Genomic DNA, 72089 nt, shown 5'->3' on the forward strand with positions numbered 1-72089 from the left:
AAATTAAATTTTTGTTTAATCTTGTGCTCCGAGCATTTTCCTATTTACGCTATTTTCAGGTATTTTTCGTACGATTTTTTATTTGCCAGTTTTACTCGATTTTCCGCAAACTTTTTTGTTGGATCTGGTAATCCTTGAGTTGGGGACCTATGTCTCGAGTTTGTTTTGAATCCTTTGAGGGAAAAATTTTGATTTACAGTTTGAAATCTCTCTCTTGTTCTTTTGATTTTCATTTTGTGCTTTATCTTGTCCTCGGCTCAAGGATTTTGGGGTCCCAGCGGGAGCGCGCGCTTATGCGGAGAAGCGCGGCGCCTCGAGTAGCCGGCGGACGGCAGCGACGCTGCTGCAGCGGCGGCGGCGCTCGCACTGTCGCACAACTGCGGACGTGGCGGGGGGTCTCTATCTATCTTCCGCTAGATAGTTAGTTATACATCTTTGATCCATCAGTGGCCCAAGTGTGCATCTAGAACAGCCCATTAAGCACAAATGCATCAGAGTTTTTTTTTGAAACTTCAAATGCATCAGAGTTGCTACGCCTTTTCTATGTGCGCAATAAAAAAATAATATGGTTTGCTACTACGATGACACTGCAAAGTTTGCATGAACTTCTGCGGCTAATAAATATACTATAAGCCCATCGTCACACGAACAGGTACTTTTTTTTATTGCTCGTTTTCTTAATCCTCTTTGTCGCTCTTGTCATATCCTTAAAACTAAACTAGTGATGGACTGATGGGTGGTATTTAATCTTATTTTTGCAAATGAAAACATGTATAAATGTTGAGATATCATATTCAACATTTCAAACACTGGGTTCAACATTTCATTAAATCTTGTTCAACATTTTGGCAAATATAGTCCAACATTTTACATGATAGTGTTGAAATGGTATATTTAAAATGTTGAAATGGATTATATAAAATGTTTCACTAGCAAATAAAAAATAAAGTTGTCATATTGGGTCTCATTTTGTTAGTAAAGTTCTAAATAACACCGTAGTTCAAATGGAATTAAATTTGGATGAATCACTAGAGAGAAAATCAATTTTGGAATTTGAGAAGCAAAAGTACAAATCGTCCAGCAATACACCTCGGCATAGGTACTGGCGTGTATGGACAGCGTACGAACGTCCTATCTCCGTCCATGTGCCAATGCATTCCGTCTCGTCCCATCCAAATAATATTACACGTGAATCTTAAAGCGAAAGATATGTAAATAAATATCTTCCAAAAAATATATAGGAATCCTGCACCCAGACACCATTGGCTAACTGGTGGCTAGGAGAGCTCCTATATATCTTCTGGTAGATAGATAGGCTATCCATCTTAAATCCAGCAGCAGCCCAACTAATATATCTGATAGGCCCATAGCAGTCCACGAACCTCCACGGAACAAAAACAAAGGCGTGCCTGATTTGTTATTTGTTGCTGCTTACTAGCGGAGTGCTAAGGCCCTAATGGCCAATGGAGAACCACACACTAGCATAGACAACAGATGGTCCTACAAAAGTATGTGAAACTACTGGAGCTAATAAATTTGTACAATGCGACCATGAGCCCATCAACACATTCATGAACTTATGGTAATTTTTCCCTCTCATTATATATCCTTATAATTTACTTAACATGAGTTATGTTGGACTACCGGCAAAAAAAATGAGTTATGTTGATCTATTATGTTCAACATTTTGAAACACTATATTCAACATTTCTTCAAATCTGATTCAACGTTTTGAATCAACTAGTTCAACATTTATATGGCAATGTTGCAATAGTATATCTAAAATATTGAAGTAGAATCACTAAAATGTTGAACCAATATATAAAAATAGAAAAACAAAATATGACCATATTGGACCTCATTTTATTAGAATATTTCTGAAGAATGCAATGGTTCAAATAAAATTAAAATTGGATGCACATTTTGAGAGGAAATCACGTTTGAATTTTAGAAATCAAACTATCCATCCACTAGCAATAGCCTGCCACCCTGTCCAGACTAGCCTCCAGCGTGCTCCCACGTGCTCCTATTGATGGGCCAGCCGCTCAGGCTCAGCCCGTCTCGTTCGTCCAACTGATTGCATGCGAATTATAAAGTGGAAGATGGATAAGTAAATTTCTTCCGGAAGATGGACAGGAATCTCCGACGTGGCGTGCCCAGGCAAACGGGCCAGCGTTGCGCTCCCTCGGCCCACAGCCCAACGCGCGGCCCAGGCCAGGGTTAGCGCTGCTCAGGCAAAGGCGGCTCAGGTGAGCAGGCCGGCCTAGCTCGCCCAAGCGCAGCAGTAGTCCAAGGAGCTAGTGGCCGAGGCAGGCTCACGTGAGGACAGTGCACCTGGCCCAGCCTCGGGGCAACCAACCCAGGGCGTGAGAAGTCAGCAAGCAGGTACGTGGCCCTTGTTTTTGTTTTCCTTTGTTTATTCCTCTTTCAAAAATTGCATGCTTATTCGTTAATCTAAATGCTAATCTGGCTTAGATTTTATTCATTTAATTAATCCTTTCATTCTAGTTCTGCTTAGCTTTAGTTGCTCCTTGTTGCTAATCACTACTTTGCCTTAATTAATACATGCATGCTTAGTTAGGGTGGCTTTGATGATTTTTGGCATTTCTTCCGGTGCAAGCTTTTCTTTGCCGTGCTTTTCGCGTTACTTCTGCTATGTGCCAAGAATTATTAATCGTTCCTACAATAAGCTTGTCACCAGTTGACTCATGTCATCTTGGCGATTAGAAGAGAGATGTTTCGAGTAGTGAATTGGAGCCATCTTTTCGGAGAGATTTTTTGTAGACTCCCATTCACCTCCTCTTTAGGCTCAGTTCTGGTCCCACAGCAAGGAGGCATGAAATGCGTGTATAGCAGATCGTGGCTTGGCCGCCGTACGGTCGCGTTGTTTTAGGTTTGCGTGACCCATCGCCAAATAAACTTCGCCAAGTACTGACATATGCAACCGAACACAGGGGTACTTCTATATCTAGAATCATTATTCCATCCATAAATGGATTATGAATTAACACACCTAACCAATTACTAAATGTACGAAATACTCGTTCGCAAAAAGAAGCAAAGAATACATCCTGTTGTCACAAGCGTCTGATACAAGGTGCTCCCACTCCTTTCTCTTTCCTATTCAGTCCAACATAAAAGAGTAGTAATATAAAGTGCGGTAAAATTATAGTATCCAATTCGGGTTACTAACGCCATCTTACAGAAAACAAAGAAAATGCAGCGAAGAAGTACAAACAAACCAGGCAGAATTCTTCAAACGGGTCACGGTGAGAGGCAGTGATATTCACCATAAGGATAACACCAATAAGCAGCTGCCCCGCCAAGGCACTTGGCCTGTAAGTCTGATGTGATCGAGCATGCCGCGGTGGTGCATTGTTGTTTCGTCTGGAGGATGCGGGGCCGGATGTTACACCACCAGCATCAGCTCTTTTGTCTACGCCAGCTGGTGGCGCGGAAGGACGGCCATCATGCTCGTGTGCTCTCTGTCTCCGGTGTTTGCAGAAGAAGTCGTTACTCCGGGTATACCGGAAGACTGACCATCTTCCAGGCAAGTATCCGTAGACATGAGCGATCTCACGAACGATGTACCAGTCATGCATGTTGCGCTCGCACCTGCTCAGGAGATCCGCCGTGCCCACTACATCCAGTGTCTCTATTCTTGCGGCAAGATGCTCCAGCCATTTCGGAAGCTGAACAAGCCGTTCATCTTCTATGTGGACGTGCCGTAGCGAGCTCACTCCGGTGACTTGCCCCAAGTTTGGGCACCCGATGACTGTGAGCACTTTGAGCAGCGGAAGATTTGACAGCCTGGTTAGATGTGGCATCAGCTCTACGACCAGCTCTTTAAGTGAGAGGATGTTCTCAACTACTTTCAGAAGCTCCGCGCTCCGTAACTCCATCATTGTTAGCGTTTTGCAGTGTTGTAATCCACCCGGAAGGAGCTTCAGCTTCGGGCAATTTATGATTGCAAGCTTTTGAAGGAGTGGCAGGCCACCGGCTTCAATTGCTGACAAGGATTCCAGCTCTTGCATGTCCTCAATGCGTAACTCCTCTAGTTTAAGAAGTGAAGGTGCTGCATCACTTCCTTGCATGTCAATGGTTTGCAGCTTGGAGATGCCCGTCAAACTGAGGAACTTCAAGTTCTTAAATTGGCAAAGGGGTGGAAGGCTTCCAAGGAGCTTGCAGTGTAGCAGGTTAAGTCACTGTAAATTTGGAAGTGCTGTGGCAGATAACCATTCTGGATAGGCACTTCCGCAGTCTCCATGGATCTTCAGTGACTGTAAACATAGCTGGGGATGAAGGTTTCTGAATATTTTCTCTGCACTTTGCTGAACCAAACCTTCAATAGCGAAATAAAGCTCAAGGCTCTTGAGATTAGGCATGTTCTTCAGCACTTCACAATCTTTGTCGACACCTTTCTCTATCTTCAGATGGAGACTTCTTAAGTTCCTCATATTATCCAGCTCGTCCAATGGCCAACCATATGAAGAGTTATCGACCACGATGAAACCATGAAGAAAGGTGATATGCTTCAAACCCCGTAATCTAGGAGGGATGTTAGGTATTTTAGTGTCTCGAAGGTTGAGATATTCAAGCTTTGATAGCTTTTGCATATTTATTGGAAGTGAAGCAAGATTTTCGCAACTCCGCATACCCAAGAAACGCAGCCTCCGGAGGCGACTGATGGATTCAGGAAGTCCTTCAATTCTTGTTTGAGAGAGATCTAGGTGTCTAAGGTGCACCAGATTTCCTAAAGTTATTGGAATGCACTTGATTTCTGTATTTGTAAGGTCAAGAACTTGCAGAAATTTCAGGTTCATGAATATTGTATCCAGACCATCGTCATTGAGCGGATTTCCACATAGGATTAGTGTCCTCAAGCTCCTAAGCTCTCCAATTTCTCCAGGTACAGATGTCAGGCCCATATTTATGAAAGAAATACGGCGAAGACTAGCCGGTAGTTCATCCATATGCTTGAGATTGCCAACACGAACCTCATCCTTAGTTAAGTATTGTGCAAACGACCAAACTCGTTCATGCATCATATATCCTTTCCTATCCTGCCTTTGTTGGAGAAGCTTCCTCTCCAGCAATTCCTTGAAATAATTGTCCACTTTCTCCTCCAATGAACAACTGTCGGTCCTTTCCACCAAAGAATGACTGTTTTCAACACCAGTGGCCCTGGTATGAAGGAGACCCTCAGAAATCAGCAATTGCGTAATGAAGTGATGATCGATAGAGAAGTCCATAGGGAACAGCGATAAATAGAGAAGACATTGCTTTACTTGAGGCAGTGCATCTTGGTAGCTCAAACAAATGCTGCCCATCAGCCCTTCAGTTCCCTCTGGGAGATCCTTGAAAGAGAAAGCCTCACTTTCGCACACTGACTTCCATACTTCAAATGTGTAGTTCTTTCGCCGAAGAACACCTCCCACAATCTTGACAGCAAGAGGAAGCCCGTTGCACTTCTTAACAGTTGTGATCTCGACTTCCGATGCATCTTCAATACTCTTTAGTGGCTTCAGACAAGCTGCCTTCTGCAGCAACATCCAGCCATGGTCAACTGTCAACCTTGGTATCCGGTGGATTAAGACAACAAGCCTTTCGCCCAATGAATTCTCTTTCTGAACTAACTTAACAGCCCCATCTTCATCTCTAGTAGTCATCAGAACACGGCTGCCTTCAGCACTAGCACACAAGATATGAAGGGTTTCCATCAGGCTTAGATGCATTTTGGCATACTCTGTGTCCAGGTGAGCTTTCCTCGGGGAGGTACTGCCATTCAGAACTAAGAAGATTCTCTTTCCTCTGACAAACTCGGCTAAAAGCTTCATGCGTTCGTTTACTGTTTCTGATCCTTTGAGATCCCCTCCTGCAGCACGTATTGTTGCCGACAGTACATCAGTATGAGCAAAGCCTTTGGGAACCGGCACCCACAAACAGGTGCTGAAAGCACTTTTAATCCTCTGGTCATGAAATATTTTTCGTGCAATTTCTGTCTTTCCAATCCCACCCATCCCACAAACTGCAAGTAGAAGAACAGGGTGTCGTCCGTCCACTTCTTTATTCCTTTGGACAAGAAGTCTGTCCTCTTCTACCAACTTCTCCACCAATGATGAAATCTCAATACTAACATCAGGTCCATGGAGCTTCTCAACCAATGAGTTACGGGGCTGCTCTGCCTTCTTGTCTATTGCAGTTAGCTTTGTAGGGATGCTTTTGTTTATGTCACTCATGATCTGATTTAATCTTGCTATATTTCTCTTCACGGTCTTCAGAGTACCAATTGGCCCAAAATATTGTGCAATCTGTGTGACAGAACAATGTGTTGATAAGAGAACTGAGAGGCTGAAATTATTGGAAAAATTAAGTGCGCATGTTAAGGAAAAATTATTGGATAAATCAGTGGTTCAACAACCGAGTTTGTGAGGAGTATAATAAACATATCTATAAAATCCTAGGCGTCATGTTATCAGCAATACAAACTGAATTAAGGACTCTCCAAGAGAGAAACACGCAACTACAGTAGCAGCATGCAGCAAGAAAAGAAAATACAGCATTACACGGTTTTATACAAATTTTGTAGAAAGGGTACTGCAGAACTAGCAATAACCCACACCTGCATATTCTACTGTGTCCCAGCTTCACAAGCGTCGCAAAAACCACCAGATTTCACTTCGAAAATTTCTCAAAGCTATACTACTTCTGAGAAGAAAGAAGCTCATTGACACCAAAATTTTGCAATTATAATTTTGGTAAGAAAATTGGAGCCGATGAAAAATCTTAGGGAAGGCCGTTGGCCTATTCGGCCCATGTTGTTAGAAGACCTTGTCGGTGCTGGCGCAAGCACGGTCAAAAGTGCGGTCAAGGTCCACTTAAAGGTGGCTCGGCAGCAACCCACAATTCGGACGAGAGGATGACATCATCAGAAGATTCAGGAGTTCGATTATTTTGGAAACTATCTTGTAAATATAGTAGATTTAGCTATTTCTTTTCGGTCAAATTTGTTGAAGCCGTGTTAAGTTAGGAGTCCTGACTTCGGGCTATAAATAGTATACCTAAGGATTTTGAAAAAGGATAATTGATCAATCAATACATCTCTTTTCGACGTCATGCCAAAATCATAGGAGTAGGAATAGAGTAGAACTCGGCGACTTCTTCGGTAAATAGTGCTGCATCGGTTAGGTCTGACATTCGGTTTGCTCGCAATTATCATCCCTATCAGATTTGCTAAGCTTTAATTATGGACACATCATTATGATTTCATTAGTTTATCTACCCGTTATCAATTTTTGCTCATAATAAACTGTTTTGGTTAGATCCAATCTGTTATGGATTTTATTAGATTTTACAATTTATCCATGATGGTTACGGATCTATCAGATGCTTTCTTACCCTTTTATCTGCAGGATCTTGATAGCCGACAGATTTAGCAGTCCTTGTTTGCAACTACATTGATGAAATCTTGTACCTTATCGTAATCAATTTTATTGGCTGATCCGTTTAATTTGGTCTTACCACCTTGGTTAGGTCAAATCTTTGAATGGTATGATCGAGTTTCATCAGTCTGATTCGATCCATGATGACTTGAGTTATCAATAGGCTATTCCAGCCGATCGCAATTATGAGTTAGGAATAAATTCTTTTATAATCAGATTGATCGGTAAATTTTATTTAATTTATCATCCTGACTATTAGTGCTGTCTCGATTAGGTCCTATCCAACTAATGGTGACAGTAAATTAAATTTAATAAGCTAGATGCATTTCTTTCTAATCGAGTTTGTTTTAAGCCACAGTTGTCATATGAGAATTGGCTCTATAGCCAACGATCGTGTGGATATCACTCTTTATAGAACTATTTGGAACACTAGCCAATAAATTTTTTGTTAATTACTAATTAAACTTCTTGAATATAAATTGGAGATTAAATTGACTGACATGCCGCGAACCTCTAAGAGCAGTACTGGAGATAATTCTTTTATTTTAGATAGAAGAAAGAGCTCCCATGCCATAGCGTGTCGTGCTTCGTAAGATTCATTGCGCCGAATTTTGCAGCAACAAAGCTATATTGAAAAAGATTCCCCTCAGCAATAGGCCTATACATAGAACCACTATAAATGGAAAGAAGTTCAACAGTGAAACATTAAAGGAAAGAAGTTTAAGACTTGTGCACTAAATAAAATCAACATATACAACTCAAAAACCATATATGCTAATTGGTCTGTCACCGGGTTGGTCAGCAAAGATCTCAGTAGCACCTCGGCCCAAGAGGTTGCAGGTTCGTCGATCCCCGATGGGGAAGAATTCTGGAGGATTTATCCCTCTTACATAGATGAGGGAGGGGAGCATGCATATATAACACGCTTCACCGGTGCAGCCATCGTAGGCTGCTGCCAGTCCAGAGGATAAGGAGATAGAGAGGATGAGGAAGGAGGAAGAGAAGAAGTCTCTCCCAAGTTTGAAAAAAAAACATATGGCTAAGTGGGAGCACCTGATGGTCCAGAAATTGGCTGGCAGGTTAGGCTTCACAAACACAAGAGTGATGAATAAATGCTTGTTAGCTAAATGGATTTTTAAAATAGAGAGAGGTGATTCCAACAGCTTAATATAGAGAATTGTTCTTCCATGGTCACACTAACAAACACATGGTGATTTTATGGGAAGCTGATCTACCGTTGAAGATCACGATTTTTCTTTGGCAAGTTTACAATAACAAGATAAAATCTGTGGAACAATTAAAGAAACGTAACTGGCAGGAGTTCTATAGAGTGCAAAATGTGTGGCCAACTAGAATCTACTTATCACATTATTTATGGGTGTGTTCTGGCTCATTTTTTCTGGTGCTTTGGTCGAGAAGTTTTTGGTTGGGCGATTGTCCCCGATAGTGTGCCAGCTTTTCAGGCTGAAATCATAGAGGTGAAAAGTTTGTCATGTTTATATTTTCTTTCTTGGCTGCGCAGCTTGGTGCCTTTGGCTGATCAGGAATGACATGGTCTTTAATGATGTAGTGGTTTCCTCACCTGAGGTTTGTCTGTACCGTGTTATTTCCTATATGCAGCGATAGTCGTGATCGAATGTCATTGAATGAAGCAACGCCTATCATCCTTTTTTTTATTAAACAGGAGGGGGTTATCCCCTACTGATTAAATAAATATTAGAGACACTGGTTTTACAGTTATGGTTCAAGAAACGAAAAAAGAAACAAAAAGATAAAAAAGATTACAACAGAGCTTCTAGCCATGATGACATTGCTTCTTTGTGATGTGCCTTTGCTCTATGGACAACCAGAGCAAATGCTCTCTTAAAATGGAGCTTACAGTTCGATGGATGATTATGAAGACCCCTAAAAATAAGATCATTTTGCTGCATCCAGATGCACCAGCTCATCAAGATGATGGTCTCCATGAAAAATGTCACATTGAATTGACCCTTTAATGAGTTAAAGACAGTACAGGGGTTATAGTGATAAACCATTAGACCAATAGATGCCCAGCACTCTTTGGCAAAGGTGCAAGTGATGAAGAGGTGTGCTAGATCTTCCTCCACATTTGAAAGACAACAAACACAGTCATAAGAGGGGAGTATCATATTACGACGCTTGAATAGACCTCTTGTGCTTAGTCTGTCTTTGAGAAGCAGACAAAAGAAAACCTTATGTTTGTTTTGGCAACATGATTTCCAAAGCCATGAGAAAATCGGAGGTGTCACCATATGTCCAATTAAGTGTTTATAGTCCTTTGACGAGGAGGAGAAGGGAGACCCCCCAGATATAAGTCCATATGTCTGAATCCTGAGAGATATGCAAATTATTCAAACTACGGGCAAGTGTTTCGAGTTGCTGAAAGGCAATTTGGGAAAAAGGTAGATGGAAAAGTATATGAGGCCCACTAGCCTCAATTGCAACTCTGACATATATGAAGGTGGATTTAGCAAAGGAGTAGAGCTCTAGATACATGTGCAATGGAACCCTATTGTCCCAGAGGTCATCCCAAAGGAGGCAACTGTGGCCATCTTGAATACTTACATGTGCCATTCCTTTAAAGGAGACCAAGAGCTTAAGATTATCACGCCACAAGAATGAGCCTTTTTCCTAGAAGATGGTGGAGAACCATCATTATAGTATTTCTCCCAGATAAGGTGGATCTAAGGTATATCCAGTCTGTTGAAAAACTAGTGCAGGTTTTTGAGTAGAAGAGCCTCATTCTGGGTTTGGAGCTTGAGCACACCTAGTCCACCTTCAGATTTAGGCAAACATACCATTTCCCATGCTGCTTTTTGGGGAGATTTAGCATTGATGTCAGCACCCTGCCAAAGACAGTGCTTTCTGAAATTATCCACCTACTTGATGGCACTTTTGTGCAGCTGAAAAGTGCTCATGAAAAACATGGGAAAAGAGGTGAAAATTGAGTTTGTCACCTCCAGGCGTCCAGCTTGGGAAAGGAGGGAGGATGTGCAGGTAAACCGACGCTCACATCTTGTGACTAGGGGTAGAAAATCCACCACTTTTAGTTTTGTAAGGCCCAATGGTAAACCTAAGTAGGTGAAAGGAAGGGAACCAATACTGCAACCAAGAGATTCTGCTAGTGAGCTCATTTTGGAGTCCTCAACATTTATTGGCACCATCATAGATTTAGCATAGTTAACACACAAGCCAGTAGAATCAGCAAAGGATTGAAGGATGGTTTTCAACAACTAAACTTGCCTAATGTATCCCTCCATAATGATCAGGGTGTCATGAGCATATTGCAGAATTGAGAAGTCCAAACCGTGGCTGAGGGGAATAGGTAGATTAAAATTGTCCAATGATCTTTCATGATTAAGCACTAACTGGAGAATATCAGCAGTGAGGACAAAAAGAAGGGGAGACAGGGGATCTCCTTGCCTGAGACCTCGCCTGCAATGAAGTGTTTTACCAGGAACACCATTGAGAAGGACATCAGATGTGCCCGAGTTGAAAATAAGCTTCATCCAGGTGAGCCACTTATCTCCAAAACCTTTGGCTTTCATGACCTCTAGTATGGCTTGATGTTCTATCATGTCAAAGGCTTTTGTGAAATCCAGCTTCAAGATAATAAGTTCTTTTTTGGATTGGTGGCACATGTGTAGGTATTCAATGGCCCAAGCTAAACAATCTTGAATTGTCCTTAATTGGATGAAACCATATTGCTTTTTGTGGATTAATGACTGAATAACCTACTGTAACCTGTTGGCCAGGAGTTTGGTGATGATTTTCATAGATGTATTCAAGAGAAATATGGGTCTAAAATCAAATGCTTTTGTTGGATTATCCACTTTTGGTATCAATGTGATAAAGGAGCCATTGATGCTTTGGACTTGATGAAGTCAGTGTTTTTACCAGATGGCATGTTAGAAACCACTAGATCAATTTCCTCATTACTGAAAGGGTCTTCTAAAAAGTTCAGATCTGCATTGAATTGGAGTAGAGAATCCAGATTTAGTGACATCGACTCATAGGCAGTTAGGCTCAGCCTTTCTTTGTAAGATTCCCAGAGTAAATCTGCTTTTGCATTATGATCATAGATCAGGTCACCAGCAGGGTTTTCTAGAGAAGTGATAAGCTTCCTGCTGTGTCTGATTGTTGCTTTGACATGAAATTTTTTTGTTCTAGCATCTCCATAGGTGACCCACTTAATTGTACCTCTTTGCTTCCAATAAATTTTTTGCTGCCTAAGAAGTGAGATGAGTTTCTGTGTTAGTAGTTCTCTGAAATTCCACTCCTGCGGTGACAGGTCTCTGAACTCCTCGACAAAACCAATAAAAGATAGAACCAGTTTCACACCGGCAATGTTAGCCTTAAGGCTAGAGAGATGTTTCTGCCATTGCTTGATGACTCTTCTTGGATTCTTAAACTTTCCAGAGATGATCTTTGCTGGATCAGACTGTTGATGAGGAAGAGACCAGCCATGTTGCACTACTTGTAGAAAATGTTCATGCTCCATTAGGTAGTTTTCAAATCTGAAAATTCTGCTCGCAGGAATGTCAGTCTTGACTGAAATGAAACAGGGAACATGATCAGAGGTTTCCATTACTAGAGGGGTCACTAGAGTTCCAGGAATGTTTGCTGCCCAAGAGACTGATGTAAAAAACCAGTCTAGATGCTCAATAAGAGGTTCAAACTATTTAATTGTCCAAGTTTATTTCCTTCCCAAGAGAGGTAATTCCATTACTCCCAAAGCACCGATTGCATCATTAAAGAGAAACATTTCAGAAATGTCACCACCTAGCTTATTTCTTTCTTCAGGGATCCGGAGGAGGTTTGAAATCACCAAGGAGAAGCCAATCCACTTCACTGGGCATCTGTATGAGTTTGAGCCAGTGGGTGAATTGTTGTTTGCCAGAAGAAGTACAAGGGCCATAAACATTTGTAAGCACCCAGTCCACTGCATTGTGATTTGAACTAAATTCCACAGTAATCCCAAACTCATTACTGAACACCAAATTACCCTAGAAAAGATGTGATTTCCAAATGGTGATGACACCTCCTGAGGCACCTACTGAAGGTAGGAAGGCAAAGGCATCAAAGCTAGGTGGGCAGGACTTTCTGATTAACTGGAGATCAAAAGATTCTTTTTTAGTTTCTTGGAGACAGATGACATCACATCTACATTCAGTGATTTTAGCTTTAATAGAGTTCCATTCCTTGTCAGAATTAAGACCTCTGATATTCCAGCACAAGATATTCTAATTTTTGAATGAGGAGAAACTAGCCATATGAACCAATAGAAGCAGGAATAACATAAACCAGCTCCACCATTACATGACGCCAGTTGTTAAGAAACAAGAGTTCCAGAGTGAAAAGGGACATGGTTTCTAGGAAAAGATGAAAGTACTGAAAAGGAGACTGATAAATGTTGTTACAATCCAAAATGAACAAGCCAACAGGAAACAAAAGTGGCTTGACAGACCCATGTTGAGACCACGCATTACTTCTTGGGTTTCTTGTTGTGTTTCTTGTTGGCCTCGACATCATTTTCCTTTGTTGCTTTCTTTTTGACAAGTTTCTTGGCACCAGGTGCAGAAACCTTTTTCTTATTGTTCAGTGACTTCTCTGTTAGATCTGGCTCATCTAGTTTGCAAAAGGTGGCACCCAGATTGCGGATTACTGAAGGAGAGAGTTATGGGGCTGTAACATTGCAACCTAAACAGCTCCTAGAGGAACAAGGAGCATCTTTGAAACCTTTCTTGAGATTCTACATCCTTAGACTGCGTCTGGCTTTGGGATTTTCCAGAACAGAAGAGTGTTTATCCTGGTCAGCCGTGGCAAGGAAGGATTTGGACCAAGGGCCAGGTGAAGAGGAGATTCTTTGCTTCAAGTCTTCAAAGGGAGTGACAGGGGAGGTGTCTTCTGCAATCCCTTTGCCTTTTCCATCAGTCGAAGATGCATCAATTTCCAAGCTTTCATACAAATTGCAGAGATCATCTGCATTGGGTAATCCAGATAAACATGATGGCAGCTGCACAGGTGGGCATTTCTCAGGAAGAGAGAAAGCAATTCTTGGAGCCATATGATCAGCAAAATTGGACCAGGTAGGTGATGAGAGAAATTGCTTGGCCCTTGTGAAGCTGGAGGGATTCACTAACATGGTAGTGAAAATGTTGGCCCAATTCTCTGGAATCACCACAGAGGACTTGGAGAGACCTGGTGCCAAATGTTTTGCCCAAATTCTAATAAATTCAACATTTTTTTTGACAGGGAGGATGGTGGATTAGCAAACAATCCAGAAAACACATTCTCCATGTTAGGTTCCATAAGCTGGACAAAGCCAAGCTGAATCTCATCATTCTGACCCACCTCATTCTGATCCAACTGCATCTCATCCTCATTCATCAGATCATTTTCATTTATTTCGTCAGCCATATTTGGTCTTCAGGGATAAAGACCTCAACATTGATATCAATATTCTGAGCAATGGGAGGGATAATGTCAGGGTCATCAGAATCTGAGTCAGCCACAATCACATTGTCTGCAACATGAAGATCATCATTATCATGTTATGCCAAATTCTCGGCAATTTGGACAAGATCCTCAATACCTCCCAGATCTTCTGCAAGTGCTTCATTCAGATCCAAGTTTAGCGCAGGTTGGAGATCATTTAATTCTAGAAAGGGTTCACCTGGTTGAGAGGCCTCAAGAGCTTGAACAACTGGAATGTTAATTATGTCCATCTCCTGTTGTGGTGGCCACAGACCCCACCCTTCAGCATTGGGTGCCTGCTGGTTATCTTGTATCTGAATGCCACCATTTGGGCCATCATTTGGCCCAAGACCATCACCATCATTGGGATCATTAGGCCATCACCACCCATAACACCACCATTTGGCCCAGCACCTGGCTAACCAAAGCCAAAAAATTCAAAGAGATTTGGCTGGATGTCATCAGGTCCATTTGGGGGCTCATCCTCATCGGGGGGACCACCACTAAGGAGAGTTGCTTGCAGAATCTCACATTGACATGTCCATGACTCTCCCTCAAAGCTTTCCCCCTTTGAGCAAACTATAAACAAGGGGATTTCAGAAAAGTCTACTACTCTAGCCTTTACTCTAGCCTTTACAGTAATCCTGGCTAAGTGGGTGGGATCTTCTTCCCAGGAGCACTTTTCCAAACTCACCAATAGTTTTTTTTTCTATATCATGAGTCTCCCAAAAATCAATATTGTAGCCCAGAAGCATCAGCCAAACCTCATAGTTCATGGTTGTTGAGCGGTTGTTCCATCCTTTGTTGTGGGGCTTGAAAGTGATATGGTAATTGCCATAATTATGTGGCTATTTGCAACCAAGAAATGATGATCATGGAAGTGACTCAGTCTAACATATGCCTGACCATATGGTTAAGGTTGAATGGAATGATAACCCACACGTTGATGATTACTCAGAAAATCATTAAGCAAATCTCTGATTGAAGTAAAGGAGACATGTTCTTTAGGCAGAGGGTCGACTGTAACAATGGCCACATCACTGTTCCTGCCCCTCAAGCCTCCTAGGACAGCTCTGCTCATCAGTTTTCTACCATTGACTGCGACACGAGTACAACCCCGTGGCATAAACGACGCCGGATCAACAAAGCGGAAGGCCATGATCTCACCAGGTGACGGCGATTGATGGCGAGAGGGAGGATGTAGTGTAGCTTCGACTGGGGTTTTCTTGCTTTCATTCCGAGGAGCCGGGGTGGCCTTAGTTATTTGGTCTGTCGGCGATGGAGGAACCACAACAGAAGCTGCGTGGACCAGTGATTGAGGTGGTGCGATTGAGGAGTGGAGCCGGAGGTCGGAGTTCTCTAGGCAATGAAAGATGGAGGGGCGGCAGCAGTCAGGCTAAAGAGAGCGTAGCTGAGATGACCAAAGGAGGTGAATCAGGGTGGACAAGAGGAGGCAGCCCCCGAAGTCAGCGGGCTTGGGGATCGGAACCAGGTGGCAAAGGATGTATTCACAGGGTACTTTGCACACGCAAAGGAAGGTAAAGATCCTGTCAGCGGCAAGTCTGGGAAACGAGGCAAGAACCGGCAATGCACCACGATGTGATCAAGTTTGAAGCAAGAGGCGCAGCGAACTCTATTTCTGCAAATGGGCCTTTGATGGAAGTTGTAAAGGCAACGTGAACAACCCCTTGATTTTGGCTAGAGGCCCAGGACTTTGGCGTTTTATCAGGAAGGCCAAACTTGCCATTCAAGGACAGGTTTAAGTCCAAATTTGAATGGGGCGCTTTTTGCGTCTGGCCCAAGCAGGAGACATCTCCGTGTTCTTCGCGGGCAAGCGAGAAGGGATTTTTGCATAACGGGAGAGGAGCCAGAACGATTACGAGCAGCATTCCGAAGAAGATAAAAAAGAATTGAGACGACCAAAAACCGAAGGCTTGGATCGAGAAGAATGCAAATTCCGAGATCCTAGAGGGACAACGTTACCTCCCGTGAAAAGACCAGAACGAGCAAAAGAGGAGAGGGATTTTTTTGTGCTTTCTGTTTGAACTTCAACCCACTGAAAATCACGGGTGTGATCAACCTTAACAGTAGCTTTGGCTAGGAAGAGACCAGATTCATTCCAGAGAAAGAAATGGAGCTTGAAATCCAGGCAGGCGAAAGATTTAAGAGCATATATCATAAAGCCCACTTTGGAAGAAGCCACACAGAATTTGAAAACCCATTGATCGATCTCAACCACTAACAGGAGAGAGGATTCTCCTCCTAGAACGGAAGCGAGGATCAGACTGACATATTCACTGTTCAGTCAAAATTTCGACCGACTGAAAGAAGCGGAGCCAAAAGCTGGACGCTTCATCCGGGGATGATGAAGCGACTGGCGAGAAGAACAATTGCCGTACCATTGCTGCAAAGCGCACTCCATGATTGAAATCAAGTTGCGAGGGATCCATGACGAAGAGCTCTTTGCCTGCCTGTGAGAACTCGATGCCTGCTAGTACGCCTATCATCCTTGCAGACGGCAGCTAGCCTTCGTTTGGAGATGCTTGGCGTGGCGAGAGGTCTCAAAAAATTTGCTTTTCCTGCTGCTTTTCTGGGCGCGTTTATTTCCCAAAAATTTTCACCTCGAAATTTGTGCCTCTATCTTTGGACATGTGTATGGAGTATTAAATGTAGTTAAACAACAAAACTAATTTCACAGTTTGGATGTACACGGCGAGATGAATCTTTTGAGCCTAATTAGTGCATGATTAGCCATAAGTGCTACAGTAACTCACTTGTGCTAATGATGCGGTCAAAGGCCTCAAAAGATTCGTCTCGCGATTTTCAGGTGAGTTCTGAAATTAGTTTTTTAAATAGTGTCCGAAAAATCCTCCCGACATCTGGTCAAACTGTTGATTTGACAACAAAAAATTTTTAGTTTGGGAACTAAACGCGCCCTGTTGTTAGTTTACTTCTGTTAGAGGGAGTTTAGAGGGGCTGGTGTGTTTCTTTCCAAGCCTATGCGCTATGGATACTGTCTTACCTATGCGACCCAGTATATTTTTATGCTTTCGAGTAAAGCTGGGCCAGATGGTCTCTGGTCTAAAAGGAGAAAAGGTCCCTGATCTGCATAGGGTCGAGAAGAGCCTAGCTAGCCGCGAGTATAATAACTCCAGCCGCACCGGCTCCAGCTAGGCAGCGCCAGAGAGCTGAGGCCCTGTTTGCTTGGTAGTACAAGCAGCACAAAAATTTTGATCAATAATTAGGGGTACTAAACAAAGATAATTTGTAAAATTAACTCCACAATCCTGCACTACTTCGCGAGACGAATCTAATGAGGCCTTTGACCACACGATTAGAGGATGGTACTGTAACATCACTGTAGCCAATCATTGATTAGTTACTGTCATTAGATTCGTCGTGAAAAGGTTTTGCAAATAAACTTCGTTTAGTACTCCATGCATGTAAGATTTTTTTTCGGAAAATGTGCGTGCTACTCGTGCTAGCTATCCAAACAGGGCCTGAGGTGGCGTTGCTCGCGAGATGGTTCAGCTTGTGGGTACCTAGGACCTCCGTAATTGTTAGCTATTTACATAGCTAGATCTGATGTGACAATAAAAAAATAGAAGAGAGAGTAGTCACTAGCGACGAGTAAATAGTTGAGCAATTTCATAGGGCTCCAATAGTATAAATAGTTTTTTTTCTCTCCAACTTCCACATCAACAGACTAGATAGCTAGCACTAGCTATTGCCAAGAAATTTAATTCACTACTTGTGAAACGTTTAATTATTCGAATGTATTGCGGAGAGATTTGTACTCCTACGTAGGCATAATAATGCACCTATTCTCTGTTATTATAAAGTTTTAGCCATAGGTTTCAAATGAAATTAAATTGAAAGGTCAACAAATAACAACATTGAAGCGCAAACATATGTATATGAAGAATCTCAAGCATAAAAATCCACCCACTGATTCCAAATTATGAGTCATTTTAGTTTTTCTAAATACATAAATTTTACTATACACTTAGACATAACATTTACATCTATCTAGGTACATAACAAAAACTATGCAGCTAGAAAAACAAAATAACTAATAATTTGAAACGGATGGAATATTAAATTTTAGGGACTTGTCTTTGATCTCTGGTAGTAGTTTCTAGGCCATGACTATGAGTTGGATGTGCTAGGAGAAATGAACAAAGTAGAATTTCTGATCACCTGTATCTTCCACGGCGGTGCTGCTTCTGCCTCGATCTTGAAAGATTCCAGCAGATGGTCGGCTTCGTACGCCGCCTCCCGCAGCCTCGCCAGCCACCGGTCCACGGACCTGTCCTGGATCCGTTTGTTCTCGGCGTCCTCCAGGAACTTCTCCACCGCCTCCATCAGCCTCTTGAGCTCCTGGGCCTCGTTGCGGGCAGCCGCCGACCAGCCGTGGAGCCGCCAGTCCTTGAGCGTTGCCTCCAGCGATCCGATCAGCACCGGAACGAAGGCGCTCATCACCATCGCCATGGTCTTCGGCGAGGTTGCCTTGGTGGTTGTGGTTATTAGGTGGTTGACTTATTACATGCACTAGTTGTCACGCAGCTAGAGCTCACATGTATAGGTCTGGTTTGGCATTCTACAAAAATAACGCGCACATTTCCCGAAAAGAGAATCTCGCATGCATGAAGTACTAAATGAAGTCTATTTGAAAAAAAATTTTTAGGGATAGGTGTAACTTTTTGCGATGAATCTTATGACGGTAATTAATCGATGATTGATTACAGTGATGCTACAGTACCATCTTCTAATCGCGCGGTTAAAGGCCTCATTAGATTCTTCAAAGTCACTAGCGCGGGGGTTCTGGAGTTGGTTTTGTAAACTGCCTTTGTTTGACACCGTAATTAGCGGTCAAAATGTCACTATTCATAGCACGCTAAAATCCTAACGCGAACCAAACGAGGCCATATAACTGGCCGATCGAGGTAGCCAGGTGGCATTCTCAATGCAACCATGCCCTCAGCATACTGCGCCAAGTTATATTAAAAAAAAGAAATGCCTGCTACATTCCATTGTTGATTTTGCAAGGATAATTTATTGGTTTTGCTATATAATAACCAATTACAGCGACGAGTTTGTGACGTGCCGAATAAATTATTGTGAGTTTGTGACGTGCAAGAATATCCATATACATCATCAACATACAACATCCTGCATTCCTGCTTGCGACATAAGGGACGTTATTATTATATTTTTAGAGGCGATTATGCTGAGAGCCCCTCTGTATTGCGCTAGCACAAGATTCCCCACAACATTAAATGAGACCCCACCACATTAAATCCTATGTGGGCCCCATACTTTATCATCTTCTTCCTCCGCAGCTTCCTCCTCGCCACGCATGATTTTCTCCCGCATCGGCCATGCTGCTAGCTAGAGCCACCGTCTCCAACTCTAACCACTCCCGCCGCTACCTCGCGTCGTCCGTGGTGCATGCCCACCCTGTCACCTGAACCTGCTTTGCCCCTACCCCACCGCTTGCGCCGCCCTGCTCCAACCCTAGCCCTCCCCCATCCTCTAAGCTATTCGATCTCGCCAGCACCGCCACCTACCTCCGCCTTCGCTTCCGCCGTCGGGACCGCCCAACTGCCATCCTCCACACCGCCAGCCTCACCACCCACAACCCGTGACCACGACTGGTCCGGCGGCCTCCCCGAGCATTCATTTAGATCCGGCAGACACCATTCCTTTCCCCAACCCAAAACCCTAACCCTAACCCTAAACTCTAACCTGAATGGAGCTCACCTGAGAAGATGAGCTACCCGCGGGAAGAGGAGAGGGTCGCCGGAGAAGAAGGTGCTCGCCGGAGAGAAGAAATGTAGCAGAGTTACTTTCTTCTCCCCTTTTAATTTGTTACTTCCTTGTGTATATTCATAAAGGTAAGAAGATGGCTCTCCAGATAGTCCTAAATGGAGAGAGCTCTCTGTGTAGCATTTAGCTTTTTATTATATGTCTTTTGAATTAGAAGAAAAATGTCCACGGCCCTCCATTCCACCTGTAACGAACATGGTCCCTCTTAGGCCATTTCGAGTGATTTTGGTGATCGAGTGACAATACAATTAATGGGACTAAAACATTTGCAAGACCATATTTGTAGGAATTTTTAGGTCCCATTATTGATGTCCAAACCATATCTGAGACGTCTAATTCATCGTCGAGGCGTCCAATCCACCGTCGAGACACTTCAGTCGCAGTGCAAAAGCAGAGAGAATATATTTGGAGTGTCCAAATGACCCCTGCGACGAGTTGGACAAGTGCAAGGAAATTCTGATGGGCCATTGAATCATTTGATGACCCCTTGACCGGAAGGTCCGACGCCTTACTATGGCGCCAATTGTTAGTGGTTTTGAAACAGTTGAAAATCCTCTATAGTACTAGAAGATAGGATGGCCCCCAATACTAGGCATCGGACTAAGCACATGACTTTCACACAGAGAGCATGTCAAGGACGCAGCAGTAGATCCTTCATCACTAGAAAGTCTGATGCCCATCGGAGCAAGGCGTTGGAGCAATGACGTCAGCACCTCAGGGAAGCTGATCAGGAATCTCTTCAGCACCGGAAACTCCAATGCCCATCGGAGCAATGGATCGGAGCAAACACGTTAGCTATCAGAAGGCTCAACGGCTACATCAGGACAGTCTGACCAGAAGATCTGACGCCCTACCATCGGAAGTTCCAATGCCCCATCGGAAGTTCTGATGGCCTACATAGAAAAAGGGACAACGGCTACAAAACAGCTAGTTCGAGTTGGTGGCCTATATAAACGCCTCACCCCGGCCATTTTCATCTTGCTGGAGATCAGAGATGCTCCAAACACATTGAAGAACATCTCCAAACCATCCAAAGAGCAAATTGATCACATCCTTAGGTTTAGCACATGCTTTGTGAGTGTTAGTGCTAGATTAGCTCTTGAGTGAGTGAGTGAGCAAGGTTGCGTGCCTTGTGTCTTGGTTGTAGGAGAGAGCCACCACATGTACTTGGTGTGCATGCCCCTTGGCGTCTTGGTGGCTCGCCGACAATGTTTTCGACCCTCCATCTTAGTGTGGAGCGGCGTCGACAACTTTATGCAGAGGACATAGAGACCCCCATCTTTCGTGGAGAAGTTCCTTAGTGGAACCCAGGGCCAAGATGACCGTTGTGACTTGAAGTCTTGGTGGCGAGGCAAGAAGAGTCTCGGAAAAGACTTGGTGGCCGAGAAGAGATACTCTCGATAGAGTGCTTCAACAACATGGAGTAGGAGTGGTTTTGTGCGTAACCGAACCACGGGATGAATCTTCGTGTCAAGAGTTTGCTTCCTTTCATCCCCTTTACGTTTCCGCATTTCATATTTGCAACTAGTGTGCCTTTACTTTCTTAGAGTACCATCAAGTTAGGATTGGCTATAGGTTGCAAAACTTGTTTTGGGACGAGGGTTTCATACTAGTTGAACTATAGTTGCACATCTAGATAGCACGATCTACTTTATGTTTTGTGCAAACTAGATGGAGCCATAAGTTAAGGTTTTAGATTGCCTAATTCACCCCCTCCTTTTAGGCTACGAGCACCCGATTCTTTTCACCACCCCGCTAAGTCATGAACTCATTATACGATATGATGAGAGAGAAAATACCAAAACGCGCACTTGCACGTCGGCGAAAACACCGTAAGTGCACTCGCTGATCTCGCAGGCCAACTTTGGGCCTAAGGTATATTTTGCACCAGGTAAGTGCACTCGCTCGTCTCACAGTTTTCTAGTCTGCATACTCTGAGTGTTGCGCTCTTCAATTGTGCTTTTTTCCCCTTTTCCCCTTTATCATGGCAAGTCCTAGGAAATAACTCCGATTGACAGAAAAAGGAAGGGATTAAGAGACCATCCTTACCCAACCCTAGACAGTCTAAGTTCTTTTTGCAAACCCGGTAATTTCTACGTACTAGGCTAGTTGTACCCGCCTTTGATATTTGTCCCGATGGCTGTTGTCCCGGTGGTTGTTGGCCCCGGGACTAATGTAAGTATCAATCCCGGGTCCAACGGCTAGGGTCCCAACTGGAACTAAGGAGGGACTCTTTAGTCCCGATATGTGCTATCAATTGGAACTAAAGGACTCTCTAGGCACGGTTGGTGCTGTTACTCGGGACAAAAGGACCCTCCACGACTAGTTTAAAAGAAAAGTATCCTATCTAAACATGTACTATATAGTTGGGGTAGTTAGGAAGCTATGCGCACGACTAGAGGTCTTGTGTTCAATTCTTGTGGACTGTAGAGTTTGGGTTGGCCCGATCCGTACTTATGTGCTTCTTATGTTTTATTATACTCGGAATTTTAATATTCAGCAATACTACTTGAAAATGTAATTGCTTAATAAACTTAATAGCCATCTAATTACGCAACTATGAAGGCTGGGACCAATACTACTTGCAAATGTAATTGCTTAATAAACTTAATAGACATCTAATTACGCAACTATGAAGGCTGTGACCAAGCTTGCTTACAGCTTGTACGACCCAGGCAGGAACATATGGCAAGTTATCGACGCTCATTGAATAAAAGCAAAACATTGACCTAATACAAATATGAATAAAAGACCTTGTAAAAGCTTGATTACTTGGTTCTAGTTTTACTGGCTCACATGCTTTGACTTTGTTTATAGAATGGTCCATGTGGGTTATTGATTGGATGACCGATCGAGATCTGACCAACGATTGAAATATTTTCTACGGATTGTTTTTTGGCGCAAGAAGGTTCACCTCACGTTGATTGCTCAGAGATCTGAAATTTAAAAGGGTAATACATGTCTCTTCTCGCTGAAATTCTTCTATTAAGAAGACCAAATTAAATAGGGATATAATAGCAGCAAAAATAGTAATTTTATTAGGTAAAGTACATTGCTCCACATCAGCGACCTAATATTGGTGGTTGTCGCATGTAGTTCCACATAAGTTTTTTGATGATGTGGAAGAGAGATGAAGAGAAGAGAGAATGAGGTGGTTACTTTGCGAAACAAACACCTTAAAAGCTACTATTAAGGACTATAAGACTGCTTTCTACCTATTGTACGAGTTGTTGTTGTCATACTACTCATAGTTAAGGGATATGATATACAAAGAAAAAGAACAATCTATTTTGTAGTTGTCTGTTAAGCCATCTTAAAATGACGTGTCATTGCATTATATTAGATTGCCTATTAGAAGATACTAATGTACTTGCCCTTAAGTACTTATGAAGTAGTACTATATTTTTTTTTGGAAATGGGAAGCTTTATTAATTTTAGACAATTACATCAAAGTGATACAATCATACTAAGATCCAACCCGACCTCTGCATAGCTAGGATGCACATAGCCTTTGAAAATTAAAGCAAACAAAGAAAGCCATGACCAAAAAAATTATGATGCAGAAAACTACAACATGTGACTTCATTTTCAATGTCTTCACAACCATAGCAACACCTGGACTGCGAATAAGGCTCCTAGAGACAATGCCTCCAACGAGGAAATGACACGCACACGCACCTTCATTGCAGTGATCTAACCAATTAAGGCCAGATCATAGGTTTTCACCCTCTAGAGAGCAATTCTTCGGAATCCAAACAATGTCTTCAGCAAAGCCATTGCCAAGTACAACCAGTTAAGGTCAGATCTGAGAATTTCTTCCCAGAGTCAAGGAATCAGTACCGAACCTGGTACCATAAAGACAAAGTCACTCAGTGTTGCTTCCCCCTTCTTACCAGTCCAATGCTACCATATAGGCCAAACTTGGCCAACTTCGATCGGTCACGAACTTCATGCCTTGCAAACCATCTGTAGCCTTGACTCCCGCAATGACCATGCTGCAAAGTAGCCAATTGGTACACCTACGTGGTCCAGCGGATCCATGTATAGCTTGCTAAACTAAAGAGGTTACAAGTCAACCTTTTTGTCCAAACAATCAAGTTCCAAATGTGATTCAACGCCTCAAAGCAAACAGCCAAGATGAGGTTCATTAATTGGCTTTAGTGCCTCCCACTAGCTAGTAGAGTTTTAGAACTTTGGTTCATTAATTGCGTCAAAGCAATCAGATGAGGTTAGATTCTTCTGATGGCATCTTGAACCCATATATAAATTGCAGCGCATGCCACAGCCAACTGGCCGGCAACAGCCTATTCCGCGTCATTATTTTCAAAGGCGGCAGCTGGCTAATCTGCTACATCAATTAATTTTTCTCTTTCTTGAGTAGAATAGGGAGATACCGAGAACAGTTGGTTGATTTTTCATGATAGAAAGAAGGGTCCAAACACCAACAAATTCCTTTCCTTGTTTGACCCAAGGAACAAATGAGTTTTCTCACGGCACAAAATGGACATTGTCCAAATTATTTGACCATATGTAACACATTGTTAATGTCAATTTTACATTATCTTAATGGTAAAAAATATAATAAACCTTCATACGATTGTAGAGGATTTGGATATCTTTCCAGACATAAAAAAAGTATCCCCTATTAGAAGAAAAATAGATTAGTTAGTGATCAATATGTAATTATTTATCTAATTCTGTAATTAGTGGATAAATCCCACTTGGGGAACTACCACCCCAAACGGTGCCCCGAAGGGGTCATCCCAAAGGGACATGTCCTTTGGGATAATGTCTCTTGATCTTGTATATAAGCACAATCAATCAATAGAAACAGTACAACCATTCACATTCATTCCCTCAATCCTTTCCTCTCTAAACTTTCCACTCTCAACACGTTATCACGCACGCCTCTGCACTGAGCGCTAGAGAAGGCCACTCCAGGCAACTTATCGATTTCCCTGGGCAATAGAAGAGGGCAACAACAAGAGAGACACTCACCGACTTCCTGCAACAAGGAGACTTCACGTTCCCTGGGCATGGACTCCACTGACCTTCGATTCCTTGCACTTGGGGACGGATTTGTCATCTTCCCAATCGTTGACTGCACTGGTCGTCGCCGTCGAGGCCGCCGTGGTCGCCACTTCCGTGGTGGTCACGGCCGCCGTTCCTCCACTGGACACCCTCGCCACCAGAGACCAGGCCACATCAACTTGGCCCCTCAACGCCTGCATCACGCTAAGTAATGGCCGCCAGTGCCGGAAGTTCCTCCTCTGAGCGAACTAGAACGGCGACGCCGCATACACACATAGCCTTGTACTCACCTCGACAGCGAAAATGGACAGCAACACTGATTCCGGCCCTTAGGTCGGCCTGAAAGCATCTTGGCCCCTAGTGGGTTCTGGAGTATTGATTGACAACACGATTAAAGGACTAACTTGTTTGCATGAGATTATGAGCAGAAATTTAATTGTAAAATTGGTATTAAATGAGATGGCTTATATATTGCAAGCAAGTGTGTTTATCCCATTGGTATTATATATATATATAGGTGACAAGCCAAATCAGAAAGGAAAAATAGAGCAAGGTATTCATGGTCAATACAAAGGCTCTAACATTTGCAAAAGCTTGTTCGATTTATAATGGGATTCAAAGTGACAAGTAAAGGTTTTGTGAATGAGACATGCTTGTGCATAGTCTCAAGTTTGGAAAGAACTTGTCATAAATGGTGATTAACAAAAGAAGCAAGCAAGGCAAAAGTAAATGAGACATGAGTCTATACATATATGATGTCTCAAATTGGAAAGCTTGCATATGAGATTGAATTGAGAATTCAAATTGATAAAGAAGATTTCATGCATGACATAAATCAACATGTGATCAAGATGGGCGGCTAGGATAAAGATAGAGGACCGAGAGGCGTGTTTCAAGAGACTAAGAAAGCGACGGCTTGGGGGGAGGCAAAGAAACCAATATGGGTCAAAGGCCAGAGATCCTAGAGTCATGGAGAGCTCTATGTTGAAGAGTGTCATTATTCAAGTGAAGAAGGTGACTTGTGAATCAATGTTGGAATTCATTCCTATGCAAATTGAAGATTCAAAGTCACTAGCTCAAAGCGGGTATGCTCAAAGAATGAAAATATTGATACCCTCACGGTATTGATTGAACGAAGGTCGGCATGATCATAATGCGAAGCTCAAGTGGTGATTGTGATTGTTGTATATTTCATTTATGCACTTGAGTATAGGTATGCCGTACTATCAAGAGGGATGCAACATCAGTGGGTTTTGACAACACCAAAAGTGCTCATAGCAACTCCCTAGAGAGATTAGCCTAAGAGAGAGAGAGAGTTAACTGCAAAACTCAGAGAGGGACCGGTCTGACCGGTCTGGGTAGGCAGAGCCTGCAACGGCTAGTTTTCAAAAGTGACCGGTCTGACCGGTCTAACACTGACAGGGGCAACGGCTAGTTTTTGAGAGAGGGGTATTTATACCATTTGACTTTACCCATTCGTGGGGGTTGATGCCATTCCATTCAGAACACATTTGAGAGCCTTGTGAGCACTTGGAGAGTCCTCCCCAACATCTCTTTGTGAGAGTTGCTTGATTCAAGTTGAATCCTTGAGTTGGGTTGAGTGACTCCATTCCTAGAGAGTCAATTGATTAAGAGAGTTTGATCCCTAGCTTTTGAGCACTTGCGGTTGCGTCGGCCTACTCGATTGAAGCATTTGTTACTCTTGGAGCCTTGGCTCCTAGACGGCTAGGCGTCACCGGCTAGCTCCCAAGGTTGTGGTGAGCAGCGGAAAGTTTGTTGCAGCAGTGATTGTGTGCCACGAGGGTGCATGGTTATATAGTGAAGAGAGGAGATAGCTTGACCTTGCGATCGCCATAAGCTTTCTCAACGGAGAGTAGGATTCACACATGGGTACATGGGGTGAATCTGAACTTCGGTGTGCAGGGAGCTATTTATATTGATAGAAATATTTTGCAAAATATACACTCCATGTTTCATATAGGTTCAAGCTCGAGAAAGGGAACAACTCCTTGCTGTGGTCTATCTGCCAGCTCAGACCGGTCTGACCGGTCCAGGTAGTCCCAGCAGGGTTAAGTGCTGAAATTTGAAGAAAAGCCTATTCACACCCCCTCTAGGCTACGACATCGTGTGATCAAGATCCTTTCAATTGATATCAAAGTTTTGGTCTCCGGATTGAAGCCTAACCGCTTGGAAAATCACAATGTCGACATTTTGCGAGGTACCGTTTGAGCCCCTTGGTATGAATGGCTCAAACTACATTTCTTGGTCCGCTCATATTCGTAATGTCTTAAGGACCATAAGTCCTTCCTTTGAGCAAGCTATTAAAACTAGCATTCTACCTAGAGATCTCAACAATTTGTCAAATAAAGAAAAACAATGCTTGTTGTGTAATCATCATGTTATTGACCTCTTGTTTGAAAGCATAGACAAAGATTTTGTAGATTCTATACAAGAGGAGAATAAATTTTCAAAGATACGTCTTGATGCATATCGCCTTTGGCAACTCCTCGAGGTAATATGCAAAGAAGATAGTGACGACGAAGATCAAGAAGAAGATGAAGGGTCACTAGAGGAGTATACCACTTCAGAGAATTATACTTATCCTCTTGTGGCTACTTCTGATGATCAAGGAAGAAAAGAAAAGAAGTCTACTGGTTCCCTATTGGAACCGGTCAGACCGGTCTGTGTGACCGGTTAGACCGATCTGACTAGGGAAAGGTGCAAAGAGAGCAAGAAGTGCTCCCGATGGCGATCGAGGCAAGCGCAAGCTTCATATGATTCAACATCTTCGAGTGATGTTGATCACAAGTGCTTGACTGCCGAAAGCAAGAAAGAAGATAGTCAAGGAGTTAATCAAGCAATAAAATTCAAAGAAGAGCTTGATAGACTCAAGATCATTTATGCCTCCTTGGTAAGAAAATCAGAGAGCTTATCTACTAACTCCTTATCTCGTATTGACTTTTCAGAGACGGAGAATCAAGCGCTCAAAGCCAAGTTGGAGAAGCTCACTAGTGAGCATGTGGTTTTGCAAGGAACTCATACTGGACTTGAAAAATCCTATGAGAAACTTGTAGACTCACATGTTTCACTTGAATTTGCTCATGAGGTTATGCTTACAACGATAAAATCCTATGAACCTCTAACTCACACTTGCACATGCTCACAAGTTCAAATTGATTTGACTTGCACTACACCATGTTGTTCTCAAGCAAGCCAATCTAGCATTGAGCAAGTGTTTGTAGAATCTTGTGATGACTTCATAGCGCAAGAAAATGAAGAACTTATGCATGAAGTAAAAAAGCTCAAAGAAGAAGTGATCAAGTTGAAGGGCAAAAAGAAAGCGAGACCTTCTCAAGATAACCGTGACTCCGTGGTGAAGAAGCTTGAGAAGGGTTCAAACATCACTATCTCAACTCCTCAACAAGATCAAAAGAGCATCAAACACAAGATTTCAAGAAAGAAGTCTCTAGGGCACATCAAGTGCTATAGAAATTGTCAAATCAAGCCCGATGAGAAAGAGCGACTTTCAAGAAGTCAAAGAAAGCTTCTAGAAAATAGATTGTGCTTTGGTTGTAGGAAAATAGGGCATATGGTTCACTGTTGTCCTCAGCCGTTCAGGTCTGACTAGACCGGTCGGACCCGACCGGTCAGACTGGTCCAGGCCAGTGGTGCTGTAGGACCCATCAAGAAGCCCACAAAGCCAACTTTTCCGCTCAAGAAGTCCATTGATGCTCAGAAGCACAAGAATCAAGTCAAGAGCACCTTTGTCAAGCTTAAACACTGTATTTGCTACACTTGTCGAGCAAAAGGTCATATGAGTAAGGATTGCCCAAACGGTAATTTGCCTAACTCAAAACTTGTTCAATATGATTTTGCTAAACTTTGGAAGGACAAGATGAGTACTTATGCTACTAAGGTGATCAAATCACCCAATGTTAGCATAAGGGCTATTTGGGTCCCCAAGTCTATTGTGGCTAACATTGTAGGGACCAACAAGAGTTGGGCACGAAAGAAAACTTAAAAAGATTGCAGGTACATGGAGATGCATTGGGGAGCTTGGTTCATTGAAGTGTATTGTGTATTAAAGTTATTGACCAAGTTCAAGGAATCATTTTGCATATCTTCATCCAATGTCATCTCGTTAACTCGTTTCTAATTTCAAATTGCATTAGTCACTTGACTCATGGTGAGTGCAAGTGTGTCACTTGTGTGGAGCTTGTGACATTCTAATAGTGACTAAGGCACTTTCTTTTGAGTTACTTCCCGTATGCCGTGAAATGCGTTTAATGGCTCTTGTGTAGAGCAATGTCTTGTTTTAGTGCAGACAAGAAAATTTATCTAGCCAACCATTCAAGGATACAAGACATGAACAAATTAAGGCCTACTGCAGTTCTGCCTGGTGTGACCGGTCTAATCGGTCTGAACCAGAAAACTGCAGCAGATAGAAGAAACGAGAAAAAAGCCGTGTACAAAAGGTATTTTCTCAGTGCATATACTTAAGAGGCATCTCATGGGGTCATGTACTACAGGCAGTAAGAAAATCTAACACAATTTCACTCAAATATCCTTTTATATTTTTATGACCAAATTGTCAAAGTAATTTCTCCTCGTCCCTTAATATGGATTAAGTGCAGCTAAAAGAAATTCAAAACTCTTATGCACCTATTTAGGGGGAGATCACTTTAAAATTTGTGTCTTTGGGACTAACATTTTCTTCGAGTGAATTTGTAGTCTCTCATGGTGTTGATTATGCTCTTTATGGATCCAATGTGAGTTTATTCATCCAATGGATCAAATATTGATTGACTAAGCATAATCATGAGTACTTGTGCTATGTTGAACACTATGTCTCATCCTTGAGAGCTAGTGTTGGCTTTAAAAAGTCTTATGCACAAGTTTAAGTGGCTAAGAGGCAAAGGTATGTTTTCTACTCACTTATTGATATCTTTACCTTTGAGCATCTAGGCCACGTGTTCTTGCTAGTGTGTGCATTTGTGTGCATCAAGTTCAAGAAATCTTGTCACCTAGATATTTAGCTAAAACCTTCCTATTTGTGACTAAGTGTCAACCATGTGTAAAATTGTGTAAGGTTTGTGCTAAATCCTCTAGTATGGTGATAGCTTGACTTGTTGCATGCTATGAGTGTTATAGGATAGATGTTTTTTTTTTCAAAAAAAACTCAACTAGCATGATAGGATGTGTGTCAAATTTGAAATATTTGGATCTTGGTCTCCGTGACCGTATCAAGCTACTTATGACTATTGTTCTCATTGATTGCTTGATGGCTAGTCACAAGTGGTGAGACTTTCTCAAGTCCATAGATCTTTATCCTTCTCACATCTCTCATCAAAGGACTGGTTATATTGGAAATATCATATCTTCCTTGGAAGTAACAAGGAGCTCATGTTTGGAATATTGTTCACTATCAAAATGCTCCTTAATTAGTTCTCTTCTTTCCATCTCATCTTATGGTTAGCACATAAGGTCAGAAAATATAAACTTTGGAAGTGCTTAGCCATTTTATCAAAGATTTATCTCCCAGAAAATTATTCATGACAAAATCCCGGATACTCTGGAATTCAGCTCGGATTGTCTGGACCTAGTCCGGATTCTCCAGAATTTTTCCCGGATACTCTGGACTTCTTTTCTCACACTCAGTGTGCAACCGATCTGACCGGTCGGGAGAACTAACGGCCGTTTACCCCTCCCCGGGGTCAAACTGTCAAAAACTATTAACTTTTTACGCTCTTGCCACCGACAGCCACTCTTCTTCCTCCTGTGCGCCGCCTCTCACCTTCCCCTTCTCCTCCATTGGAGATTCAGAGTTCCACCTCCCGTTTTGATTGCTCCATCAAGTGTGATGGGGCTTGGAGGGGCGGATCGACCGTTGATGTGGCCGATCTTGAAGTTCTTCACGAGTTCCACTCTCTCCCAAGGTATCAAATGTTCCTAACGCCCGATCTCTTAGCACCGTGCATATCTTTTCAATTCCTTTGGTCAAGTAGTTCCTGCTAGGCCTAGGAACAATCCTCTAAGAGATCAAAATGTTTCTTGAAGCACATTGCTAAGAATCAAAACCTAGGGTTCGGGCGCCGCCCGATCGGTCCGCCTGAGCGGTCAGACCGGTCGGTCTGGCCAGAACCAAAATCTTCAGATTTAAGTCTTTTTCTGTTCCTAAATGTTGCTAGGTGTTAATTACATTGCTCATCATCTTTATCTAGCAATTTATTCTAGTATCAGTCTTACAAATTCAAGTCTTGTCCTGTTTCTGTAAGGGACCGGTCTGACCGGTCAATCCGACCGGTCTGACTGGTCTATGGCTGACAGAGTAGAAGAATCCCTGTTTCAAGTGCATTTCAAACACTTTCTATCCAGATCTTGTGGTTTGCTTCTCATAATCTAATCCCAGCATAAATACTTCCTATCTCAGGTTGGAGATCATGAATCGGTACAAGAATCTTTTTACAAGAAATCGTGAGAAGAGAAGCAAGTGCAATGAGGATCGAGATGCACGAGTACTTGGAGGTGCCTCGAGCAATGGTGGTACCGAGGCAGCAATAGTTGTGTCAGCTTCACCATATCATGCAACAGCTCCTAGTCAGTGAGAGTTGAGGCCTAGAAAGGCCAGGACAGATGCTCAGCAGATGGATGTTGATGAGTCGTCTGGCAACGACACAGAGGAGGATGAGCCCTGTTTAAGAGATCCTCGTGAGATTGCAGAAGATAGTGAGGCAGACGCAGATGCTGAGACTCAGAGAGATGATATGGATGAGGATGATGAGAATGATGATGATGGTGATAGTAATGATGGATCTGAGGAGAGTGCAGCAGGCAGCTCAGACTTGGAAGGTCCTCTAGTGACCCCTGCTATTCAGGTACCTGTCAGGCGGGCCAGTGTAGCGATGGTCAGTTACTATAACACTGGGATGACAGCAGCTGCATGTTTGTCGAGGTGACAGAGTCCTTTGGATGTCCCAAAGGACACAGTGGACTATAGGTTTCACACTCATTTCTAGCAGGATTTCTACCAGTCTGTTATTCTAGGCAAGACAGGGATTGCCTCAGAGGCCCAGTGGGTTGATTGGACTCATATGGCAAATTTGAGAAATATGATTTGTGATGAGGTGGCTCAGATGTGTTAGGACAGACACATCAAGGACATCATGGGGTTCCAGCATGATTGGAACAAGGAGTTAATAGCCCAGTTCTACGCCACAGTCTACTTTGGGCATGATGCACAGAATGACAATGAAAGGACCATTTACTAGATGATAGAGGGACAGCTCTACCAGTTCCTTCTGTCGGTACTTGGGACTTGCTGTAGAGGACGTGGATCATCCTAAGATTCACTATGACCTACCCTTGATAGCCGATCATGTGACATTCATGTATCCGAGGGATAGGGTTGGCAGTGTAGGCAAGGTCACAAGGTTGTACACCTACTACTCTGTCCTGAATAGGCTGTTCAGGAAGACACTAACACTCCGGGATGGGAATCCCAGTGACATCTTAGCACATGCCAAGAATTTGATTGGCCAGATGCAGCCCGATCCAAGAGGCAGTGACTTCAGTGTTGGTGATTTCATTTGGGAGGAGATCAAGCATATTTCTGAGAGTCCCTTGAAGACATGTGGGTATGCACCGTATATCATGAGGGTGATACTGAAGGTCACTAGGAGGAACTTCGGGATGGATGTGAAGCATGAGCCGTTTAGGATTAAGCATCCTAAGCATGTGAGAGTACCATCCGAGGGCAGATATGATGAGGCTCAGGAGGATGCAGATGCACAGTTTTAGCACGCTGAGGATATACCTCAGCAGCAGGCACCAGCTGGAGGCTATGTGCCTCATGAGGGTAGAGATGCTTCCCCTCCTCGCAGGTCTTCCTGTTCCTTCATACTGATGTTCAGGACTTTTACAGGCATGATCAAGAACCAGAGAGACATCCTAGTTAATCAGGAACGAGAGAGGATGAACAACAAGAAATTGAGGGATAACCAGAAGAGGATGCACACTACTATGCAACTCCAGCCACTGCTTTCACCTATTTCTCTAGAGCCCGAGGCAACAATGATTCCTTCTGTAGAGCAGATGATTGAGAGCTTTCAGGACATGGACTTTGGGCAGTATGACCACCTGGGAGAGAGGATGTTCTTTGATCAGGAGAGTCAGCCAGGTGGATCGTCTTCAGCTCAGCAGTTTGGACATGGACCTCCTCCACACTTTGCACCACAGTTCCATCCAGGTCCCCAGATATTTGCTTCAGGCCCACAGATAGGTTCTCAGTTTGCTGGACCGTACTTAGGGCCCCCGTCGTTCACTTCCAGCCTTGTGGGGCAGATTCCACCGTTCAGTGCAACAGCTCAGTTTGGGACTTACGTCAGTTCGTCGACAGTTCTAGGATCGTCGGCGACATTTCCTATAGCTTCAGCACCTCCACCACACTTTGGGCTTGGAGGGACTTTGTCCTCACCAGATATGGGGTATGCAGGGACATCACCTTCACCTTCTCCAGCTCCTGACTCTGTTGAGGCGACAGTGGCCAGCTGAAGTGATTCCATCTTTGCTTATCCGGGTAGTTCTGGTGGCTTCTCTTCGGGTAGACAATGAGTTCTGACGGTAGCACACTCTTCTCCTCTTGTGCGCTTTTTATTGATGGATGACAAAGGGGGAGAAGAAAGGTGGATTAAAGCTTATCTAGTATGTGTGTGTGCTGAGCGTGTAGATGAGAGTAGATGTGACGTGTGTGTTGAGATCATCTTGTATCAACTAGATCTTATCATGTATGGATGGATATCATGCACGGATATGCTTGTGTTGAGTCGTGCTTTGGGGAGAAGAAAGGATATGTGGATGTGTATGGATATGTTTGTGTATTCTTGTCTCATCTTGTAAAAACATATCTATCTCTATCGCATTAAGGACTTGTGGACTTGAGACATTTGTATTGTGTGCTATTGGGTGTATTCATCTTGTTTTTAAATGCATAAGAGACTTTTGTGATAGTGTGAAATTTTTATGAGATGTGATGCTTTTGTTTCAGCCTTGGGCTGTGCTGGTTGTCTCTGACCGGTTTGACCGGTCAGAGGGACTGGTCTGACCGGTCTAAGCCGTGTTGTGTGCTGCCTGGTGTGGACCGGTCTGACCGGTCTCCAGGACCGGTTTGACCGATCTGTGGCAACAGCACTGAGTAGTTGCTTAATTGTTTGGATCATATGTCATATTGCATCACGGGTTTATTTATGATGTTCACACACACTTGTTGCACCCCACGGATGCTGAGATTTAGGGGGAGTCTCATTTTTGCTCAATATGTGTAATTTGGCATGTGAGGCCAACTTGTGATGAATTCCATTCATGTGCACATATTGAGAGGGAGCTCCAACTAAATCTGAGAATTCAAAAGTTTTATTGAATATATTTTTGTAAGCTTTAATCGGGTTGTCATCAATCACCAAAAGGGGGGAGATTGAAAGCATCTAGGCCCCTAGTGGGTTTTGGAGTATTGATTAACAACATGATTAAAGGACTAACTTATTTGCATGAGATTATGAGTAGGAATTTAATTGTAAAATTAGTATTAAATGAGTTGGCTTATATATTGCAAGCAAGTGTGTTTATCCCATTGGTATTATATATATAGGTGACAAGCCAAATCAGAAAGGAAAAATAGAGCAAGGTATTCATGGTCGATACAAAGGCTCTAACATTCAAAGTAACAAGTAAAGGTTTTGTGAATGAGACATGATATGCTTGTGCATAGTCTCAAGTTTGGAAAGAACTTGTCATAAATGATGATTAACAAAAGAAGCAAGTAAGGCAAAAATAAATGAGACATGATACTATGCATATATGATGTCTCAAGTTGGAAAGCTTGCATATTAGATTGAATTGAGAATTCAAATTGATAAAGAAGATTTCATGCATGACATAAATCAACATGAGTTCAAGATGGACGGCTAGGATAAAGGTAGAGGGCCAAGAGGCGTGTTACAAGAGGCTACGCAAGCGACAGCTTGGGGGGGGGGGAGCAAAGAAACCGATATGGGTCAAAGGCCGGAGATCCTAGAGTCATAGAGAGTTATATGTTGAAGAGTGTCATTATTCAAGTGAAGAAGGTGACTTGTGAATCAATGTTGGAATTCATTACTATGCAAATTAAAGATTCAAAGTCACTAGCTCAAAGTGGGTATGCTCAAAGAATGAAAATATTGATACCCTCACGGTATTGTTCGAACGAAGGTTGGCATGATCATATTGCGAAGCTCAAGTGGTGATTGTGACTGTTGTATATTTCATTTATGCACTTGAGTATAGGTATGCCGTACTATCAAGAGGGATGCAACATCAGTGGGTTTTGACAACACCAAAAGTGCTCATAGCAACTCCCTAGAGAGATTAGACTAAGAGAGAGAGAGAGTTAACTGCAAAACTCAGAGAGGGACCGGTCTGACCGGTCTAGTCTGTGAGAGTATAACAGCTACCGTTTGGTCTGTGAGAGACTGGATAATCCGACAGCCCTGATCGGATGATCCGACGCTGTTAACATTTCTTAGCGCAATCACTAGGAACAGGGGTGTCCCTAGCAATGGCACCAGAAATGCCGTGTTGGTATGTCATAACATTTACAGAAGGATCCGCAAGTGCACGGATATACTGTTGTAGCATTTCACCCGGTAGTATTCAGGGTATCGTTATTTATATTTTCCCAAGGGATGGCGAGGTTGTATAAAGATATTTACTAGTTCCATAACCATGACTTTATGAAATAAGGTGCAGACTACTGATTATGCAGTGGTAAGTGATAAATAAAGGATAATCAGGGGTAATGTGACACACACAGAATAGCCAACTCTCATGAATAAAGAATAAACAAGCACACCTAAGGTTAGTGGGAGCATAGGCACATATCCTAGTATACTATTCATGTTAACAGGTAAGTTATGTTAGCCACATGCTTAGAGCTGCAGGTGCCGGGAAATTAGGGACATCAGGGAGAATGACCCATACTAGAGAACATCCAGTCCCGTTTCATCTTTGCATGAACTCCTACACGATACCCGAACGTCGGGGAGTACGCTAAACGACAAGCAGCTTCCCGGCAGACCGACAGGGCTATCACCACCTGCGGTCTACCCCAGTCAAACTGTGGAGCACCGTCATATCCGAAGGATCCCGCATACCCGGGCACCATGCCCGCATATGAGGTCACTACCTTAGCACCCCCGGGCCCCCCACCCTTCGGATGGACAGGTAAGATGCTAAGGTAAGCCCGAAAGCACAACAAACCGATATCCTAACCCAAATCATCTGGTCTATGCAAGCAACTAGTATAACTTGATAAAACACAGATCAAGGCTAATCATGCTAAGGACATAGCAAGATAACCAGGAACGAACTCAGTATGAATAGCATAACAAAAGTCGGAATACAAAGCCATACTAGAGGCCGAGGATTGCTCGCCGACCCCAAGGACGATTGGATTCGCTAAGGAGATGAAGTACTAGCCTAGCTTCACTACCCTAAGGAGCACAAGTGACAAGAGAGTGTGAGAGAGAGGCCTTTAAGTGGTGTGTGTGAGAGAGAGTGGTGAGAGGCCTCTTATATAGTGCTTGAGGTCGGTTCCCGCCAACTCTTTACATGGAAACATCCCTAACCGATCTCTAGAGGGTAAGACATGATCTCCCGCCAAAATGCACCTGGATGGCCTTCAGGGGGGTTTTGGCCGGCCCCACCTTGCCGCCTCTGGCCACCATCTTTCTCTGGTACACTGCCTGGTGGGCCCTGATGTTGATACGTCGGTGCCGGGGCTTTGTTGGTCGGTTTGGTCTGTTAGGTGGGCCTCTTTTGCATGTGTTACGCAGTATACAATCTCCTACAACTTTGTCAGCGTATTCTTCGTTTTTCTTGTTATTCTGGACTTGTGCTCCTGAAAACATAAATCTTCGAAAACAACTGTGGAGCTAGGTTAGTGATACAAATATGCGAGTAAGAGGTATGGTTTTCCTTCTTTTATGAGTATAGTTGACGGTCATATTTTGCACTTAACGACCATCAACAACACCCCCAAGCTATCCTTTTGCTCGTCCCAAGCAAAATATGGTGCTTGTTGTTGATCAGGAGTTGCTACGATGTTGAATTTCCAACTTATACTTAGGCACAACCGAATGCTTCTTACCTTAATTTTGAATAAGTTGGCTTTTGTTCTTACCTCTTACCTTACTCCTGTGGAGCTTATAGCTTCACCTCATCTTTGGTGGTTGGGAGTCAGAACGGTATCATAGAGTGCTCATATTTCTTTCTCTTTAGTTCAACAGTCAATACAGAGGTTTTGCAAAGTTTTTTTTTCAAAAGAAATTTATAAAGTTCCTCGGATGATCTCTCGGATCGCTCATTGTGTATAATCCCTTACCAAGGCTTTTTATTGTGCCTTTTTTCCTCAACCTATCTCTAATGGCTATTTTTGTGGAGCTGTAGGTATGGCGGATTTTAAGGCATACCCGCTTCTCATATTTTGCTAAGTCAAAGACCGGATCCAAAGGAGAAACAAGTCATAAACCTTAATCAAGATGTGCAAGTGTGTGAATGTTTTTGGTGGATTGTGTATGAACTCCTTTGTGTGCACCATCTCTCTTTCTTTTCTTTTTGGATAAGGGGCTATCTTTTCTCTTTCTCTTTTTTTTTGACATGCCTAAGCATGTGGCATACCTTCTTTGGGTATGCATCTTTTCTTTTCTCTCTCTTTTTGGACATGCCGAAGCATGTGGCATAACTTCTTTGGGTATGCATCTTTTATTTGCTTTTTGCATAGCCCCATATCCTTGATATATTTTTGAGAGAGAGGTGTCATACATGGACTTGGATATTTTGTGGATGGATGGATATTTGCTTACTTCTAGTGTAGAAGCATAGCATGTGGTGGAAACGTGTACGTGATCTTGGTCATGGGAGTATGAAATGAATCTCACTAAGGGTCACAACAATTTGACAAAACTCAATGAGATAGCAAGCTGCATATGTGGAAGGTTTTGCAATGAAAACAACATATGGCTTTGGATAGGAATTTCATATCATTGAGGAACTTTATTATTTTTGTGTTTTCAAAATTAAATACTCCGGATGTCAAGTATCACATAAGAGAAGATCATAGCAACTCTACTTAACTATATCATAGCTCACAACAACTTAGATTTAGATCATGTTTTTTGCTACCCACAAGTTTCAAGTTTAAGGTTTGAACCCAAAACTAGGCAGATTATAAAGTTGTTACTAAGCATATGAAGGAAATTAACAGAGCAACTATTTATCATCTCAACAAGAAAAACTTACACCATGCTTACTACACATATTAAAAGAAATATTTTTGGTGTTTTTCTAAGTTTTGCAAATTTTTATTTGCTTTTAGTTATGCAAATTTTTATGGATTTTCCAATTTTGCAAATTTTTATGGGTTTCATGCAAGGTTATAAAAGCAGTAAAGATAAATGATACAAGTTACCTCTCGTGGGGGTCCTCCCCCAAGCTAGCTTTAGGCTCACTATGGCTGATCGGGGTTGAAACCCGTTCAGCGGCAGTATGCCCTCTACTCCTCCTGTCTCTACAACTGCAATTGCTCCATGTCGTGGAGTCTCTCGCCAGTGTGACGCTACCATGCTTGAGATGTATCGAAGTGTTGGTTCAGCGTCTCTTGAATGTTGTCGCTCTGCACCCGCAACTCACCTAGCTGCTGGGTGATGGTACCGAAACCTCGGGACGAGACCGTCCGTCTGATGAGGTTCGGGGCTCATGGAGCTGGAACTGGTGGACTGGCGGCCTGGTGCCTACTGTGCCCACTCCTCACTGCTGGCACTGTGCCATGATGAAACACCGACCTCATGTTGATGTGAGTGTTGTGGCTGCTGAGGCGGTGGTGTCGGCTCTGCTTCCCTTCTGGTCTTGCTCCTTGTCATCCTGCCAGGCAAACCAGAAGATCTATGCCTACGACCTCCTTCTCGTGGAACGAGAGGGATGGTTAGCGAATGTTAATTATACAAATGGAACTCCACATTGGGCAGCAGAATCTCATTTGTAAAGCCCAAGTAAAAGAAAATCAAAGAGTCATTCGGGCCTTTCTTGAGTGTGTGACCTTGGATCAAATAAGCCTCATCGATATACGCACGGTCGCCCTCAATGAAAGGAATAAAATTCCCCTCTAAGGCACCGATACGTGTAGCGATATGAGTAATCAAAGAAGTGCACTCAATAGGACCCGTTATTTTGAAATTCGAAAGCCATTGCTTAACCAAAGCTTACGCGGGGGAGATTTTGATCTTGTTGACCATGGCATAAAGAATGAGCAACTCACCGTTGCGCATGGGTCGAACATCATCTCTTGGAAAGAGAGTGATGGTTAACCACTTGTGTATCACCTGAAGAGTTGGATTATGAATGTCGCCGCACCGAGGTGCAAACTTGCCATGGACAACTTGACCCAAAATCTGTCCCCAAAATTCATGAAGATTAAAACCGCGGCAAGCTTGTTCGAGAGAAATTGGCCAACGTTTGTGGAAATCGAGATGGCCGGCAAAAGTTTTCCAAGAAAGAAAATACTCTTTCCCAAAAACTCAAAAATAAACCCCATTTTCCACCTCCCGAAGAGTGCAAAGAAATTGGATGGTGAGGAGTCGAGAACCGTACTCCTCAACGGCAACAAAGTTATCCCATCCAATTGCATACCAAACGTTAGAGAAGTCTTCGTACATACCTGTTTTGATGAGGAGGTCCGGATCGAATGCTCGGGTATGGACAAAGCTTCGGTTCTTGAGGATGGCGTAGCCTTATCGTTCACAATGATCTCGCAAGTTGAGGTAGGGGGCATCTTCTGCGTCAATCTCTATGACCTCGGCTTGCAGTTCGGCTTGCATCTCTTCGTATTGTTCTTCTTCCTTGTAGTCCATTGTGCTTGGTGTAGGTGTTGGTTCGGGTGTGCACGAGCTTGAGCCACCCCGAGAATGGGATGAACTTCCACCCGTCATCTTCTTGAGTGCGCCGGAGACCTTCCGCCCTAAGCCTTTCATGATGGAACAAAATACGTGCAACTCGAAACGGGTTACGTTAGTGAAACCAAAATGAACGTTCTTACCCGTGAGTTGCTCCTTCTTTCTTGCAGCAAAGAAATGAGAGAGAGAGGTCTCTTGAAATCAAATTTTTGAGCAAAAATCCAATGAAAACCCGAGAGCAAAGTTTGAGAGAGTGTGAGAGGGAGTGAGTGAATGAGAGTTGAGTGTGAGAGCTCAACACCCACTTCTCGGCCTCTGTCGGTACCCCAGGACTGGGGTACCCCCTCTTGCTGCGCCTAGGCAAGAGCTTTGTAGTTATCCTTAACTACGTCCAGCAGCCGGACCCTTGCGGTCCGGAGCCCCGCTCACCCAACAGCGGTCTCGGACCTTCCCCTGGTTAGGAAAGGTCCGGGAGCACCACGTGTCCCGGAAAAAGCTGGCGGTCAGCCCGAATGGCTGGAAGCTCCGGACCTCCTCCCGAAGGGGACCGGATCCCCATGGAATCCCGGACCCCTGTATAGTAACCGGACCCCTCTCCAAGGAAAGGAATCATCACCCCGCCTCGGGGTGGTCCGGGGCCACCACGTGTCAACAGGCCCAGACACGTATATAAGGCCGCTTGGTCTCCTTATTAAGGCTCACCTACCGCGGCATTCATTACTGACAGGAGGACATCCGCATTAATGTAGCAGAAGCCAAGGCGATACTTTGACCAGGGGACACTATTGATCGCGTATTACCAAGATAGTGGAGCTGCTGGCGCCGCCCACGCCGCGCCTACCAAGTCTGCCATAACAGATGGATACGACGGCTCGGCTTCGCCCATTATGATGCCTACATAATAGCCTCCACAGACTATGCCGCAAGCTACGCTCCCCCAACGGACACCTTGGTGACGGGACAAGAGAAGACCACTGTAGCGCTAGCAGGGCGTGGGAGCGTATCGGAGGAAAGATTCGTAACCACTGTACCCATCTAAATACTCTGTGTAGTATGCTGCGCAGTCACGTTGGGCCCACTTGTCGGGGCCCCAACGTCCTAAGTATCCGCCCCCTTGGTCTATAAAAGGGGGCGCCCGCTAGAAGGAAAACTCAGGCTGGGTGAGAGCCAAGGCCCCACAGAGGATAGACTCATACACAACAGAGATCAAAACTTCTCCCAGTGGACGTAGGGTATTACGCTCCGGCGGCCCGAACCACTCTAGATCGTGTGTTCTTGTGTACTTATCTCAGGGCTAGATCAGCCCAATCTCCTAGTACCTCCCCGAGCACTCCCTCTCTGGGAATAGGTGGGTGCGTTCCGCCACCCGGCTGTGGGTACCCTAGAAATCCCACGACAGCCTCTATTTAAAGAGAGAATGGCCGGGCACAATGGCTAGGAGCTGAGCACAACGGCCACTAGCTGTTGAAAAAAGGTGGTAGGGAGCCATTGTCAAGTGGGGCCGGCCGATTGTAGGGTTCGGCCGGCCCCCCTGTGGGCCCACTAGCGGACAGCCAGGGCCCAGGGGCTCCCTAACGGCTATAAGTTTTGAAATTTTGGGTGCCCGATCAAACTTTGCTTCGAAAGATGTTCAAAATTATTTTTCAAAAGATTTTCATGCTCGGAAATATTTTTGGATTTCTGTGAAAAACAGAAAAAGTACTAGAAAAGTTTCTAGCATGCAAGAGTGTTTTGAAGATTCAAATATGCAGTGAAAAAGAAATCGAGAAAAGCAAAATGGTGAAAGGTAAATATGAGATACATACCGATTTACCTTCGGCAAGGGCTCGTCGTTTAGAGTCTGACAAGCGGGACCTTTCTCCTGCTTTGGTTACCATTGTTCGGTTGGTCCTGGAGAATTGGACAAGGACGAACTTGTGACCTTACGCCACACCTTCTTTGTACGTCTTTTCTTTGATCGTGTGGTCGTAGGTTCTTCTGGCTGGGGTGTGGGTGCACCCCAGAGTGGACTCCCATCTTTAACCTGCTGGATCACGAACATCTGCTCCTTCCTGTAGAGAAATTTAAAGAATATGTTGTCGACCCCAATGCGGAACTGGACTTCTCCAGATCCGACATCGATCCTAGCCTTCACATTGCGCAGGAAGGGGCGTCCGAGAATAAGATCTAGACCCAAGCCCCCCTCCATGTTGAGGACGACAAAGTCGGCGAGGACGAAGCAGTTCTGAATTCGTACGTAGATGTTTTTGACTATCCCTTCGGGATGTCGGACTGTGGAATCTGCAAGCTGTATGAACATACAGGTCTGGGAAAGAGCAGGATACTGTAATTGTTCAAAGATTACCTTGGGCATGATGTTTATGCTTGACCCAAGGTCGCAGAGGGCCCGTCTATAGGATTGGTCGAAGGTGGAACAACTGATCATGGGCACCCCTGGATCTCCATGTAGTTTCGCTGTCAGCCCGCCCCATGCATTCATCCTTGGATGCGTGGTTCTTCCTGCATGGTTAGTGCGAGAAGTCTGCCGGGAAAGGTTGCCCCACCCGGTGGACACCATATTTGCAGTTTCAACAGAAGATTCGGGTTGCCCCGAAGTCTTCCCAGTCTCAGAGACAGGAACAGCAGCAGCAATTTGAGCTAGTTGTGTTTCTATCATTTTGTTGAAACTTAGTTGATTTTTAAGTGCAGAAGAAAGAGTTTCAACTTTAGTGTTTATACTTTCCAAAATTTTATTGTTGGCAGCAAGCTTTTTATTTAAAGATTCATTTATTTTAGCTTCGCCAAAAACTAGATCTCTCAAGGAGGGTTGGTTCAAATTGAAATTTGAGTTAAAATTGTTACCTCCTCCTTGGAATGGTGGGCATGCTTGACCCCACCCCTGGCCTCCTTGTGGACGGAACCCGGTGTTGTTGTTGTTGATGTAGGCTGCATCTTCTTGGGTCTCGAGGCAATCATTCCCCGAGTGTCCACTATCACCACAAAGCTCGCACGTTAAGTACGAGTTCATGGCATAGATGGGAATAGGCATTTGCTGCCGGTTCCCTTCATCAAGTTTCTTCAGTAGGAGGTCCAGCTTAGCGGCGAGCATGTCCTTTTCTTTGACGGTATGCATTCCACCCTTGGTTCTGGGCTGGGAACGCTCCTCGTTCCAGCCCTTGTTGGAGACCATCTTTTCTATTAAGGCCGTCGCCTTGTCAATTATCAGGTCAAGATAGGCTCCTCCAGCAACGGCATCAAGGTGGGCTCTGGATGTTGTCATTAGCACGGGCCACTCGTCCATCCCGTGATGAGGACAGGCGAGTATGTATTCTTGGAGTCTCTCTCAAGCTTCTGGGATGGATTCCATCCCTGTCTGCTGGAAACTTGAAATTCTTCCATGCAGGACATTTGATTTGCCTAGTGGGAAGAATTTAGCGAGGAACGCCGTGGAACATTTGTACCATGTGCTGACGGCTTCCTTGCTCTGATAAAACCACTGTTTTGCCTTCCCTAGGAGGGAGAAGGGAAATAGGCGCAGCCTGATGGCATCAGCCGTAACGCCCCGTATGGTTACGGTCTTGCAAAGCTCCAGAAAGTTCTGGAGATGGGTGTTGGCGTCTTATTTGGCTTGTGTTGGCGTTTCTTATGCCAGATTAGAATAGATATTCTGCAAGCGCACAGAATCACCGCTGTAGCACTTCACCTTGGAGTATTCCAGGGTATCATATTTTTCCTCAGGGAAGCACTATGGTAGAGAGTATCGTAAATTGATTGATAACCGTACTAGCTTAATCAACCGACTGACTAGACGGGGGTAAGCCAGATAAATGATGAGATAAATGGCCAGGAACAATCGAGTGACACACGGAGACTCTAAACCTTAGAGAGGTAGAGCTGGTAGGACAACGAGCGAGATAAGACACCTGATACACTTCTGAACTATCGAGCTAGCCTCTCTAGATCAGACTAAACACCTAACTAGTTCTCAGGAAAGCAGAGCTTACTTCGGCGGCTGGAAGTGGAAGGACTTCAGAAAGGGATGAGTTGGAGTCCAACGGCAACCTGCATTACTGCTATGAAAACACCCGAACGTGGTGGACTACAAGGGGCGTATAGGGCTGTCACCACCTACCGACTACCACAACGGTTCCGTGGGGTGGAACACACTTTCTAGTTAACACTAAGCTCAGACACCACGTCTGCACTCGGTGTTAGGTTTTCTCTCGAGGCCTTCGAGAGAAATACCCCTCAACCTAGAGCACTAACTTGAGATACTGTAGTCCGGATGAGAAAACCCGTAAGATAAGTTCCTGATCACTAAGAGAGATAACTTAGCCGAAGCTAAAGGACAACTTCCGTGCTCAAGCTGAACCTCAGACTTGAGTAAATAAAAGACTACGAAAAGTAAAGCTGACTCAGAAAAGTAAAGAAGATAACTTATATTAATAAAGTCAAAAGAAAGATACAAGAGCTATACCAGACTTCCGACGACTCCAGAATCCCGAGCAAGCTCGATTCGACTCTAACTCCCAAGCAACTAACCTACTCTTGAAAGTACAAGTGGAAGAGAAGAGCTCCAATGGTGTGTGTGTTGACACCATTTTTTGACACGTGTACGGAAGGTGATTCTTGTGAAGGGAAGGCGGCCGATTTGAAAGAAACCAAAAGATGCACAGTATTAAAATCAGCCGATGGAGTCCATCCGATGGACTAGAGGAATATGCTTCGAAGATGCTAACTCGTCCGCTCTGGTACTCGGCCGATGGGGAGTTGCCGATGAAGTCAAGGAAGGAGAAGAGGACCCGGACTCTACGAAAATCTTGATGATTCGGTTGTAATATTTTAAGTAGTTTGCCTTTTAGAAAGTCTTTTCTTTTTAGTCAAGTAATATTTGCCATGATCGGTTAGGACTTGATAGCGCTAGGCTATATATATCAGTTGTAAGGGACCAGAAAAACTTGATACACATCCAATACAACAAACTTTACAATTCCTTTGCACTTTTTCGGCGACTTCGTATTTTCTTTTCTTTTTTTGACAAGTTCTTTCAAGTTGATCAAGGACGCCTCACATTCGAGCGACTTGATTTGCTGGTGAGTTTTCGTTTTACCGAGTATATTTGAGCTTTAGCTACCGGGCGCATCGCTGTGGCTTCGTTCAAATCTATTCAAAAGTTTTCGAGATTATCTAGGCTTTGACTTCCGGGCACATCGCTGTTGTCTCGTCTAGATTTATTCACCAATTATCGATATCGGCTAGATTTGTAGGTTTTCCTATGATTTTTGGCCATTATCACATCTAAAAACATACTAGATCCGCTTTAGGTTTTGGAGTAACACTTTTGTTTTCTCAAGGGCCGGTTTAGATCTGTTTTTAGCTTCACATCATCTAAGTTACACATTCGTATCTTAGATCTTGTCATACACACACGATCGGCTGTTCAAAGCCGGTTTTGTCGTTTAGTGTATCGGCTGATCCTGCCGATACGCTCGTTTACTACGCGCTTGCATTTAATATCTTTTTGTCGTCTATAGTATCGGCAAAGCTTCCCGATACGCCCATCTGAGAGATATTCGGAATCCCAGCCGATACGCTCTCGAATTTGACTTTGTTTTCTCCCTTGTCAATTTCAGGTCAAATTGACTGGCACGCTTAGTTGATTTTCCGTGACTCGGCGAACACTTGCCCTCGGATTCCAGTGTGTTGATTTTTGCGTCAACACATCTTTTGGCATGCCCGGTGGGACCAAAAACTTCAGTGTGTTGGAAATTACTGATAAATCTGCGGTCAGTGAAGAGAACCAGATTCCTGTTCCTGAAGACAAGCTCAAAGAAGAACAAAAGAAGGAATATGAAGAGCTGGTGGAGAAATTCAAACGTGAATGCCTCAAGTCATACAGCGTCAACAGATCTGGTGAGGTGATCAAGAAGTTTAATCTTCCATCTTTCCAGCCATTGACGGAGGCTCAACGTGAAAGCAAGATGATAGACGCAGTTGGCCAAGCTGTGACACAAGCCTTCATCAAGAGTGCAACAGTCATGGGCAACACAGTGCACAATGCAGTGTTCAAGACTTTTGCTGAAGGCACGTTGCCAGGATGCATGGGTCCTTGCTATATACAACCAGATCAGATGCAATATACTCCCTTGGAGGTGTCTATGGCAGCAGCCCTGTTGGCTCAAGATAGCCAGGCAGGAACAAGCAACAGTCAAATTCCACCCCAGATGACTACTGCAGCATCGGCGGGTATAGCAGATCCTATCTACTCAACCATGCCGCCGATTGCTACAACTGTCCAAGATGGATCTGCGTCCGTATTTCCTAAAGGGTGGAATCCTGCTACTGGGTATGGTATGCATCCGGATTTCTTTTCTACGCCACCCAAGATGCAGTTTAATGCATCGGCTTCTCATCCGATAGCTTCTCAGCCTGATCCATCGGCCGTTCAGCCGATGGGTGCACAACAGGATGCATTGGCAACACAGCTGAATGCACAAGGCGCATGGAGTCCACAATAGATGGCAAAAGCTAATGCATCAGCACCACCGCCGATGACCCCACAGCAGCATCTTGCTATCCTGCTCCAACCCCAGTCTCCTTCAGAAGTGTTGTTGTCGCAATCTCCGCATCAGAAGGGAGTCAACTGGGTATTCCATAATCAAGCAACTGGACAGATACGGTATGTCAATGTGCCGTACATGGATATTACTGGTCAACAATCGGCTAACCCATTAGCTACACAGTCGACGATGACTTAGCAGATACCCAATCAGATGTCCCAGCAAGCACAACAGATGCAATCGGCTGGACAACCGATGAACCATGTAGCTCAGCAACTTGCGATGATGTCCAATGCAGCGAGCACGATTTCCCCTCAGCAAATGCCAATAGTTGAACCGCAAGTTGATTGGAGCATAAAGATAGCTGAAGTGATGAGGGAGCAGTTTGGTTTGAAGCCAAAGCAACAATCCGTCATGTACAAGACTCCCTATCCTCCGGCTTATGATCAGTTTCCTATCCCACACAAGTACAAGATGCCTGACTTCACGAAGTTCTCAGGGCAGGGAGAAGTTTCTATGATGGAACATGTTAATAGGTTCCTTCTACAGTTGGGAGAAGCGAGAAACCATGATGCACTCATAGTCCGTTTGTTCTCCTTGTCTTTGTCTGGATCAGCCTTTGCTTGGTTCACCATTTTGCCGGCAAACTCCATATTATATTGGGCCGATCTAGAGAGACAATTTCATCAGTTATTTTTCTCTGGGATTACTGAGTTAAAGTTGACCGATTTGACCGGCTTGAGACAAAGAAACGATGAATCGGTTGCTACTTTTATCCAAAGGTTCAGAGATGTCAAGAACCGATGTTACAGTTTGGTTCTGTCCGATCAGCAGTTGGCCGATCCAGCATTTAATGGGCTCTTGCCGCACATTAAAGATAAATATGCATCGCAAGAGTTTGAAAGTATTAGCCAGATCGAAAGTCGGATGACAGGAGAGACTCGATCCTACGAGTCCAAGAAGCCTTTTCAGAAGAAGATCAACTATGTGGAGTATTATGCTAATGATGAGTCTGAAGAGGAGCAAGAAACGGTCGCATCGGCTGAGTGGATACAGAATAGTAAAAAGCCGGTGACGTGTCCATTTGGAAAGAAAGAGCCTGAGTCGTATGGGTTTGACATCACCAAAGCCGACAAGATCTTTGACTTGTTATTGTCAGAGGGGTTGATCAAGTTGAAGCCATATCACAAGATTCCATCGGAGGACGAGCTCAAGAATATGAAGTACTGCAAGTGGCATAACGCCACATCGCATGATACAATTGAGTGCAAGGTCTTCCGACAGCAGATTCAGATGGCTTTTAAACAAGGGAGATTGAAATTTGAGGCTCCCAAGAAGTCGATGAAGATCGACGGACATCCTTTCGCCACGAACATGGTTGATGTGGCCAGAGATGAAGGTTCTCCTCAAGCCAAGATTCTGACGTCATCATCGGGCAAGAAATCTGGAGCTGTTGATCCTAAAGCACAGATAGAGGCCGATGAGGTCAAAGGAAAGGGTCCGATGAAGGATGCTGAACGTTCATCGGTACCACATAGACGTGTAACGTCTCAAATGCTGTTGAACAAGTTTCAGCGTGATCATGAAAGGCGGCAGCGTAGAGAAGAAGAGGAACGATGCGAGCAAGATCATTGGAGGTGTCCTTTCTTTGTCTACTACTGGGAAGAAGGGTTGACATTGCCATCGGCATATGATTGTCCCGAATGCAATGGTCAAGGCAGCCGATCATATGAAAGGTCACGTCATGAGCCCTATCGGCCTGAGCGCACTCCTGTGCATGATCGGCTAGGAAAAAGGGAATCGGTGCATGATCGACTGGGGGGGGGGGCAGGATAATGCTATGTGATCCTGCTAGGAGAAGAGTGCCTGCACACGATCGGCTAGAGCAGATGGCCGATGGAAGAGCACAAGATGATCAGCCGATGCGAAGAGATCCAGAACATGAGCCTGATCACATGGATCAATTTCAGTGGTGTCTTGGAGGTTTGACCAGGTCTCAGAAGCGACGTGTTCAGAGGCTACGCCAGCTGGAGATCATTGAGGAGGAGCGAGAACAGATTCTGCACAAGAAAGGGAACAAGTCACAAGTTTGGCGTGCTAAGCACAGAGCTGATAGTGGTCAAGATTCTGGATCATCAGCTGCGCCGATTAATATGGTTTTCATAATGCCGAAAGAGTTTATGGCGCCAGGCGACGAAGATCATGAACCAGAATTAGATGAAGCCATGGCACTATTGAATTTGGAGCCATTGCCAGCAACATTTGGGAAGCCAGAAGATGATAAGAGGCAGCATCTTAAGGCACTGTTCCTGAAGGGATTCGTTGATGGCAAGGCTGTTACGAAGATGTTGGTTGATGAAGGTGCAACTGTGAATATAATGCCCTATGTTATGCTACGCAAGCTTGGGAAGAATCAAGATGATCTGACGAAGACTGATATGATGCCCAAGGATTTCGAAGGAGTCGTGTCCCCTGCTTTGGGGGCATTATGCGTCGATCTCACAATTGGCAGTAGGACCCTTCCCACTACTTTCTTCATTATTAATGGCAAAGGTTCATATAGTTTACTGTTGGGTCAGGATTGGATACATGCCAATTGTTGCATTCCATCTACTATGCATCAATGTTTGATTCAGTGGGTTGACGATACTGTTGAAATAGTATCGGCCGATTCGCCATTCAGTGTGGCGTCGGCTGAAGCCCATATAGTGAGTTATGATCGGATGAATTGTCTTTCTGGTCAAGCATGGGAGAAGGATTTCTTTCGAATGGCTGATTACGAAGTTACATCAGAAATGTCAGGAGATTCTTCGGAAGAGTCTTGATCAATGAGGGATATGGCCAATTGTAGTATCAGCCGGATTTTATAAGTTATAGCCAATACTAGAAAGTGTTGCCTTTAGTGCAAAAAATATGTAAAAGCCGATTCGCAAGTTGGATGCATCGATTGTAATATTGCCGACACGATATGAGTCGCCCTTAGAGCAATAAAGCACAAAGACAGAGTTTCTGGAATTGGATCATGTGTTTGCAATTCCTGGAGATTACAATACATGGAGTGCCTTTATAGTAATCCTAGAGCTTCTTGGATTACTTTTATCGCACGCAGGCGAATTTGATCAATGTTTGCGATCACTTGATTATTATCCACTGGTGAGCTAGAAATCGGCTGCAGACTCTTATGGAGTTGATATGCTTGACGAGCGTATTTCTGCTTGTCTTCTTGGAGTTTGGTGATGGTCGGTGGAATCTGAGAAAGATCGTGATCTGCAATGTCTATTGCTTGGTTTACTCGATTAAGTTCTTGCAGAAGACGATCACGTTCAGCTTCCAATTTAGCTTTGTTCCTCAAGATGCTAGCCTGGGTGTCATTCAGGGACTTGATTTCACCAACGGCCGATTCTGCTAAAGCTTTGAAGTCGTCCCTTTGTTTGATGACTTTTTCCTGCTGAAGACGATCGGCAAGTTGTTTCTGGGCCTTGTTGAATTGTGCATGATGACTCTCGATGAAGGCTACATGAGTTAATGCTTCTTCAATTGATTCTGGAAGCTTGCCCTCCAGTTCTTCTAAAATGGTGCGAATTGGCTGTGCATTCTTGATCAGTTGGCCGATGTCTTGATTTAGGAATTGGAGGGATTCTTGGAGTTTGGCCTTAATTTCATTCGACAACACAACTGGATCGGCCGATGTTGCTTCTTCTCCTTCTTCCTAGGGAGTGGCTCCAATTTGAAAAGAAAACAGACTATTGTCTAGAGATTCTTGTGCCTGACAGGGAGATGTGATTAGGATGGCCGATGAAGGCAAAGGGATGATGAAATCGGCCAAGGGGAAGGATGCTTACTTGCTTCAGGTGTATTTCCTCTATGTTGGAGCCAGCAGGGACGAGGAACTGCGATAAAGAGCTCGGGATTGTAATGTCCGGTTGGCCCAATAGCGCATGCTTGGCAAGCTGAAGGATGATTGTCAGAATATACATAATGTATTTATGAGCAAGCTCTGAAGTCATACCTGTATCAATGGAGAATTTGCTTTGCATTTCTTGGGAGCCGAAGGTGAATGATGTGCCTGATAAAAATCAAAGAAAAATGATGCCAAATTCAGGATCATGGGAGAATTTAAATACTTGCTGAGTTAGCAGAATAATACATGAACATTTGATGATGTATGAGGAGGTGTACTAGAGTCTTCTTCTCCAAATTGGTGTTCAGGGGCATCTTAATTATAAAGCAAGGATGTGATCAGCATTCAGATAAAGTGAAGACATGGGGTTCAGGCTTTTACCTTCTGAAGAAGAGGAGGGAAGGTCGATCAGAGTGTCTGTTTGGAGTTCTGCTGCTGTTGAAGATTGGCCTGGAGATTTCTTTTTCTTATGAGTTGTTACCTTGGTATAAGATACCTTGCGTTTTCTCCCAGTGGCCACATCTGTTAGAGTTGGAGCACCATATCCGATATTTGGCTTATCGGCTGGCAAGGCATAGTTGATCGGCTGACCGCTTCTGCTAATCGTTGGAGGATCATTACCGTTATCCTGTTCAGATGGACATTAGATACAAGTAAAGAATATTATGGTACAACATGGAGAACAGGGTTGATCTTATACCTCATTATCAGCTGCCTGATAATTTTCATTCAATGCCGTGCAATACAGATTGGCCGATTTGCAGAAGATATGCTCTTGCCATTCAGACCACAATTGGATGAAAGGGGTAGCAATAAAAGGTGCAATCTGCCAATCGGCTAAGAGTGTCATATCTACATCAGGCTCCAGATCTTTCAGCCGACTATAAGAGAGAGTACTATTGAGAGCTCCTCTAAATTGGACTTTACCGACGAAGAAGAGAGAAGGGGGCACTTGGCCAAATCCTAATTGTCTGGCTGCCACTTATGGATTTTAGAATTCATAACTAGGGATATCTTTGCCAGCTGTTAAATTAATTGGCAGAATTCTTGGGGAGATTATTTCCTTCATGATCTTGGTGACTTCTTCATCAGTTTTCCATGAGTCAAGCTGGAGCTTAAAGGGGTTTTCATACATGATTTTTTCATCCTGATATGCAAACCAGATAGTGAAAATTTCTAGGAACCCATTGTAGAAAGACTTGAAAAAGTCAGTAATGCCAAGGGTCTTGGGATCATTGGCAATCATGATAGCTTCTTCACCAAATGATGTGCATCGGCGAGTGACGGTTTCTTCTTCTTTAGAGAAGTTTTCTGATGGGAATTCTATCTCTGACAATTCAACTATCATAGTTTTATGCACGTACATGTGTAGCCACAACTGAATAAACCACTAGGGGCCTCCCAAGTTGATAATTGGCTGGTTCTTTCTGAGTCTGGATGATACTTGATGAAGCAGGTGGTAAACTGACCCCAGAAGATGTTTGCCGAGAGGGACAGGATTGCCAGTAGCTAGAATTTCTGCCAGTTTAAGATTATTATTTGTTGGGCCGACTGCTTTGCCACAGAAAATGAATTTCTCAAGCCACATGTTGAGAAAGACAGTATGCTCTCTGACAGATACTGATCCAGTCTTCATATTCTTGCCGATATATCCTTTTCATCCGCCGATGCTTTTTGTTTCAATCTTGAAAGATGCCTTTTCTAGCAAATGGAAAGATCTATCGGGAGCATGGATATTCAGGCCAGTGAGCATTACAACATCCAACAGGGTAGGTGTCATTGGCCCATGGTTAAACATAAATGCGTTGACGGCGTCAGACCAAAAGTAAGAGGCCGATATGAGCATTGGCTCGTTTCTAATCATCTCCGATAAAGATAAGTTCAGACATTGGCTGATATCATGCTGTTCCCAATTGGTTCTCTAAGAGTTGGCTATCCTACAGAACCAATTTCTCCACCCAGGAGTAATGCTCGGCCAAGATCTAAAGGCCTGAGTCCAATCCAGATTCATGTCAGAAGATTTAAGGGGAATCCTGTTGGTTTTTAGATTAATTATACTAGTCGGATCTGGATTTCCCATGGGGCCTAGGCAGATCATGCTGGGTTGGTTCTCTAGTAGAATAATCATATTGCCCCTAAGATTCTGGAAGAAAAAAGGCGGAGATAAGAGACACGACTGAAGAAATCAGAAGGGGAATAGAAAGCAGAGATACAGGTGGGGAAGGAGAAACGTACCTCTGGGATCTCGGAAATGGACGCCATTGCCGGAGGAGCAGTTCTTGGACTTGAATCTTTAAAACCGTAGAGGGTGTTTTGGCTGCGATGGCGGCGGTGGAGCAGATGTGTTCTTGAGCAGAGAAGGAGGCAGAGAATGCTACAGTAGAAGTGCCAGCGAGAGAGGAGACGCAGATATTTATAACCTTTGCCCAAGGGCAAAATGGGGATTCGGTGCACTATTTGTTTAGGAGACAGAGATCCGTTTAAACGTTGGCAAGCATGATTAGAGTTAATTTCGGAGCAAAACAAATTACTCTGAAACTGGGGGGGGGGGCATGTGTTGACACCATTTTTTGACACATATCAAGGAAGGTGATTCTTGTGAAGGGAAGGCGGACGATTCGAAAGAAACCAAAAGATGCACAGTATTGAAATCGGCCGATGGAGTCCGTCCGATGGACCAGAGGAATATGCTTCGAAGATGCTGTCTCGTCCGCTCTAGTACTCGGCCGATGGGGAGTTGCCGATGAAGTCAAGGAAGGAGAAGAGGACCCGGACTCTACGAAAATCTTGATGATTCGGTTGTAATATTTTAAGTAGTTTGCCTTTTAGAAAGTCTTTTATTTTTAGTCAAGTAATGTTTTCCGTGATCGGTTAGGACTTGATAGTGCTAGGCTATATATATATCATTTGTAAGGGACCGAAAAAACTTGATACACATCCAATACAACAAACTTTACAATTCCTTTGTACTTTTTCGACGAATTCGCCTTTTCTTTTCTTTTTTCGATGAGTTCTTTCAAGTTGATCAAGGACGCCTCACATTCGAGCGACTTGATTTGCTGGTGAGTTTTCATTTTACCAAGTATATTTGAGCTTTAGCTACCGGGTGCATCGCTGTGGCATCCTGCCGATACGCTCGTTTACTACGCGCTTGCATTTAATACCTTTTTGTCGTATGTAGTATCGGCAAAGCTTGCCGATACGCCCATCTGAGAGATATTCGGAATCCCAGCCGATACGCTCTCGAATTTGACTTTGTTTTCTCCCTTGTCAATTTCAGGTCAAATTGACTGGCACGCTTGGTTGACTTTCTGTGACTCGGCGAACACTTGCCCTCGGATTCCAGTGTGTTGATTTTTGCGTCAACAGTGTGTTGAAGTGATGGATTGTGCCTCCTTTTATAGCCCCCCCAAGGTCGGTTCTGGTGGTTACTGCAGGTAGCATCGGTTGGAAGCAGGTAATCTCATTGCGCTTAACTTCCATGCCAAACCTCAGCCTGAGAGGCCTCCATGTGGGGACGGCCGGCCTCCCCTAGGCCGGCCGGCCTGGGGTTGCGCCATATGGCCGCCGCCTTTTGGACAACAGCTCTGATCCCTCCCTGGAGTCGGTTGATAGTTGGGTTCGCGTCGGTTTTGTAGTTGCTAGGCCGGCCGGCCTAGGGGAGGCCGGCCGGCCTCCCTCTAGCCCATTTCGGCCTCTGGTTTTTTCGGGACTTCGCTCTGCCTTTGTACAATCTCCAGGGAAGTGGGTTCTTGAAATATTTGTGACCTTGGGCTGCCTTGTGAACCTTTGGATGCATGTTGGAGCCTTTCGGTGTATCCAATTGAACCAAGCCCCAATCCTCGACTCTGAGCCCCTTGAATGAGTCACATTGCCACTGGTTCGAAGCCGGGGCTGTGTCTTTGGAGGTGCCAGGCCGGCCGGCCTAGGGGAGGCTGGTCGGCCTGGGTTTTTGCCCTTTTTTGCCCATTTTTGGTACACCTATTCCTGGAATCAAAACTCATCCAAAACTCATGGAACTCATTAGAAATAAACAAAATATGAATGGAACATAGTGTAAAGCTCATGTTATTTCTGAGAAGTTGATGGCTTAGAATGTGAAATTATGGCCGTCAACACCCCCCCCAAGCTTAAACTTTTGCTCGTCCTCGAGCAAAGCTTAAACTGAGGATTGGTGGATTAGGAGTTGCATCAATGTTTACCCCCATGCAGGTACCTTGTGCACAACATATTACTCTTCCCGTATGTACTTATGAAAAGTTGGCACATACCTAAGGTTTTGGAAGACCCCGTATTAGTTTTTCATCCCTCGGTCTTGAGCGGTTGTTGGACTGAACAACCTTTACCGAAATATTCCCTGCTACCTGTTCAGGTTCCCAACTCGGATTTTTGCAAGAATTTTCAAAAGTGGTTTAGGTTTCCCAATGGTACTCTCGAGTCTCTCAAAGTGTATGATCCTCACACATGGTCAAGAATCTGACCATCTTCTTCCTATCTCTAAAGCTGATATGTGGAGTTTATGGGTAGGAAGATGTATGCATACCTTGGTTACCTGTATTGCCTAGCCGAAGGGTGATCCAAGCCGGGGTTGGTACTTTGCCAAATTCAGGTCTCATGGAACATGGGGTTTTTGGAGGGTATGGAGTGGATGGCTTCCCATTTGTACTTATTTGAACTCCATAATTTGCAACTTGAAATGTAGAGTGGGCTTCTCTTTTTCTCTCTTTTTTTTAAAAGAAGATAACTCCACTATCCTTTGCTGGAATATCTTAAATTTCTTTGGAGTTTTGAATGGGAAACTTTATGAACTTGTGGTATATGAGATGGTGATTGCGGGGGAGTATAGCTGGCAAGAGTGGATTCCGAGGGGAGTATAGCTGGCAAGAGTGGATTCTGAGGGGAGTATAGCTGGCAAGAGTGAATACCCGGAGTGGGTGACTGACGGGCCAGCTATGTTTGGGCTAGCAAATGGTGGATTTTTGTGGGATGAAGATCTGTAGATGGCAAGTACCATTCCTGAAGTGGATGCACCATTCGACAAAGCTCAAAGTAACTTCAGATAGCTCAAAATGGTTTATGCAATATAAGGATCTAGATGAGTCATTTTTACCATGGGAAACCTTCACCAAAATTTCAGTTTTAAAAGAATTCCGAGTGGTTCCCTACTAGAGCAGCAGTTTAAATTCCAGTTTGGGCTATCTCGAATCCCACAACAACTTAGACTTTCAGAAATTAAACTCATGCCTCCACACAACTAGATTTTCAGTGGAACTACTATATGCCAATTAGTTCAGGTACTAGAAGAGTAAAAAGCTATAAACGAGGCACATACAGAGTTTAAACAGAGCAACTATTCATCATTTCCAAAGTAAGAGCTCACACAGATTTCCACTCATATATTTTATTCAAAGCATGGAAATATTTTTGGGATTTTTGTTAAGAGATTATTTATTTATTACTACTACTATTATTTTTGTTGTTTTTTTGGCATGGCTACTGAATAGAAAGTACGGGTGCGATGACTTACCTGGCGGTGTGACTCCCCCCAAGCTTCGATGAATCTTAGTCCTCCTCATCGGAGTCTTTCTCTCCCTCATCGGGGTCCTCATCATCGTCGTCCTTGTCCTCCTCCTCGTCGTTGTTGTGGTTGTTCTCCTCCTCGTCGTCGTTGTTCTCCTGCTGGTATGGCTAGTGCTGCTGGTACGGCTGGGACTGCTGATAGTCCAGCCCAAGATGGATGAAGACGTTCGAGACATCGCACTGCAAAGCAGAGGTCAACCCCCCAGCTCTCCTGAGTGAGCTAGTTGTTGTGTGTCATCGTGTCCTGCATCTCCTGCTGCTGCGTACCAAGTGTGCTGATACGGTTCGAAAGGTTCGCGATGCTCCGAAGAATCGGGTCCTCATAGTTGAAGAGTGCAGACGATGAGGGACCCACTTGTAGACCATAGGATGAAGGCATACCTGCGGGGGTAGTACGGTCCTTGTCCACCAGCAAATCCGCTGCTGCCAGCCTGGTACGGGTCATAGTTGTAGTGCTCATACGCCTCCTCGAAGCTCATGTTCTCCGTGGATGGTCCCGGTTGTGCCGAAGCATGAACTGGGGGTGTCCGTCATGAAGGACCTGCTTTGGCTTGTCCACGCCGTGTCCTGCTCCACGTATGTGGACCTGCAACACTCCATCGTGCAGGTTCTCTTTTCTCCATATGCAATGTTAGACTTTTCACCGAGAAGAGAGAGAGAGTTTCGAGCATGGAAGCTCGATTTCCCTATTGTACCCGGGGTAACACATAAAGATAGAATTTCCTGGTCCTTCCCGCATCATGTGCCCTTGCACAAAATACTCAAGACCAACCTCGTATCTATACGCCTCCATCTCAAGCAAGAAGGTGACTTTGGCACCCTCCATCTCTTTGACATACCTCGCCACACGGGTGACCAGTGGGGTGATGTCGATGGGGATTTTACCCGTAATCATCTTCTGCCAATGAGCAAGCATGCTCTGGACGGGCGAGAAGCAAATTTTATTTGCCATAGCGTACAGACACTACAGCTCGGGCAAGCTGTAGAGGCGAAGATCTGTGCGAGAATGCACAACCATGGCGAGCCACTTGGAAAGAAACCTCAGAGTAGGATTATGAATTGAATCTATGCTGTTCTTACTACTCATGGGTTCATTATATATTTCACTCCACCAAGAGCTACGGTCATACTGATAGCGCTCAACAAGTGTGTTGGGGTCTATCTTTTATTAAAGCCCAGTGCAACACTAAATTGTTGGAGAGTCATTTCAAATTGTTCGTTAAAGAAACAAAAGTAAACTTTAGTTTCGGTGCTGGTTTCTTCAACGGTAAGAGACATAAGAAACTCCATGGTCAAGAGATGCGAACCTGGCTCGACGATGTCGGCGAAGTTCTCCCATCCGACGGCGGTGAAAGCTTGGTTCATGTCTTGCAATTGTCCCGTCATGATGAGGAAGCGGGTTTCGAACCTCTCGGCATAGGCATAGGTCCGCCTCTTCAGTAGCTCGAGTGCTTGCCGCTCGTAGTCATTCTTGTAGACGATCTGCTCGACCATCGTCAAGATCCTGATGCGGAAGCGGCTGCGTGGGACTACGGGAATTTCTTCTTCTTCCCGGGATGCATGTGAGCGGTGACCGGAGTCGACCGACAAGTTATTCCGAGAAGAAGAGGAACTCCGCGAGCTTCTCGACCTTCTCGAGAACGCCTTCTTGACCTTCTCCTTTGCTCGAGTTATCATGATGCCTGCGAAAGGTCAACACGAACAATACCCGAAGGAAACAAGAAGTTAAGAGAAGGGTTAGCATTAGCCGTTAGCCGTTAGTCGTTAGTTGTTAGTCGTTCTTGCGGCGCGTTAAACCACCACAAAAGTTCAACGTTCAGCGTGCCATGAATTAAGAAGGGAAATATTGTTGTGTTTTCTGGTTTATGAACTTCACTAATTACTATTCAGATTTTTTGTTTGAAGCGAGCTAGCACTTGAGTTCTTCTCCTAATCAACTCAAAAGAGCTCAATTAGGCAAGAAACTCAAGGAAGTGAGAAGGGATTAAAGAGCTCGAGCTGGGACATGAGTACCTGAGCTTCTAGTGCACCGAGGGACATCGCCCTGGCTGGCTTTTATAGCCGCGCGCCCGGGCAAAGCTGGCCGCCTAGGGCAAGCCGGGCGGCTCCTGCACGGCGGCCGTTGAGCCACGTCCTCGGTCTATGCCCCTAGATGCTGGTGATAATGCCCCTCGTCTGTGGTGACGGGATGTGAGTGGAGGGCAGAGGCCGGCCGGCCTGTATGGGGCTGCTCGGCCTGCCTCCAGATCATTGAGTGCTCGCCCTTTGTCCCTTTGCTTCATGCTTAATCAAAGTCTCTGCTCCCTGCTGGTTTCTGGCAAGCACAGAAGAGGTGGGGCCGGCCGGCCTAGAGCTCGGCCAAAAAATTTCAAAATTTTTTGTGAAGTTCTAATGATGCAAAAGTTTCAAATTTTAAACGTGGGTTGGTTGAAATTCAAAACATGATTATGCAAGTTGAAAAGAAGTTTATGCAAGGAAAAATTTAAACTATCCTATATGCGATGCAAGTGATGGATATGTGCCACGTACCTCATGGCGAGGGCTCGGGTTTTGAGTCCAGAGCCGGACTCTCCATTCCTTTAGTTCGATTGTCGTCGCCAGATGGAGTCTTGGGCGATGACACCTTCTTCCACCACACCTTCTTGGGTGCGTGTTGCGTTTCGACCTTCACTTCCTGTGATGCCAGAAATTTCTTATGCTGGATTCAACGTTTGGCATTCCTCTAATTATGAAGCTTGATTTGCTTCGCTTCCTCTTGAAGTCGTAGCTCCTCCTGAATCGCAGATTCTCCACGAATGCGATGAGGGCTTCAATGTTTGGAAGCGAGGGTTTCTTCGTCTCTTTCTCGGGTTTCTTCTTCCGACGGACCTCTTTGACTTGATTGCATTGTTCGACCTTCGGCTTGAAGGAGAACTTCTCCTGCTGCCCATCGATATGGGCGTTTGCTGTACTCAAGAACGGCCTGCCCAAGATGAGCGGCGTCTTAGCGTCGACTTCCATGTCGAGCGCGACGAAGTCGACGGGAATAAAGAAATTCCGGATTTTCACCGGGATATTCTCTGCTATTCCCGCGGGATAGAGGACCGTTTGATCCGCTAGCTGCAAACACATGGCAGTAGGGGCAAGTGCATGATGGTTAAGTTTGTCATAAACTACCTTGGGCATGACACTGACGCTTGTTCCCAAGTCGCAGAGGGTGTTGGAGAAATGTTGAGCCCTGATCGAGCAAGTGATGGTGGGGCAGCCTGGGTCTTTCTTTTTCACCAGGAGAGGATCGAGTATAGCAGAGCACTACACTCTTCCGTTAAGTGCACGACTTCAGTGGTGGGCAGTGTCCGCTTGTTTCCAAGAATATCCTTGATATACTTGGCATACGTGGGTACCTGCATAGCGTCAAGAAGTGGTATATTCACATATAACTTCTTGATTACCTCGGCGAACTTGCCGAATTATTCGTCGGCCACTGGCTTCCTTATCCGCTTCGGAAATAGTAAGGCAGTTGTGTCGTGATAGTCCCGTGAAGTTCTCAGGGGTTCCACGGGGTCTTCCTGGGTAGCAGGTGTGTTGGAGTCGACGGCCTCCTCCTGCTCTTCGTCTTCAATGTCGGTACTGCTAGCGGTTACGGTCTTCCGCTGCTTTCCTGCATCCTTTGGGAAAGGTGGCTCTTGCGTGGTCTTACCACCACGCGTGGTCACCGCACTAACATTTTTTAAGGGTACTTCCGGTTGTGCGGGTAGTTTCCCCGCATTAATGTTAGAACATGAAGATGCAAGCTGAGGTACTTGGGTTTCTATCATCTTATTAAAGCTCAGTTGATTTTAAATAATAGAATTGAATCCCTCTAGTTGTGCAGCCATAGATTCTAGGATCTTGTCATTAGCAAGAAATTTCATAATAATATTATCATTTATTTGCTTTCGGCCGTACACTAGGTCTTTTAATGTGGGCTGAAAACTGTTATTGAAATTCGTACCTTGTTGTTGACCGAAGGGGAGGTTGGGCCTGGAGTTCCAACCCTGCTGAGGACGAAATCCTGAGTTGGGATTGTTGTTGCTCCCAATGAAGTTCGCATCCTCTTGAGTTAATGGGCACGAAGTGCCCGAGTGCCCAGTCTCGCCACATGTTTCACATGTCATACGAGACTCTGAAACTTGATTAACCTCTTGGTGCGGAGATTCTAGCTTCTTCATCAGAACTTCCAACTTGGCAGCTAACATGTCGACCGTGTCAATCTGATGCACGCCCCTGGGACGGGCTGGCTGCCTTTCTCCTTTCGAACTTTGGTTGGAAGCTATCTTGTCAATCGGCGCCTTTGCTTCCGCAACATCGAGAGAAAGGAAGGAACCACCCGCAGCTGCGTCAACGTGGTCTTGGGCTTGCTGATTCAGGCCATGGAAGAAGTTTTGAATGATCAGCCACTCTTCTATGCCGTGGTGTGGGTATGCCTATATGTACTCCTGGAGACGCTCCCAGACTTCCGGGATGGTCTCATCCGGTAATTGCTGAATTCCGGTGATCCTGTTCCGGAGGGCATTGGTCTTGCCCACTGGAAAGTACTTGGCTAGGAATGCATTTGAACAAGCTTCACATGTCGTGAAAGCTTCCTTGTTGGAGTAGAACCACGTCTTGGCCTTCCTGAGCAGTGAGAACAGGAACAGGCGAAGACGGACGTCATCCAGAGTAGTTCCTCTGGGGTTGATGGTGTTACTCACCTCCAGGAAGTTCTGGAGATGAGCGTTGGCATCCTCGGATGCCTTTCCGTAGAACGGACTTGCTTGGACCATGTTCACTAGTCCAGTCTTCAGCTCAAAGCCGTCATTGCCGGCTTGATTGACATTCAATCCAGTAGGAATGTGGCTGCTGGATGGGGCAGAAAATTGACGGAGAGTCTTCTGAGCCATGGATGAGAATGCTGAGGTGGAGGGTGAACTGATCGGCCAAGTGAGTCTCTTCTGAGGTGGGACGACGTGGCGTCTCACAATTCTCCCAATTCTTTCTGGATTTGGATGAAAGTTATTTGGTAGGTCGAAATCGGTCATGCACTGCTCTGCATCGATCAAAAGATAGAGAGAGCAATGGTAAGCCTGCTAGGGTTAGCGGCGACAAACTTGTATAGTTTATCAAACTATCTACGATATCTTTAGCCAATTGCTTCCCCGGCAACGGCGCTAGAAATGCTTGTTGGCATTTCTTATGCCCGATTAAAATAGATATTCTGCAAGCGCACAACATCACCATTGTAGCGCTTCACCTTGGAGTATTCCAGGGTATCGTATTTTTCCTCAGGTAAGCACTATGGTAGAGAGTACCGTAAATCAATTGATAACCGTACTAGCTTAATCGACCGACTGACTAGACGGGAGTAAGCCAGATAAATGATGCGATAAATGGCCAGGCAATGACCGAGTGACACACAGAGACTCTAAACCTTAGAGAGGTAGAGCTGGGAGGACAACGAGTGAGATAAGACACCTGATACACTTCTGAACTATCGAGCTAGTCTCTCTAAATCAGACTAAACACTTAACTAGTTCTCGGGAAAGTAGAGCTTACTTCGGCGGCTGTAAGAGGAAGGACTTCAGAAAGGGATGAGAAGGGAGTCCAACGGCAACCTGTACTACTGCTATGAAAACACCCGAACGTGGTGGACTACAAAGGACGGATAGGGCTGTCACCACCTACCGACTACCACAACAGTTCCGTGGGGTGGAACACACTTTCTAGCTAACACTAAGGTCAGACACCACGTCTGCACTCAGTGTTAGGATTTTTCTCGAGGCCTTCGAGAGAAATCCCCCTCAACCTAGAGCACTAACTTGAGATACTCTAGTCCGGCCAAGAAAACCCGTAAGATAATTTCCCGATCACTAAGAGAGATAACTTAGCCTAAGCTAAAGGACAACTGATTTTGCTACGCCATTGCCGGGGCTTCGTTGGTCGGTTTGGTCTGTCAGGTGGGCCTCTTTTGCATGTGATACGCAGGACGCAATCGCCTGCGACTTTGTCTGCGTATTCTTCGTGTTTTCTTCTTATTCCGGACTTGTGCTCCTGAAAACATAAATCTTCGAAAACAACTGTGGAGCTAGGTTAGTGATACAAATATGCGAGTAAGAGGTATGGTTTTTCTTCTTTCATGAGTATAGTTGATGGTCATATTTTGCACTTAACGACCATCAACAGACGCCTACGCAGAAAAAGGCATAACAGCTACAAATGGCTAGTTCAAGTTGATGGGCTCTTTCAGCACCTCACCCCGGCCATTTTAGAGTTGCTGGAGGCCAGAGACACCTCGTACACATTGAAGAACATCTCCAAGTCACCCAAAGAGCAAACTGATCACACTCTTAGGTTTAGCACATGCTTTGTGAGTGTTAGTGCTAGATTAACTCTTGAGTGAGTGAGTGAGTGAGCAAGGTTGTGCGCCTTGCCTTGGTTCTAGGAGAGAACCACCTCTTGTACTCAGTGTGCCGGCCCCTTGGAGTCTTGGTGGCTCGCCAGCAACATCTTCGACCCTTCGGCTTGGTGTGGAGCGGCGACGACATCTTTGTGTGGGGGACGTGGAGATTTCCACCCTTCATGGTGAAGCTCCTTAATGGAAAGAGGGATCATGGTGACCGTGATTGTGTTGATGGAAGAGACTTGATTGCCAGAAGCAATACTCTTTGTGAGTGCTTCAACAACATGGATGTAGGTGTGCCTATGTGGCTAACCGAACCACGGGATAAATCCTCGTGTCAAAGAGTTTGCTTCCTCTCATCCCTCCTTTAAGCTTCCGCATTTACTTATTGGTATCTTTGTGTGCCCTACTTTCTTAGAGTAGTATCTTGATAGGATTGGATATATGTTGCATAACTCTTTTGGGATGATGGTGCTGGGGCTCTCCGCGGGCCGCTCGACTCCAGCTACGATGCCAGCGGCGCTCGGCACCGGCGTGGGCAGCACAAGGGCCGGCGGCGGGGCGCCCAAGGGGCGGCGACAACACACGACATGCCCGGTGGCGGCGCCCCCAGGGGCCAAAGGCGATGGCAAAGGGATCGGGGTAGGGGCGCCGAACCCTAAGTGCCCCCTGCCCCCTTAACCCGGGCCAAACAGGCCGGCTTGCAAGCCCCTAACGGGCCTTTCTCGTCCACGGGCTTCGCTCGCTGGCTGCGCGCCAACAGGCCGCTGAGCCAAGCCAAAGGGGCTGCCAGCAGGCCGCTGCTAGGCCGCCCAACCAAACCAAGCAAATTTCTCCTCTCTCCTCTATGAAATTGGAATTTGCCCCCAGAACATTATATGTTTATGTTTTTAGATATTTCAGCTATGCATATTTATATTTATGGCCTAGATTGTTCTGTTTTAGCCTCTAAATTATCCTGGATTTGCATAATTCTTGTAAATAGCTGCAAGACTATCAATCTTGTATGCTACCACCAATGTAATATGATTTTTGTCAAAACTGCAGTAATTGTACATATGTGATACGCAGATCTCACATTGGTTATGCAAATATTATTTTAGAACAATCTTTTCATTTGCAATTTATCTTATATGTATTTGTATCATTACGAATATAGTATTTTATTTATATTCTACATCATGTAGAGATATGCAAAATTAAATTAAGGTATATAAATTTGAATTTTTGGAAAAAAATACAAGGTACTGGAGACCTAGGCATCGGCTGCGATAAATTCTTTAAGAATTTATTTGGCCTGAGACCATGCTTTTAGGCAACAAGTTACTTGTCCATTACTAAAGGTCTATATCTTATGATGATTACCTATAATTTGTATATCTAAAATATTCTATACAATTAAATTTGTATAAATATGACTATCAAGTCATTTATTCCTGCAGGAATATTATAAAAATAGTTACACTATTAAACCAATATATCTTAAATTATGATTCAAGAATCATTTTGATTTCAATATTTTGCATAAATTTACACACAATAAATTTTAAATCTACCATAGTAAATTAATCATATACATGATATTTCAAGTATAAAATGGCAATTAGTGAACAAAGATTTCTTTGACACTGCAGTAGATAATAACAACTATCTGCCATGGGTTATAAATGTCAAAATATTGCTAACAACAAAAGGTTATATTGATAACATCAATAAACCTTATCCAAAAGCCCTTTTCTTGAGACATCATTTGTACCTAAATCTCAAGAATTATGGAAAAGGATCTACATATATTTTGGGTTGCACTCAAAGAATACTATGATAAGCATGACGCAAATGGTCACTACTTCGCCTTATGAAGTTCAAATCTATCACAGAATACAATTCTACAGTACCAAAGATCTGTTGCAAGCTCCAGCTTTGTGATCAACTTAAAGATAACGTAGACATGATCGAAAAGACATTATCTATATTTTTTCCTTTCAAATAGGTTATTGCAACAGCAATACCGTTGGTACAACTACGCCAAATATTATGATATTATACATGATTTACTCCAAGCTGAAAATATGATGAGCTCTTAATAAAGAACCATCATCTACACCCTGCAGGGCTCTTTTGGGTTCATCTAGTTGGTGCATGGAACCTAACATGGTATCAAAGCCAAAGGTCTCGAGTTCGAGTCTTAGTAGAGGCATATTTTAAGTCCTCTGCTCCCTTCTTTATTTCCACATTTGCGCCTTGTTCCGGCTGCATGTGAGTGGGAGTGTTGTGAAATATTAGTAGATTGCCCACCTCCTCCCAAGAGCTTAAGCTTTTGGGTTCATCTGGTTGGTGCATGAAACCTAACAACCACTACAAGTAAATCACTGTAATGATCAGAATACCAAATCAAAATTTGGTGGCATGAAACTCAAAATGAATTTCAAGGAAAAACTAAGAATCATCACAAAAACATGGGTCCTAACAAAGGCAAAGACACTTTTAGAAAAATATTCAACATAACTTTCAAGTTTTGTCAAAAGTTGTGATTATCACAATCACATCACTAAAAGTGCTTCACTGCCATACATTTGGTTGACTTATTATTGAAATCAGTTGGTAAACAAGTTTAAGGGAACACATTTGAAGCTCACTTCAACAATTAACCTACTAACATCAGTTGCTCTGAAGATGTTCCTATGAAACACAATAAATATGTTCTACAGAACATGATAATGAGGAGAACCCATTACATGAAACAACATATTGAGCACTGTCGAAATGGTCTTGAAATTTCAAATTCAAACAATATATTTGGAGACATCTTAATCTCCATAATACCCAGATCCTTGATTACCAAGCCATATTTATATTGTGTTGTGAATATTTATTGTCAAGGATTATCCTACAGGAACAATCCAAATCAAAGAAGGAATCTATTTAGTAGACATGGTACCACTAACACTCATATTTAGGGAAACTAAAATACTTCCAAACTCTCACAAAGAGTAAATGAAATTTCACACAAATCGCATGCTGCGATATTGTTGACCATTGTTTTGGTCAGCCACATTAATTATCCCAATGGGTACTATAAGGATCATCGGGGTGTCCGACCCTAGAGGGGGAGGGGGTGAATAGGGTCGCTAATTCACTTTCTAACATAGGGCTCAATATACTTGCATAAGATAAACCTAACACGTCCTACACATGCTAGTTATGACTAAGGTTTATCTATGCTACTCTCTACTTACCCCCAAAAGACTTGCAACCTATAGCCAATCCTAATCAAACTAACTAGGAAAGTAAAGGCACGCAAGATAGAGTAAGTGCGGAAACGTAATGCGGTAAGTAAAGAGGTAAGTGCAAGAGGGGTGCAAACTCCCGAGTAGACACGGTCATGTAACGTGGTTCGGCTGAAACGCCTACGTCCACGGGACACCGAGGCTCTTCCGATCACCGTCTTGCACTAGGCCACCAAGGCGCACCGGCAATCAAAGGCAAATGCCCACAAGACACCGAGTCTCGTGCACCGCCACCGTCTCTCTCGGTCACCCGGCCGAAATCCACTACGGAGCTTCTCCACCAAGGAGGGGGTCTCCTCTTCCCCCGTACAAAGTGTCGGCACCGCTCCACACCAAGTCAGAGGGTCGTCGACGGGAATGCTTTGCTTGCCTCAGCAAGACTTCTCTTAAGCTAGCTCTCTCAAGAACTAAGCCTATACAAGTGCACAAAGCACTCTCTCAAAGCTTCTGACAAGCTAGATATGACACTAAGCACTTCTAGGATGGTTGGTGATGGATCTTTGCTTGGGCAGCACTTTCTTCAGCTCTTGAGGCTTCCAACCATGTGTGACAACCGGCCATGGGGGTATATATAGGCAGCACAAGCAAATATAGCCGTTGGAGAAAAGCTGCCTGAAAAGTACCTAACGCCGGTTAATCTGACGCTCCCCCAATAACCATCGTCGGTTCAACCGGTGAATGTGATCTGCCCGACTGAAAAACTAGCCGTTACTTGTACGAGCAATTAACCGATGTAGCGTCGGTTCAACCGGTGAACGTAGTTGTCCTCTGATCAACTAAAAAACCAACTCTCTGGACAACTACACCGACGTAATTGACCGGTGCATCATCGGTTCAACCGATGTATGCATTTTCCTTGGTCTTCTTCTGCCGTTGCACCGACGTATTCAATATCTTCATCGTCGGTTCAACCGATGAGTGTATTTCCAGTTTCCAGCCTTCTGGACAACTGCACCGACGTATATCTTCAGGCATTGTCGGTTCAACCAATGCAAAACCCTAGCCTCAGCTTCTTGGTTTATTGCACCGACGCCTTCACTCTGCTCCTCATCGGTTCATCCGGTGCACTCTGCTAACTGAGTCTTCTCTGAGCCCATTGCACCGGTGAGTGTAATTTGCCTCACGCCGGTTTAACCGGTGAGTGAAAATTACCTCTGTCTTGGTCCTTTTGACCTGATTTCTTCGGGATTTTGTATCTTTTCATCCCTTGGACCTATAAGCCTAATAATGATCATCTTAACACATATATTAGTCCAAGTGTTGTGTGTGTCATCAATCGCCAAAACATTATATTGAAATATGGCATGAGAGGCCATTTTCGCTACAAGTACCAATTAACAATTGAGGACACACTCTAATATCTCACCCTATTGAGCTACAGAAATATCCGCCACAATGGTTTCCATGTGGAAACACAAAATGACAAGAATAATGAATATCAATTCATCATAAAAATCATGGATATATCAAGCTAATGCTTGAAATGAATTTCTTCAACATCAACGGGATTGTATATCACATACACCAAACCCGTAGAAATGTTGCGTACAAGATAATTTTTAGAATCTTAATATCCTCATGATATGGCATCATTGCCTTAGTCATCCTAGGATATGGATGACATAAAAAAAATTACCGGCAATTCAATTGTCACCACATAAATATTTCAAAAACATTCCAAATCTTCATATTTGTGTGCACCGCTTGTGCCATGGGAAAATTAATCTTAAAAACCTCTTATCTTAAGATCAAGCCTGAACCACTACAGTTCCTTGAATGCATTCAAAGAGAAAATTGTGGTCAATTCATCCATTAGTCGGACCAAATTGGTACTTCATGGTACTTATTGATGCATCAACAAGATGGTTCCGTATGTGTTTATTATCCACAGGAAATCATGCTTTTGCATGATTATTTGCTCAAACTATCAAATTAAAGAGCGCATTGTCCGAAACACACAATAAAATCCATCAGGATTAACAATGCCTCTAAATTCTCCTCAAAAGCCTTCAATCACTATTGTATGGCTCTAGGCATTAATATGGAATATCTTTATACTCATACATACACAAAATGGATTAAGCCAAATCTCTTATATAGAGAGTAATTTAATTCACAGACCATTATCTTATAATTGCAAATTACCAATATCATGTTGGTATCATACGGTTTTAAACACCGTAAACTTAATTCAAATTCATCCAACTGCAATCATAATGGCACCCCCCCCGTTGCAGTAAGTATGTGGAATCTTGGTCTCAGCCAAATATTTTCCATCTGCATGTCGGTTATATTTCACACATACTGATATCACCACCGCATCATATATCCATGGGCATTGAGGATCCACATAAGATATTTATCCGTCATTCATAAAATATCTTGGATCACTCATAAGGGATTAATTCATTCATTTACAAGCCTATATGCTGACTACATTTTGAGGAAAATTCCAGGCATTAGGGGGAGACTAATACCACACATAGAATGCCAGGAATTATAAACTTTAGAAGAATATTATCGCATTTGATCCTCATATCCACGTCTACACAAATAATGTCTGAACCAATAGTTCAGAACATATTATATTTGCAACACATTACAAAAAGCCTGCCAAGTGCATTTACTGATCAAAAGTGTCATCAAATAAAATTCCTACAATTAATGTGCCAGAAAGAGTGAAATGTCACTCAACTCCCATATCAAAATAAGAAGGGGAGAAGTATGGTCACAAGTTAGGAATACAACTTAATATAAGCATCCGCGGAAATAGGGGGAGACATCCTCCAAGATAGTAAATGCAAATCAACATCACAAATGTTGTTAGACACTTTATGGATTTATTCAAATCTAGCCCATGAATGTTTTGCATTCAAAAGCCCAGTATATGTGCATGTAAATTAGGCATTGGGTCATGGATTGCCCTAATTCAATGGTCGTGGGAAATGACATAGGATTTAGAAAGGGTTAATCTAGTTGTCGGGCCCCAGACGTGCTTGGGAGAATAGGTATGGGTTCGCTACTAGTTCTCTTTCGTAATGTTCGGTCTTATGTAATAGACTTATCTTACAGTTATTTATATCTGCATGATTTATGCTCTACGGTGTCAGACATAGAATTCATGATTAGTTTGCTTTGTTACTATATGTTTTGCTGTGTTAGAGACTTAGTTCTAGATAACTTTTACATGCTCCAGTATTCGTATGTTTGCTCTAGTATGATGTCTATCCATCCGAAGGGTGGGGGCTCCACGCGGGATACTAGAGTATTGCTTACTAGTGTAGACATGGTGTTTGGGTTAGTTAAGTGTTGTTGGATATTGCACTTTCCCATGGTTTCTAGAGGTAGCCTGCTGGTGGTGATAATCCTGTTTAGTGCCATCGTAATCCTCCATGTTCGGTTGGGGGGTAGGAGGGTTATAAAATGCTGTGATAGCTAAACAGTCATATTTGTCTGGCATATGCACAGTTCTCCCTTGTATTAGGAACAACTAGATAGAGGCCAACCATATCTTGTCCAAAGTATGAAGTGCTAGTAAACTATATAAATGCTATAAGAACATTAGAGAGACCTGATTAACTAACTTCTACCTAGCTCCCTACCTCTTTTTACCTTTATCAGAGCTGAGTTCACTTGTGTGTCACACTACCTTCATCCATATTTATCTTACCCCTATTTATGCATTTGAATATTCCATTGAGATTAGTTCGTTTTGCCTACCTACAATACTTAGTCGCCGCCTTCCATGCAAAAATATAAATGACACCCCGAAATACTCTCTGGGTAAGATGCTACACCGGTATGTCCGCTTGCGGAATGATTCATGGTTCATGATAGTTTGGTTTCCAGTAATAGCTATATGAAATGTCAATGCATTGTTGGCGCCGATGCCGAGCATTTCTAATGTCGTTACAGGAATTAGGCTGAACGACCTTGTATCTGAGTAGACGTTACAAAATACCAGCACTCGCGGAGAGACTCCCCTTGCTTCTGCTTGCGGCTCCTGAAGTCCCAGGGGTTGTCAAAGCATTCGTACGTGCTCTGGAAGTTCCCCACGAACACCTCCTTGAGGTCTGTGTTGGCGTTTCTTATGCCTGATTAGATTTGATATTCTGCAAGCGCACAGAATCACCGCTGTAGCACTTCACCTTGGAGTATTCCAGGGTATCGTATTTTTTCTCAGGGAAGCACTGTGGTAAAGAGTATCGTAAACCGAATGATAACGGTACTAGCTTAATCGATCGACTGACTAGACGGGGGTAAGCCAAATACGTAGTAAGATAAATGGCCAGGCAATGACCGAGTGACACACGGAAACTCTAAACCTTAGAGAGGTAGCAGCTGGGAGGACAACGAGCGAGATAAGACACCTGATACACTTCTGAACTATCGAGCTAGCCTCTCTAGATCAGACTAAGTACCTAACTAGTTCTCGGGAAAGTAGAGCTTACTTCGGCGACTGGAAGAGGAAGGATTTCAGAAAGGGATGAGAGGGGAGTCCAACGGCAACCTGCACTACAGCTATGAAAACACCCGAACGTGGTGGACAACAAAGGACGGATAGGGCTGTCACCACCTATCAACTACCACAACGGTTTCGTGGAGTGGAACACACTTTCTAGCTAACACTAAGGTCAGACACCATGTCTACACTCGGTGTTGGGATTTCTCTCGAGGCTTTCGAGAGAAATCCCCCTCAACCTAGAGCACTAACTTGAGATACTCTAGTCCGGGTGAGAAAACCCGTAAGATAAGTTCCCGATCACTAAGAGAGATAACTTAGCCTAAGCTAAAGGAAAACTTCCATGCTCAAGCTGAACCACAGACTTGAGTAAATAAAAGACTACGGAAAGTAAAGCTGACTCAAAAAAGTAAAGAAGATAACTATTGGTATTTTGCAACGTCACGAATAAAATCTGCAAGCGCACGGATACCGCTGTAGCTTTCACCCAAGAGTATTCCAGGGTATCGTATCCACTGAGGAACGTGAGTACGCTATCTACAGGTTCAGGCTCATCCAAGGATACATGCACTGGTGTGGAGAAGACAGAAGAGAAGACTTTCTATATCTAGAATCTATGCCTAGAAGAAGAAATCACGTCGCCGTTATACTTCGAGCTAAAGGTATCGACCGACTTATGCAAACCGGTAGTTCCAATATGTGCTCTATCTGATATCTGAACGTGGAGGATTACTACAAGGCTCGAACAGGGCTATCACCACCTGCTGGCTACCTCTACAAACCGTGAGACTATCAGACAACTGAGTGGTATAGTCCAGCCTAGACACCACGTCTACGCCTTTCCCTACTAATCTTAGCCATGGCCAAGACTACCCTTTTCTATCCGGGGTCTTAAACTAAGATCAAATGCTACTCGCTAGCATACACATCAACTAATATAAGGCAGAGATGATAACTTGCGATCTAAACTCTAATTCCAAATAAATAAACAAAGAAAGTCTCGAACACTTACAACCGAATAAGCATCCGTCGAGGTACAAGCGGAGAAGAGTGCCGACAGACGTGACACTTCGCCCGACTCCTCCTCACTCTCCTCCTCTTCTTCTACACCTCCTAGTCTACCTAAGCATCTAGGATGAAGGCCTCAAGCTCCAAGGGAGAAAGGTGAGTTGAGAGGGTGTGATGTGTGTGTGTGTGTCCATTCCTGTACCCCCTCCCCTTGTATTTATAGGAGGGAGCCACGGGCTGAAGCACCTAGAACCGACTTAAGCAACCAGCAGGGAGGCGCCACGTGTCGAAGCCGAGGCGGTGGGGCCCATGGGCCTAGTCGGCCGACCAGTAGGTCGGTCGGCCTGCCAGGTGGGCCAACCGCCCCCAGCTTCATCCAGCAGGCTGTCTTGGGCCTCCTTGTCTTAACCCAGTTGGGCTTGGCCTGTCTTGAGTGGTCTGAACTAGGTTCTTGGGCTACACTTGGTCCATCTGAGCTTGAATCGGTGCTCTGATAATTTCTGCGATTTATGTCGGGCCAAAGTGTACTTGAAACCTTCGAAATTAGTTCAAAACCACATGCACACATTCTGAAGCACCATATGTGGAATTTGTTAATAAATAAACCCTATGCTAGCATTTATTCCACTTTGTGGTTTCCTTTTGTGCAGGAGTTGACGGTCAAAATTGGTCGTTAATGACCGTCAACAAGATCCCCCACACTTGGCCCTTTGCTCGTCCCGAAGGTCAGGACTAAGGTGAGCCGATAGCTTCCTGATAGAATATCCTGCATAAAAGTTATTTAATACCTTGCTCTTGCTTGTGAACTTGTGTAGGACCGAGTAATGCGACCAGAGGGGGGTGAATGGGAGCCTTCGAAAATTATCACAATCGAAAACTTCGGCTCAAGATCCAAAAGCGCACCCCAACCCTAGAGTCCTAGGCGTAGTGCAGAGTACCTATAGAAGAGCTACAAGAACACTAAAAACCTTAGGAACAAGTGAAATCGAGCGCGGAAGCAAACACACGAAATCAGCTCGATAACAGCACGGTATACTATCACCGGTTGAACCGACGTATACAGCTGAGTACGTCGGTCTATTCGGTGATACAGAGCCGGCAGCGGGTAAACAGCGAGCGCCGGTTGATCCGATACAA

General features: G+C 44.1%; 2 protein-coding genes and 1 non-coding gene across 3 annotated transcripts; 2 read left to right on the top strand and 1 right to left on the bottom strand.

Annotated features, from left to right (window-relative positions):
- Window positions 1–5169: 5169 nt before the first annotated feature.
- LOC120662459 (putative disease resistance RPP13-like protein 1) lies at window positions 5170–18431 on the bottom strand. Its single transcript, XM_039941602.1, has 5 exons — window positions 18141–18431; window positions 14140–14254; window positions 13907–13989; window positions 5289–6311; window positions 5170–5184 (listed from the first exon to the last, which is right to left on the bottom strand). The coding sequence occupies exons 1-5, from the start codon at window positions 18429–18431 to the stop codon at window positions 5170–5172; spliced, it is 1527 nt and encodes a 508-aa protein (XP_039797536.1).
- A 13013-nt stretch (window positions 18432–31444) lies between these two features.
- LOC120662460 (phosphopantothenoylcysteine decarboxylase subunit SIS2-like) lies at window positions 31445–32068 on the top strand. The gene is made up of 2 exons (XM_039941603.1): window positions 31445–31675; window positions 31943–32068. Exons 1-2 carry the CDS (start codon window positions 31445–31447, stop codon window positions 32066–32068), a joined length of 357 nt encoding a protein of 118 aa, XP_039797537.1.
- Window positions 32069–43056: 10988 nt separating this feature from the next.
- LOC120663244 lies at window positions 43057–43163 on the top strand. Its single transcript, XR_005670460.1, has one exon. It is a non-coding gene; the product is annotated as a small nucleolar RNA R71 (small nucleolar RNA).
- The last annotated feature ends 28926 nt before the right edge of the window (window positions 43164–72089 follow it).

Source organism: Panicum virgatum, chromosome 2N (assembly GCF_016808335.1).
Source record: "Panicum virgatum strain AP13 chromosome 2N, P.virgatum_v5, whole genome shotgun sequence".
Classification (NCBI taxonomy): domain Eukaryota; kingdom Viridiplantae; phylum Streptophyta; class Magnoliopsida; order Poales; family Poaceae; genus Panicum; species Panicum virgatum.

What these genes read in the sequence shown, in the direction of transcription:
- LOC120662459 (XM_039941602.1), bottom strand. Translation starts at nt 18,431, where the DNA reads ATGGCGATGGTGATGAGCGCCTTCGTTCCGGTGCTGATCGGATCGCTG. An exon ending in CACCGCCGTGGAAGATACAG is followed by an intron (nt 14,255 to 18,140) that starts GTGATCAGAAAT and finishes GGTGGCATTCAG; the next exon opens with ATACAAGATAACCAGCAGGC. An exon ending in TCTTGAGGCCTCTCAACCAG is followed by an intron (nt 13,990 to 14,139) that starts GTGAACCCTTTC and finishes TTCATGTTGCAG; the next exon opens with ACAATGTGATTGTGGCTGAC.
- LOC120662460 (XM_039941603.1), top strand. Translation starts at nt 31,445, where the DNA reads ATGGATGTTGATGAGTCGTCTGGCAACGACACAGAGGAGGATGAGCCC. An exon ending in TAGTGACCCCTGCTATTCAG is followed by an intron (nt 31,676 to 31,942) that starts GTACCTGTCAGG and finishes CAGATGTGTTAG; the next exon opens with GACAGACACATCAAGGACAT.